Source organism: Amphiura filiformis, chromosome 15, assembly GCF_039555335.1.
Source record: "Amphiura filiformis chromosome 15, Afil_fr2py, whole genome shotgun sequence".
Lineage (NCBI taxonomy): Eukaryota > Metazoa > Echinodermata > Ophiuroidea > Amphilepidida > Amphiuridae > Amphiura > Amphiura filiformis.
The window spans coordinates 10,376,392-10,448,480 of NC_092642.1; the positions used below are offsets into that span (position 1 = coordinate 10,376,392).

A 72,089-nucleotide genomic window follows, 5' to 3' on the forward strand; every position below is an offset into this window, starting at 1 on the left:
GAGCTATCGTGTCAAATATAATACCCCAATCACGTTATTGGTGTGAAGCCCTCACCATAAACTTTTTTTTTCTCTTTTCCACTGAGCACACGCTTCAGTGCCAGTGCTTTTATTTTGTTTTTAAAAACAGAAGAACAATTAAGAAAAATCACAAAAATCATTAAAAATCACAAAGAATTACAAACGCAGCATTAATGACAAAGTATTACTACATTTTAAAAATAAACATAATACAAGAATATTACTCAAAGAATCATGTTATCTGAAAACCAGTCTTTAAAAATCAAATAAGATACAGTACATGTACATACGGTACCAAAAACTAATGTCACTATGGCCATTACGTAACTCGGAAGACCTGCCCAAGTTATAAAAGACATACCATTATATTTTTAGGTAAACATAAAATTGTAATCTGGCAAGTCAAGTGTTTGCTCCTAAATTACACACAAAAGACACCCTATATTTGGTAAGGCCCCTCAAGTTTCACTAAGGACACTAGTCAGTTTGTAAAACGGGCGTGTTGTTTCGTTTTTAATAGTGCAATCTCTTTGAATTCACGGAATAATATAATATAACCCTTCAAAATCTGATGGTCAATCCTTACACGCCTAGTTGGCCCCCGGGAGTTGGCCTCAACTTCAGACAGTTCGTGCATACTACAAACCGGCGAACCCTTGCAAAGACTGTTAGAAAGACTAACTATATATGTTTAATCTCTTTCTCAGTCATGAATTGCCATACAAAACAAATTCATAACAAATACAGAGAGTACATGCGCCTAACCTACAATTTTTAAGGTACTCGATCGTATTTAGATGTATTGTGATGGCGAATCAACAAAAGTTGAGGCATATGACCAAATCGTATGTAAGTCAATTCGGTGAAATTAAATAGGGAAGCATCGCCGGGGGGCTCTGCTTCAAAAAGGGCCGTTTTGATCGATTTTCATGAAAATCTGCTATTTGGCGGCCATTATGAATTTGAAACATGCATACAACCTAATTGTAAGCCAAATGTATTGTTTAGAGCTCCAAAAGCCATTTATCAATGATAATAAGTGTTTTACAAGTTGCTTTCAGCTGTTTTAATGAAAATATGCTATTTTGGTGGCCATTTTGAATGATCATACTTATATTCTCCCAACCCACGTTAAGATAAGGTCTCACCCCATTTTACCGATACGCCAGCTCCCAAACACCCACCACCTCAAAATTGCGGTGGAGCATACTCACCAAAATTTATGATGTACACCTCCCACCTAACACCCGGCACCCCCACCCACCCCCACGGTCTTATGTCTTTCTTTCGTCTTTCTTTTATGACATTGGCACAGTGGTACTGGGTCCATATGACTTTGGCTGTTGTGCAGACATAGTACAAAGTAGTTTACGTACATATGTACCGAAAATTGTTTTAACATCCTCTTGGAGAGCACAGAAGAGAATAAACAAAGCTAACCCTTGAAATGAGTTGAGCAGGCAAAAAATGAGTGAAAATGCGAACTTTGTATCTTCTACAGCAAGGAAACCAAACAACCATGTTAGGCTCATGAAGATAGACATAGCAAAAGCTTTCAGCAGAACTTTAAGCGGTATTGTATTTGTTGCTTCATTTCTTTTCTTCCAGAGACGATACATGACCTTGCTAAACAGAACTAAGTTGACTAGGAGAATAATACCGATAGGGAGCGCAACTCCGTAGTACAGTGGATGTCCCATGTCCACGAAACAACTGAAATATGACAAAAAAACATGTTAGTACAAAGTAGGTAGAGAAATGTTTTAACAATCTCGATTCCGGAATGAAATTCACCACACATGGTAATATTATATACAACTTCATATACAGCCTGTCTCAAAAAAAAATTGTGCAAGTGAAAAGCGCCCACTTTGGCGACTAGAAAATACCGTTGTGACATGATGCTTACATCAACGTCAAGGGCACAGTCTTAGCTCTCAAATACCGTTTGTTCTGTTCAATTTGCTCTTTTGATCTCGAGATATGTTTAGTTAAGAACGAAAGGGTAAAATCACAAGTGTGCCACTTTTACTATAGGGAATAGGGCTGTACATGTAAATCCAATGATAGCTTATGTTGATGCGTCTAATGCACTCCCCCCTTCGTGGCTCGTGCATTGGACGCATCAACACCAGTGCGCGTGCATTATTTTGTCTAATTTCATTAATTTGTCAAATTTCATGAACTTGTTATTAACCCATAAGTGTGTAATATTTGTTTGTCTTGTAACATGTCTTGAATGACAAAAAGAACATGGTGAAATCACTGACATTTAATTTTATTTTAATAAAATTAAATGTCAGTGATTTCACCATGTTAAAACATTTTATGTATTTAATTTTACAGCAGAATGTGAAATATTTATTTATCGTTTAATTTGTCGTAAGAGGAAAAAGAGAATCATTATACCTTTATCATGATAAAACATTAAAAACAATTTTGTATTGTTGTGTAATTGATGCATTCTTTTGATTTCTCTTGATAAACTTGATGCTACCCTTTCGTTGTTAAGTAAGCATATCTCGAGATTAAAACAAGCATATTGAACAGACTAAACGGCATTTGAGAGCTAAGCCTATGCCCTTGACGTCGATGTAAGCATTATGTCACAACGGTATTTTCTAATTGCCACAGAGGGCGCTTTTCACTTGCACAATTTTTTTTGAGACAGGCTGTACACATCAAATTATATAATACAAATAGGTCTCGTGATAACTTTTACATCTTGCTTTTATGGGGGGTTACTCATCGGTTCTGGATTTGCTATCAAACACTGAGGTCCCCGGTTTGAGCCCAGCCTCTCAGAAGCTGGTGCCTTTATGTGCAATTTGGCTTAAACTCAATTTCCGAAGTGTTTCTCCGGTAATCCGGTTTGCATCAGCAACCTGGCTTTCATCCTGAATATATGTGACGTGTCATGTCAAAAAGAGACACTTTTGGGCAGGATCGTAAATGGAGAAATAGCCACAAATCTACATGGGGTGATTTTGGCGATGTTATTAATGTTTAAAATATTGTCTGATGATAGTTTCAGACCGGAATATAACTGGCATTTTGTATTTTTTGAGACATAATGTCAAGGTAATTCCTACTCTCAACATTGTCAATAATATTTTCAAAGGCCGGTATCTCAATTTCCAATTTTATAATACCATAACTTACAAACTCAATATCTTCGCTTAGGAATGTCCGATTTCATTGGAGAAAACGGCGTTGTGGAGCAAAATATCTTTATATTTAAGATATTTGAAAACCTCAAAATTGATAACCTGTCCAAAAGTGTCTCTTTTTGACATGACACGTCACATATTATTACGCAATTATTATGAAAAATTGGGCTTTCACCCTGAATATATTATTTCGCAACTATGAAAAATAAAGGTATTGACAAAATACAGAAATGTTCGCACATTTACTTCAGCATCCCAACATGCACCTTGATAATTTCACCGTACTCTCTCCAACTTACATATTACATATAAGATAATATTTAAATAAACAAAATATAATACTTTGGCGACTATAACTCCAGTTTAATGGTATGCAATTAATTCGACTGGAATATAGTACTTTGTTTTATTCAAGTAAAAATAGTAAGTTAAGTTAAACTTCATCATGTTCATAGTGTGATATTTTAGAAGTACTTACTACTTGAGGTGCTCATAATGAGACATTCCTGCGACAAGTGATATTACAGTTACAAGCAATGGCAGACCTATTCAATAATAAGTAAAACAGAACTAATTAAACAATTTTTCAAATTTTGCTCGTCAAAATCATTGAATGATTTAAGTTATGCGGAAGTATCTAGCAGATTTGTGAATATAGTAATCATAATTATGGTATTAGTAAGGTTCCAAGTAGATTATCTTCCACTGATTCGCTGACATGCCGCAAAATAAGTCCATATGCCTTGAAATATAATGCTGTGTCGGACATAATCCTTAAAGGGCAGGTCTATAGTGAAAACAACATCATATCATTGGCAGGCTAATATTATGAGGACAATGAAAATGACTCCTTTTTTGAGAAAATAAGACGTTTAAAATTGATATTACGCAAAAACCAACTTAAGCGGTGAGTTCCTTCGAACGAGACAGATTTGGCCTAGAAAACCGGTGACGTCATGAAATGAGATGTGCCCGCTGTGAGAAAAGGGACTATAAACGCTCTCAATGGACAGAACGTATACTGTTGCTGTTCACAGAAAAAAATCCAAATTAAGTATTACAAATTTCATGGTTTTTAAACATATGGATAAAATCAGCCGCTTCTTTTTTATATATTAGACAATTGTGATATTACAATTCATATGTATATCAATATCATGAGAAATATTAGGCCTACAAAATAAATACGTAATTTGAGCTTAGAATTTTATCTGAGACTAGCATATAAACCGTGTTAGTCCACAAACTCATGTATGATTTCCCTGTATATTGCAATGCTCTAGTTTCAGTTGGATGAAATATTACAAAGCAAACGCATAGTAATAATTACTGTGTGGGCTTTGTTCCCGAAAGAGAACAATAGCGTGCGTATTGTTATGCAGCATTGTTATGGTAAGTGATAGTACAACTCATTGTTGCTAATGTCAAACTTGTCAAAGTGATTGTGCTTGTATGATGAGAGCACGATAAAGTGTCCGCTTCATTTACCTACGTCATCAGTCAAACGGGGGAGAACACGTACGCTTCAAACGGGGGAAGAACACGTACGAGGCTGAACTTTACCCACACAATTTCTCCTTTTTCAGGAGAAATACGCACAAAAAAATTGCAACAAGTGTCAACTTGTAATGTAAGAATTATTCTCTTCAAATAGAGATAAACTTGTTTTTGCTATAGACCTGACCTTTAAACACACCAAAATCCCTAGTCAGCAAAAACATCTGTATCCAGCGATATACTCTGGTATATCTGCCTATGCATGTAATGTTCCCATTTGTAAATTCATGTTTAATTGTGCTAGTGTGCGATGCGTAATTCTTCTTTCCCCATTATATTTGGCCTTATTTTGCGGCATGTCACCGAATTAGTGGAAGAAACTCTACTTGGAACCTTACTAATATAACTTTTCATGCCGACGTAGCCACCTCTACTTTCCATCATATGGTATTGTATATACATTTACGCTATAAAACGTCAGTATTTAAAGTGAGTATGTCACGTTACTGATAAACAAGCACTTGTAAGGAAAATTAGGTATATACAATTACCGAATAGAGTTGCACCCTATCCGGCAATCGCTCCAATATTTCATGCTGTGGATACTTTCGAATATGATTCTTTCTTCTGAACAGCCATTGAAAGCAATTTGTTGCCATTGAAATCAAGATATTGAGCAAAAGGTACATTTGATATTACAATTTAGTACCATTTGACAATGTGGCGCCAGGGTGTGACGCTTAGCTTTATATGTATAGATGAGTTGACCTCAATGTGTATCAACAAAGGCAAGGGACTGGTATATTGATATGCTTGAGTGAACCCCATGCAACCAATACACTGTTCAATTGCCTTATTGTGCTGTGGCGGGAGTTTTAAAAACACGAGCCCTGAAAAAAATATGATGCGCGCGCATAGTGCCAGGCAAAAAACAATGGAAATTGTGATGATGTGTGCGCATACTGCCAGGCATTGACGTCAGAAGTCAACTCATCTATATCTTGGGCTTTTCAAATATTAATAGATTACGTACCCCACGCCACAAAAGATGCCTTCAGTATAAAGTCAGCAGGATAGGGTTGTCTACTACAGTTGACCACGTTCAAGTACAAACTGAAGGCTTCCACGGCCATCCACATAAGAGACACCAGTATCAAGTATTGCAGTAAAGCTGCTACGATTATACACCCATGTCGATTGGATACGCGGTCAATACCAACGTAGAACACGAGGTAGAGAAGCAATAAAGCCACACACAGCTGAATCAAGATTTGTGGTGGGACTCGTCTTTTCCCTTTTGAATCAAATCGCAGTTGCCTGGTAATGACAACGATTGAAAGGAGTAAAACACTTTAAACCAGGCAATCTATTTTGTTTCTCTCAAGTTTATACTAATTGCAACATATGTTTTACTACGTATCATTTATATGTGGCCTCCAGACCATGCAACACTTAAACAATAGTGGTGTTTTCATATAAAAAACGTTTTAAAACGATTCCTGACCAAACATTTAATGGGATTACCAACAACAAAGCCGAAAATACAAGCCGCCGTTTAAAACGTTTTAAGGGGGTACTACACCCCTGCCCAATTTTTTGCCTATTTTTGCATTTTTCTCAAAAATTATACCGCATTGGGGACAAGTAAGATATGTATATTATAGGGGCAACTACAACTACTGCACTGGAAATTTTATTTCAGCACAGACAACAGTTGTGGAGTTACAGTCAAAAATGAGGGAAAACCAATATTTGATCAATAAATCAATAACTACTTGCTTTGAGTTGCTGAATTTTCAGTACAGTAGTTGCAGTCCTTGCCCCTATAATATGCATATCTTACTTGTCGCCAATGTGCTATAATTTTTGAGAAAAATGCAAAAATAGGCACAAAATTGGCCAGGGGTGTAGTACCCCTTAAAAACGTTTGATGTTTAGGCACCACATCAAATTTGGTCCTATCATGTCCTGTCAGGGTTAGGGTCTTAGGGTTAGGGTTAGGGGTTGGGGGAAGGGTTAGGGGTTAGGGTTAGGGTTAGGGTTAGGGTTAGGGTTAGGGTTAGGGTTTAGGGTTTAGGGTTAGGGTTACGGGTTAGGGTTAGGGTAAGGGTTAGGGTTAGGGATTAGGGTTAGGGTTAGGATTATATTCGTATTTATTATACTAGTAATAGTATATTGTGTGTATGCAGTTTATTCCGTAATCAATAAGTATCATAAACAAACACCTTTCTGGCACAACGAATCATAGCACAGTCGTGTAGGCATTAGACTATGGATACAAAGGTTGTGGGTTCGAACCCCAGGTAAACCGTTATAGAATTTTAATTCTATCGATTTCTTTTTATTTTATTAAGTAAGAGGAAATAATAATGGTAATAAACTCGTGTTATATCTAGCCTCATAGGCCTATTAATTACATGTATGTACTATGTGTTATCGCATTGCGGCCCATTATGGTTGCAGAAAGAAATAACGCACGCCGGCAACTAGACTACTATACAAAAAATAGTATCAAATCTTTCCTGCTCAATCAATATAATACTTGCAAATAGATCATAGTTTACTAATCTAATCCTGTAATATAGACCTGTTATATCACCTGTATTTGCATGTAGAGTCTATACATCAGTCCAAGAGAGTGCCAAATATGGATCAGGAGTATTACATAATAATACCCTGCTATGACAATAGCTGCACTAGGTTAATCGTATAATCTCCTTTATGTGGTTAGCATGGCTGGGCCAGGAAATCCACAAAGTCAGCCAATGTATGTACATGTATTCGGTACATGTGCCATATCTTTTACAATGGGTGATAAATTTTTGGTTTGTTTTATTTCAAAACGCAACAGTCGATATTCTAAAGCTTGGTCCAAATCCAAGAGAAGAACCAACTCTAGTAATTTATGTGGTTTCAAATTATATCGGCCGTTGCCTGTTTGATAGAAATGGTGTTTGTTGATGTGCACAGTTTCCCATTAGATCATAACATGCTGTTGTACATCCAAGGTCAAAGGTCTTTTAATCCATATTTGGCGTTCTTCTGGGACTGATACATGGTTTGTTATGGTAGGGATTCGTGTCCGATCTCTGTAATGTAATGTAAATGAAGCATATTGATATGCAGGAAGAATCGATCAGGGCGCTATCTATTAGGGAAAGATAAACACTATTCAAAATATCAATAGACAAGAAGAAAGGGATGTAGAGATTTGTAATTGAGTCCCCGGGATTGAGTCATGCATGATTTAATAGGAAGGTTCTTTCCAAAACCCAAACGTAATGATACCTGACGCCGCCGGCAGCCTATATTAATTTACTAATCAACATTTGCATAGGAACCGCATAGATTGGAGATTATAATGTGATGCGATCAAGCAAAATCAGTCGGAACTCGGCAATAATAAATTTTCAGTTTCCTATAGGATTGTAAAAAGTATTTATAAAGCGGGATTTTGCTGAAAATCCCATTGAAATTGAACAACCAGTTCCAAAGATATGAGCAATTAAAGAGTTTCCAAAACAATAGGAAACATAAGGAAACATTTCCTTTGTTTGGATATATCTCAAAATCAATATTTCCGAGTTCCGACTGATTTGGCTTGATCGCATCACATATACGTATTTATTAGTAATAGACAAGTAATATTTTTATATCGTGTGTTTGCGATTTATTCCGTAATCAATAAGTATGATGAACAAACGCATTTCTGGCAGAAGCACTCACAGCGTAGTGGTATTCGATCTCGACTGTTAATCAAAAGGTTGTGGGTTCGAACCCTGGTAGAATTTTAATTGGAATAAATTTGTTTTTCTTTTGTTAAGGGCTGGGGTATGAACGTTTGGACAGTATTTATTTTGGGACATTAGAGCACATCAGACATATCGAATTGCATTCTGAATACGAAGAATGTCATTCTGATATCAAATAATTTTGGTTTTTGAAATTCGCAACTTAATACACATTTTATGGCAAATCATTAAAAATTGATATTTTTGATATTTAACAGTACTCGAAGTAAACTTAACTTAACGTGTATGTAGGTGGGTTGAAATGCCGACGATCAATTGAAAATTTTGACCTTTCGTATTGAAGATATGGATTTTTTTTCCCAAAACACCAAAACAAATTAGGTCTTTTTGGGGAAAAAAATCTATATCTTCAATATGAAAGGTCTAAATTTTCAATTGACCGTCGGCTTTTCCTCCCTGCTACATACACTTTAAGAATATATCATTACATTTATATAATTTACTTCGAGGACAGTTATATATCAAAAATTTGAAAAATATCAAATTTTTATAATTTGTCATAAAATTTGTATTATATTGTGATTTTCAAAAATGAAAATTATTTGATATCAGAAAGACATGCTTCGTATTCAGAATGCAATTCGATAAGTCTGAGGTGCTCTCATATCCCACAAAAAATACTGTCGAAACGCAATAAACGCTCATTTTAGATCCCTTAAGTAAGAGGTAATAATTATGGCAATAAATCCGCCGTATAAAACTGAACACAGCTCAATCCAGCCTCATAGGCCTATATCATGTAAATGTATTATGTGATGCAAATGTTGACTAGGAAAAAAAATATCGCACGACGGCAACTGTACTATACAAAAAAATAGTATCACATCTTTCCTGCTCAATCAATATATTATAATACTTGCAAATAGATCATAGTTTACTAATCTAATCCTGTAATATAGACCTGTTATATCACCTTTACATGGTTTGTTATGGTAGGGATTAGTGTCCGATCTCTGTAATGTAATGTAAATGAAGCATATTGATATGCAGGAAGAATCGATCAGGGTGCTATCTATTAGGGAAAGATAAACACTATTCAAAATATCAATAGACAAGAAGAAAGGGTTGTAGAGATTTGTAATTGAGTCATGCATGATTTAACAGAAGGTTCTTTCCAAAACCCAAACGTAATGTTGTGCTTTACTGGGTGACAGCAACAGGTAGAAAATATTATACGCAGTCTTGTATTCTAAACGAGCAAGGTGAAATTACAAATGACAATACAGTCTAAACGCAGGACAACCGTTCTTTTGTTCTGCTTAGTCGCACTAAAAGTCGATCGATACATGTTAAAATCAGCACAATTCCGACATACACCTTTTTGCTATGAAATTTATTTTCTCGGTCAAATATAAAGCAAAATTTTTTTTTTCTTCAGTAATGTCAAATAAAAACATAGTGCTTGGATGAACATTTTTTTAAATCCTGGTGTTAAAATTAAGCATCAAATTGTGTCTTTTAGTGTGATATTTTTGATTTTTATAGGCCTTTAGTTCGCCCGTGAGCTTTTTGCAGAATTCATTTTTTAGCGTCTCAAACTAATATAGTTTGCTAAAGAAAGATATTTCCCACCTCTGTAAAGCACATCGTGTGGGTCTATTTATTATAGTTTTGTCAGAATTTCCGTTTTTATTTTACCCTTTTACCCTCCATGCTCCGAAAATGTCAAACTTAGTACTTTACCTGGAGCGTGTTTATAGTGAGCCAGATTATCCGGTATTTAGCGTATAAGTACATCTTATACGGTATTGGTCGCCACTATAAACAGACCAATAGCGCTATTTGCCGCACATATTATACGGAACTGATATCCTTCGATATCGATGGATATTGCAGTATATTCATTCCGTATACGGCCACTATAAACAGACAAGGATTAACGATACCGTTATTCAAGGAAGTGGAGCAGGGTCATATAACTCTCCGAGCTCAAATTTGTCAATGTAATAACACATCACCTACAAAATTGTACGGTACTGTTGCAATTATGTTAAAAAAATAGGCCGGTATCGTTTCCACTGCAAACTATTTGAAACTGGCACCATATTTGTGTCTCCCACATTGCATTGCGGTGACCTCGAGCACGCTGAGTTTAACCACCTCGGATTCAGAATAGCGCTATTGAGCTCTATTGATTGCCACTATAAACAGCCGAGATAACGGATAAGTCACATTCCATTCTAATCCCGTATGCGTATAAGAATACCGTATAAATACCGTACACCACTATAAACACGCTCCTCGAGAGCAACCAGCACAAATAATCGATATTTCAATTGTTGTCAACCCAGGTCCCTTTTCCATTGAAAACCAGGATTGCCTGACCAGCGATTTGGTAGCCCAAATCCCCAATTCTGGTAAATGAGGTGGATTTTGGAAATTTGCTCCCGTGATAGCCTGCAATTTCAATTTATAGGGGCTATGGATTCCATGATTATGAAAACCATTTTGTCTGTTTGTTTGTTTCTTTGTTTATTTATTTACCTAGGATGAGGTCCATGGGAAAATCCACTGTCCAAACCTAGAAAAATTCGCGTGTTATTAGAGGGGATTTTAATTTTCTGTCCCTCCTATCTCCAGGTGAATTTTGAATGACCCCCCCCATCGCGGGTTGGCATTTTCATTACACCCTTCAGACTTGCGTTCGGGTTTGTGTAGGCCTATTTGTCATAATTTAGCGCTATAGGACCTACTTTCTAAATGTATAGCTATTGCCGTGCTATATAAATATTATAAGGTACCAGTATGTAATATTATGTAGGCCTATGGGGGTGGGGTGGGTACTCAACACATTTGAACCATGACTTACAATGCAAGGCTCATTGTTACCATAAATGATTTTTCCTTTAGGTCATTATAATAGGTTGTTATAAACTTCCGTGTTTAACCTTGTATTGTTTTGGCTGCTTCATTATGACTTTCGGTGGGTTTAAGCAATTTCAAACAAACACAAACAAAAGGCACTATACCGAAACACTAGGTAATTTCTTTGCGATATTGAAGTTCTGGCAAAACTGTATCCAGGCCGGGCACCCAGAGATATCGATCCACAATGCTAGTATTTCACGCGTGCATTTGAAAATTTTTCAGCTGTTATTCAAAAATTATGGAATCAAAACGGAAATTCTGACAAAACTATAATATATAGACCCACACGATGTGCTTTACAGAGGTGGGAAATATCTTTCTTTAGCAAACTATATTAGTTTGAGACGCTAAAAATGAATTCTGCAAAAAGCTCACGGGCGAACTAAAGGCCTATAAAAATCAAAAATATCACACTAAAAGACACAATTTGATGCTTAATTTTAACACCAGGATTTAAAAAAAATGTTCATCCAAGCACTATGTTTTTATTTGACATTACTGAAGAAAAAAAAGTTTTGCTTTATATTTGACCGAGAAAATAAATTTCATAGCAAAAGGTGTATCTCGGAATTGTGCTGATTTTAACATGTATCGATCGACTTTTAGCGCGACTAAGCAGAACAAAAGAACGGTTGTCCTGCGTTTAGACTGAATAGCTTACCTGAAACCAATGAATATAAACAGCGTAATCAATAAAGCAACAATTGATACTAAACACCCAATCATGGTCACAGTGTCAAGAATTACATTGGATTCAGTTCCGGTATGCCTGTATGTTACGTCCTGTTGGATGAACATAATCAACACATTTAAGAGGGAGGTAGCATTCTTGAATTGCGTTCCAAAATTGCTTGCCTCCATACATCTAATGTTGGTAATCTTATACGCCTATTGCAAATCCTAAATTGTTTCAAAGAATGCTCCGGCAATCACAACATTATCAAGCACACATATATACACAAAAACGCTGACCGGGCAGCGTAAACATTATTGGCTCGCCGGTCTTGTCCTCCACACCCGACGGCTCCGTGGATCAAAACCGAACTGAAGAAAACAACTTTTCTTTTCGTGTTCTTTCTTCCTTCCTTCGTTCCTTACTTCTCCAAAAAGCAGAAAGGGCGGTAGGGTTAAACGACTAAAACACACACACGCGCGCCCTACTAACAAATTCATATTTACCACAAGAACTGCAAAGTTCGTCAAATGGTTGCAGTGGCATGTCACTCGGTTATTAATATAGCTTGTAGATTCACAACCACTAGTCGACCAATTTAGAATGTCAAAGTCCCAGAAAACGCACTGGACCTCACGGTCAGTTTCAGATACCTGTCAGGAGCAAAAGGAAATCGTCAGATTTTATCAGTTTACAGAGCAGTTGAATTTATGCCAATAGAGAGCTTGCGAAATGACGTTACGTTAACTTTAACTTTAACTTCTAGAGGATTATAGAGGATTATGTATTCAAACCCATCTTGGTTTTGAATACATAATCCTCTATAATCCTCTAGAAGTTAAAGTTAAAGTTAACGTAACGTCATTTCGCAAGCTCTCTAATGACAAGATTTAAACGTGTTGGGAATAAGCATTAAAGGTATATAGATTAAAAATTGTCCTAAAAGAATACCCTGTCAAGACTACCTCAAATCAACAGGCAATAGGCAAATTATCGGACAAAAACATTAAAGTCCTCTATAGAGACAATAAACTTTTGTCAGTGAGGGAAACATAAACCTTCAATTGGCACTTTCCTGCCGTTGATGGCGTGAACATCGATATCATGTGTGGACGTGGAGGTGATGCCTTTCAACAGTTTGAAAGAAAATTTCAAAAAATACTGGTAACTAAAGCACCAAATTGTCAATTCTAGATTGGGAAACGAGGTACAACTATCGGACAAAGCTTTCATTATATCGTGCATCAAATATACTTACCGTAAATTCAATAATAACCGGTTCTGATAGATTCTGAACATTACCAACACCGACAACAATGGCGGATATTACATCACTAATGACGGTTTGATTTGTAGAGTTGGTTGGAAACAAAAGGTCACTGTTATGAACCACAAAGCTCACTCCAATTGTGTCTAAAAAAGACGATTTGTATGTAAATATTTATTTATTTGCCTTCAATTTCTGTTGGAAGTTTTAAATTTTTGTTAGTTAAGATTTGTCCCGGAGATTTGTATTTTCGACAAACAATGTAAACATTTTAAAATACCGAATTTAATGTGACATTCTTAAGGGGGTACTACACCCCTGGCCAATTTTGTGCATATTTTTGCATCTTTCTCAAAAAATATAATGCATTGGTGAAAAGTAAGATATGTATATTATAGGGGCAAGGACTACAACTACTACACTGAAAATTCAGCAACTCAAGGCAAGTAGTTATTGATTTATTGATCAAATACGGGTTTTCCCTCATTTTTGACTGTAACTCCACAACTATTGTCTGTGCTGAAATAAAATTTCCAGTGCAGTAACTGTAGTCCTTGCCCCTATAATATACATATCTTACTTGTCATCAATGCGCTATAATTTTGAGAAAATGCAAAAATAGGCACAAAATTGGGCAGGGGTGTAGTACCCGTTAAGCGGAACAAAATATTATTTTGCTAATGATATGCACGGAAGGGTTTTTGGTCTTTTTTACGAACGGGAAGGTATTTTTACGAATAGAAGAGTTGTTACTGAATGATTTGTAATATCACCTTAGAATCCTCGTTATTTTGGTGGAGATTAAAGAGAATTATCTTGAGTCAATGTATTCATGTTTAAAATGAAAATAAGAACATTATATTATTATGCTATGCTAAAACATGTTTACCATGATATCCAGATGCATTAAATAGTGTGCTTGGCAGTGATATCGACGTCCTATCCTGCTCCTGTGGAATCTCTTCTCTGCTACGGTAAATTTTAATGTCTTCCTCACGAAACTCATTATCCTCGTCCTCATTGCTAAACACAACCAAACTAAGTCCAGTTGGTGTCTGTTGGCCAGGATTCACGGCGGTAGTTAATAAAGCAATATTTGGTGCGGTAGTGTTAAAGGTCTGACCATTAGCTGTACTTGTTTCAACTTGGTCGTCAATCGCTCTAAGGATGTCAATGAAATGGACATTCTCAGATTCGCTGCGCTCATCTTCTTCATCCCTTGCCTGAGTTAGCCTTACCAGATTGCTGATGACTTCAATCACTGACATTGTTACCTGAATTAAATGTCGTAGATAGAAAGTTTATCTTTATTTGTTTGACAATATGCAGTTACCACTTTGTTTACTAGTCCTGAATTCACGTTGCCAGTTACAAACAATTCCCCACATAATTTAATCACACATTTTGAAATGTAACCGCTCTTGCCTCCGATTGTAATCTAATTAAATTCCAATGAGTAATGCTAGTAAATAAATCTCAGAATCACAAAGATGACCGTGACTTGATTGGGTCATTTTGTATCTAATACACAAAAGTAAACTGCCGTGATTTAAAAAAAGTCTTGTATAAATGTTGTAGTATAATACCAGATTCAATATTCGATTATTATCATATTTACCTCAACTGAGCTTGCTTTAACATCCACTATGTTCTGCAAAATTTTAGCGATATTCTCCAGGTCATCAGGAGTCAAGGTATCCATTTCCTGGATCATTTCCATTAGAGCTTTAGTAACATTTTCAACATTACTTAAAGTTACCTCCATCTAAGAGAAGATGAATGATATGAGTGGTTAAAGAGCAACGGTTATTATATCCCTTTAAAATACACTCACTGTTATAATGTGTAAATTAAATGACTACCCTGAGGCATGATATTTGTCGTTCTGTAGCGCCCAGCAAGTATACCCTTCTCGGGGGGAGACCTTCTGCCTCTTCGATGCTTTCATGTTGTTACATTAAGGTTAGTTTCAAGACACTACTAATTCTAATTAAGTCAGCCGTTAGGGTTCTAGAGTTAGGATTCGAGTTAGGGTTATGGGGTTAGAGATATAATTAGGGTTAGCGTTAGGATTGGGGTTAAGGTTTGAGGGGTAGTAGAAGCCAATGACTTGCAGTGTAACAGCATGAAAGGTGAACGTAACTTTAATAGGCTATTTACCCCTTAAATTTCCGTCATTAACCTTAATATTTACCCCTTAATTTCCATCATTCTTAAGGTCGTGCCCTCTATCATCGGCTTATTTATAGTTTAAGCTTGATGGATATTCAAAACCACAACCATCCTAAGATTGGTGATGTTGAGAAAAAATTGAGTCTTTTGGCTGATGACACAACTTGTTTTTTGCATGGGGATTTTGAGTCATTTAGAAATTTGTTTGATTCTCTTAGGACTTTTGCTGGGTTATCTGGATGCAAGATAAATATGTCTAAATCTGAGGCTATTCATATTGGTAGGTTGAAGGGTAGTGAATTTAAGCCCCTCAGCAATGAGGGTCTTGTATGGAAAGAGAATACCTTTAAAACACTTGGCGTTAATTTTTCATTACATGTGAATGCTTTGTATGAGTTAAATTTTATTCCTAAATTGACTCAAATTCAGCAAATTTTGAATTGTTGGCGTTCAAGAAGTTTGTCTTTAATTGGTAAAATTACTGTGATAAAGAGCATTTTGCTGCCACAGCTTTTATACTTATTTTCGGTTCTGTGTATTACAATTCCTAAGACATTTTTTAAGAGATTGAACACTTTGTTTTTTAAATTTATTTGGAATGGTGGGAATGACAGGGTTAAAAGAAATTATTTATTCAATGACTACAGTGATGGAGGGTTGCGTATGATTGACGTTGAGGCTTTTTCACAAGCTCAGAAATTAGTCTGGTCAAAACACTTATTAGACCCCAATTATGATAGCTTTTGGAAACTTTTAGAGACACAGGTTCTTAAGGTATTTCATAATGATACTACAGTTTTATGGAAAGCTGATGCGCCAAACTGTGTTCTTGCTTTGCTAAAAAATTCACAGTTAGCTAAATCCCTCAGGGTTTGGTATTTGTTCAGAGATAAGGTGAAAGAGAACCTAGGGTACTGTGACTATCATCTTCAGAATTCCATTTGGTGGAACCGAAAGGTGCGTCTTAAAACTAAGAAGTTCTTTTTTTATCAGGATTGGTTTGAACATGGTATTTGCACTCTGAATGACCTTAAGGTTAAACAAAGTGTTGAAGGGCTTTACCTCCAGAAAAAATATATTATTACCTTATACGTAAGAAAATATGTCTACTTATCATGTGAAATAAAAAAATCCGGAAAAAATGTGTGAAAATGTGTTTTTAGCCTATTTTTTTAGCTCTTGTCAAGCACTATTATTCGATTTGTTTACAAGCGCCAAGCAACTGTCGTCTAGGAGAGTGATTGACATATTTATTATTAGAGAAGAATGGAATCTGTATAGTTCATGAATATTCATGTAGTATTTATACAACCTGTATCCCAGCCATTTTGCTTAGCTATCATAATCGTTCATATGATCCATGGTGTTAAACTGATATTCAGCAACTTTATATCTCTCGATCTTTGCGATCCGAAATATTGAATTTCAACTTTAGGCACATCTCTACCAAGATAATTAAATACCTGTCACAAATAGAGGTCTTGAAATGTTACTTGCAACGTTAAAAATGTGAATAGAGAACAAATCGGGTTCAAACATGCTTCAAAAATATGGTAATCGCGTAAGGTAATTGTCAACGCCTACTACCAGAATAGCCGGAAGAGGGCAGACTTCATAAGGGAGTGTTCATAATATATTTTAGTGGGGGACAAAGAATTTGGAACTTATTTCGGGAAATTTCCTGGGTTTTTGGTTTTGTTTTTTTATTTTATCTTCCTGTTCGGGTGTTTCGGTTGGCACATTTTCGGGTCATTTTCATGCACTTCACAGGAGTTTTTTCGTGGCTTCTCTGTAGCTGTCGTGTGTCTTTTTCCCCACGTACAGGGTATAAATAATAAATGAATAATAATATATGAAAAAAGAATCTGGAACTTCAACGTCAAAAAACAAAACAAAAACAAGACAAACTGTACCCTGCTAAAAATATCAACCCCTATCCTCTCTGAGAATAAAAATAATAAGACTCCAACCTCACCTGCAAAAAATATTTTTTCGGGGATAATTTGGGATAAGTTCGGGCCTATTTTATTGCGACAATTTTCAAAATCTATAAGGTGAAATACGGTGTCGTGATGTGCGGCAGATTTGGGGTGCATTTTCAGCCATTTAGTTTAGACTCTGTTGTATTTTTAGCCATGATTTTATTGACCCTCGGTGTCTTGAAAATTAGGTTTAAGAAGGGTATTTTTCAATGATTTTCTCGAAAAGTACAAATTTGCGAAAACTTTCAGTCCAAAAGTTGATACAATTTTGGGTCTGTTTTATTCAAATTTGGTTTAAAATCGTACCGTAGTTTTTCGGAGTCACAGCCTCACATCCTTACCCAAACCAACTTGAGAAGGTTCCCCAGGGGTGTGTGCAAATTTGCAATTTATAGGCCTACACTCATCATTTAAGCCTAAAATCAAAGTGTTAATACCATTAACACTACCATGGCCCGTTTTGTCGTGATGACTGGCTTCCAAAATGTAGGCCTATTTTAAATTATAAATCTGGTCCCGCTAGAGGTGTGTTTTTACCCGCGGAGGTCTCTCCCTCGGGTTCGTGGATGTGCCACAGTTTCAGGGTAGGCCTACCTTTTCAACGACTATGATGGGTGGGTTTACAGCGAAGACCAACTTTTGGGCGCATTTTGGCAAAAGTGCCCAATAAAAAAGCGTCAAATTAGGCCAAATGTGGGTGACTTTGATCCCCGAGGTACAAATGTGTTGAAGAGACCCGCCCGAGGTGTTTTTATAAAAAAAATGGTCGGGCCTGCTAAAAAACCTCCCGGAATCAAGCATGGGTAGGCATACCAAAATGCCTTGAGACCCCCCCCCCCCAACCCCGCGCCGGGACCTCCATGACATGATATTCTCCGCGAGTCCACCAGAAAATATAAAAATATAACATTGTGATAGGCCTACTAGACCTATATTTGTCTGTAAACCTTTCTTGTAGTTGTAGGCTACCGCGTATGTCTACCGTGATGACAGTAGCGTAGCTGCCGGGGGGGGCAATTGCAAAATTGCCTATTTGGGCCCCCGCCCCTAGTGCAAGGAAAAAAAGAGGGAAAGAGGGGGGGAAGAGGAAAAAAAGAGAGGGTGAGAGGAGGGGCAGAGAGATGGGGAATCCAAACGATATGCAATACAGCTCAATAGGCCTACCATATACGATTATTATCAATAAGCCTGGCAAAATTGTCTATTTGGGCCCCCCCTTGCCCCAGTGGGAAATTTGGTGGATTTGGGCCCCGCCCCATAGGGCCTACAGTCTTGCCCCTCCTGGAAAAAATCCCAGCTACGCCGCTGCGTGATGATGTTGCAAAGTTGCGGAAGTTCATTCATAAATTTTCCATTTCCACTCGACAACAACCCGGGACAACAACAGGCCAGCACGCAGCGCGCAGTAGCTGAATCCCCGAGCTAATCAGAGACATGTGCGTTTCTCTTTCAACAGAAAATATGTGACCATGTGACTGACACGATGTAGGCCTACGCTTCAAATAATTATGCTCTCGGCGTCGAAAGTATGATAATGGCAAATATTTATAATGAACACTCCCTTATTTAGCCACACCTCAGTTCCTTTCTCGGGTTGCCTGGTATATCAGCAAAATCCTACACCTATCGCCTTCCCTTGGTAAAATCCTGATAAAAACTCGTGATATTGAAATTGAATTTCAGCGCCAGAACTTCCGTCATTCTAGCATCATGGATGGATATGCAGTGGCGCCGCTAGGGGGGGCAGTATTTCCCCAATATTTTTTCTTTCCCACCCAGTTTTTAGGCAAAATCCCCACAATTATGTAATTTTCCACTTTTTGCGGCAATTTAGTGCAATGATTTCCAAGTGCCCCCGTCTCAAATTCACTTCCCCCATGCCCCGCGAAAAAATTCTGGTTCCGCCACTACGGGTATGGCCATAGCTAGGGGCTTTCCACCCACCCCAGTTGCCCTTGGTTATGCTGGACGTATGAGAAATTTAGAGCTTGTTCAATTCCACCAATTTTAGAAATTTTAAAGGTATATACAGTGTATATAGCCTATTAAAACGGATCACAGTCAAATAAAATATCGTAGGCCTAATAATTTTACCAATGGCATTTATTGAGCTGCTCCTATGGTTTAATATTGATATTATATAATTGAGCTCCTTGTCAAGCTCCTGAGTACAGGGACTAACTGAGCTCCCGCTATTTTCAGAAATGAATAATTAAGATTGAGGCAGCCTTTTGTTTCATTTTACAGAACTTTTTTTAATCCCCCAAAATTAGTGTGTTTTTTAATGGGGAGTAGGCCTAGGCTTTTAAAACGAAATTCAAATTTGGCAATATTTTCCATTGCTTAACGAATTGATCTGCGTGAAAATTCCTAAACATGTGGCCAGAGCAGGATGAGTGGTATAAAAATCTTAACTTGTGAGAAAGGACGTATAGGCCTCTGGGGTTGTATGAGGTTGTGGATCACGAAATGCCCCTTTAATGTGTGCTAGGTAGGCCTAAAGTCATTCTTCCTCCCTTTCGACATGCCAAAATTTATTCCCTCCCCCGGCCCCGGCTTGCCAAAAAATTGCGTTCTCGAAATCAAAAGGCTGTGCAATCAGTACCGGTATTAGCCAACTAATTATAAGCCAAAATTTCCAAGAGACTCGATAAAAATCGCTTGCCTCCCGTCTCGGCCAGCCAAAATCACTTGTCCGCCCCCCCCTGGACTGCCAAATTTTTGTGGCCCCTCCCCCTTGGCCTGCCGAAAATGCCCCACCCCCTTTGCATAGGCCTAGGCCTATATGCCAATTTTTTGGGATCCCCAATTTTCATACCCATACCTTAAATGGATTTCTAAATATCTACCTGTTGCAAGCGCAGCAAGCATGAAAATGTGCACATTTTTTTTCGCGCCCTAACTACCCCCCCCCCCCAACATTTTCCCCTCCCATGCACCAGGTTCATTGGCGCTAGATTTTAAGCTAGAAAATACCTAAATATTTTAAAATCCAAACTCGGCAACACCACTTTATCGGGCAAATAGAGCCCGTCGTATACGTAAACAGCGTGTTTAAAAAAATGAGAGTGTCACTTTTGTCCAAAAATTTCGAATTTTGGCCTTGAGCAGCGACAATCAGAGGTAAGAAAAACACAGTATGACGCAGCTTGAAATATAGAATCACTATATCAATTTTGAAGTTTGTACTTCAAAGCACAAGCCGAAACGAGGTGAAATGGTTCTAAAAAAATTGATTTCGCTGTATCTTTTTATCGCGAAACTAGACAATTTGACAGCAGCGAGTCGGAAAAATAGCAAATATCTCAATTTTCTGCTATCGAAATAAAAATTTAAATAGCACCTGCATATAGAAGAGGGTTTATAGAAATAATGTAGGTCAGAATTTTGTCTATGAAATCGTGCACGGAATTGTTATTACTGGTTACAAAACGACATACAAGTGGAGGCCATTTTACTTCAAATTCGGCAAACATGTAAGCTTACTAAAACAAATCGAGACAAGCAATATCAAGAATGAATATGCACATTCTTTTATTGACTTGTTTGTAATGTGCGTCGTAGTTCCCAACAAAATCGCCACTTCCACTGAGAAATTATGGCCGTGTTCCCAAAAATCTTGATGCTCCGGATATTGAAAAAAAAAATTGAAATGTTTGAAAAGTACATTTCTTTTTTGAGCCAAGTGGAAAATTCAAGCATAATAATAACCCTTACACTTTCAGCTTTTAGACGTAGTTTGCGTTTTCTCTCTACGATATTTATTTCCAGAAATAGATAATTTTAAAGGGGGCTACATGCAGTCTCATTCTGGATCGATCATTGCAAAGTTTAGTATAACCTTAATAGAGGTCATAACTTAGTGAAAACATTTGAAGATCTTGTTATGGAATTTGATATCTCTATTAAGGACAGAAGAAAATACAACTCTATGAATGGTATTTTAATTGATTGGTTCTACAGTCCCAAAACGGTTCAGGTGAATATTTTTGATAACATAGTTGCTACTTTGTTTGAAAATAGCAAAATTACCAAGTATTCTTACAATATTTTGAAAGCAAAGTACAGTCCTGTAAACACCGAACTATTTTGGATTGATGCCTTGAATCTTGAAGACGATATTGAATGGAATAAAATTCATGATAACAACTTTACTTGCAGTACTGAAACTCAGATGAGAGCATTTTACTTTAAAGTTTTTCATAGAGCTGTTTGTACCAATAAATTTCTTCATAAGATTGGTAGAACTGATTCTCCATTTTGTTGTTTTTGTAAAAAATTGATGAGACCCTGGTAGATTTGTTTTGTGAATGTGAAAACATTACTTGTTTGTGGGATAGCTTGAGTGCCTTGATTGAAAGTAAAACCGGTGAGTGTTTTGGATTCTCAAATTTTCAGAAAATGTTTGGTTTGGATGTTGAAGAATCTGAGCACAAAAATGCCATCAACTTTCTTGTTTTATGTTTGAAATATTATATTCATAGATGCAAATTTCAAGATGTCAACCCTAGTTTTCAAGCTTACAAGAACATGGTGAAAGTTAAATTTGGCACAGAATATAAAATTGTGGAAAGCAAGGGAAAACTGGGTAACCATTTTAAGAAATTTTCCTTTGATCTTGGTTTTTAATGGGATGCAATTTTCATTTATCATGGTGTGTTTTATATATTTTTACCCCTTTTTTCAATTTTCTTTTTCTTTTTTCTTGCCATGGTGGACCATGTTATTTGCACTGTGATATGGGAAAGTTTTCAGTGTTTTGTTTTGTCACTTGTCCTGCATGTTTGTGTGTGGGGTGTCTGGGGGGGTGGGATTTGTGTTTTGTGTAGAAATTCCCTGGTCTAATTTTTTGATGCACTCGTAACCAACATGAGTTGCTTGATCTTATTATGCATGTTGTATGGTGCTGATTCTGCCCACCCATGGCAGGGGGACCCAACAGTTGCCTTTGTGTTTTCATGCTTTTGCTGGGCTACCACTTCTTTTTCTGCTTGCCTTTTTCATCACTCTTGGTAGCGTAGCATTTGCTCCTTTTTTTTTAAATAATTTTTTAACAGAGGTATTGGTTGGGCCCTGTTGTCGTGGTGGGGCAGTATTATTTAAATCTCATTGTCATAATCTGATTGTATCTTTGCATCTATCTTGGTTACCGTAATTAAGATGGGGTCTTGTGGACCATGTCTGTATGTTCTTTTTTCCCTTCCACCAGGCCCAAGTACAGGTGAATAAAAAAATAAAAAAACCACAACCATCACCAATATTGTTTGTGAGCACTATTGTTTTTGAACAACCTTCAACCTCCAATGACTTGCAGTGTAACAGCATGAAAGGTGAACGTAACCTTAATAGGCTATTTACCCCTTAAATTTCCGTCATTAACCTTAATATTTAACCCTTAATTTCCATCATTCTTAAGGTCGTGCCCTCTATCATCGGCTTATTCATAGTTTAAGCTTGATGGATATTCAAAACCACAACCATCACCAATATTGCTTGTGAGCACTATTGTTTTATTGAATTTGAGAACCATGTACCTACTTTGGCTAGATCAGTAAGATCAATGTCATCCTGGTCTCCACATCCTATGTAGTTGGGTTCTAACCAAACAGCTCCACGCACCTCATCACGCATGCACACGCGGTCCGCTAAACCATCTCCTCCTGAACCAAGAAATATGGGGAATAATTTGGTTGATGAAATTAAATTGGTTGATTAGATTCAAGGAAAAAAACATGATAACCATAATCATCGTCATCAGTGCGTGGCGTACGTACGACCAGGGGACAGGTTGCTCCTGTCTGTTTTAGATCAAAATTAACCCTATTTTGATCCATTTTAGCATTAATGTTCTCGCTGTTAAAGACCCATTCAGTGATCCCAGCACAAGTGTAAAAAAATCAAAATTGTTTATAAATTGCTTAAAAGTGAAGGATAACATCCACATTGTCATTTGGTATTTTTAAAATGACAAAACTGGCAAAAAACAAAGAAAACAGCTGTATTGACAAAGTTGAAGCCCCATTCAAATACATGTAGCTAATTTATATACTGTCAGTATAGACATTACAGATTCATGTAAAATGGCTTATTTTGCCTTAAGGTGATACTACACCCCTGTCCAATGTTGTGCCTATTTTTGCATTTTTCTCAAAAATTATATAGCACATTGGTGACAAGTATGATATGTATATTAAAGGGGCAAGGACTACAACTACTGTACTGAATATTCAGCAACTCAAAGCAAGTAGTTATTGATATATTGATCAAATATTGGTTTTCCCTCATTTTTGACTGTAACTCCACAACTGCTGTCTGTGCTGAAATAAAATTTCCAGTGCAGTAGGCCTAGTCCTTGCCCCTATAATATACATATCTTACTTGTCCCCAATGCGCTATAATTTTTGAGAAAAATGTAAAAATGGGCACAAAATTTGGCAGGGGTGTAGTACCCCCTTAAATACACCGCTTTCGGCTGAACCACTAGCAGGCTATGTTAGCACATCTATGACAATGACAAAGGTACCAAAATCTGCATTTTGATGTTTTTTACGATCGTCCGGATGAGAAAATCACTGAATGGGCCTTGTTGAAGTCATTCTGTTAACTGGTTATCGGGACATTGGATTACATAAACTATCGGTACTCCACTAATTGTCATCTTCTTCATTCTCCTTTTCTTGAGTTAATGAATTGATCTTTAGCTTACGATTTTGAGTTCCCATGCCACATATTTCGTTAGAATATACAGGTTGGTCAGATGCGTGTGTTGGAAGCCACGTCAGCAAGGATGAGTTTACCAGTTGCCTATCTTCCGGACAGATCGCTGGTTTCAACAGTACATCTCCACATCCTATATAGTTTGGTTCTAACCAAACAGCTCCACGCACCTCATCACGCATGCACACGCGGTCCGCTAAACCATCTCCTCCTGAACCAAGAAATGGGGGAAATAATTTGGTTGATGAAATTAAATAGATTGAAGGAAAAAGACATGACAAGCATAATCATCGTCATCAGTGCATGGCGTACGTACCACCGGGGGACAGGGGGAAGTTGTCCATGTCTCGAAATATCGAGGCCAAATTGACCAACAACTGCGATTGGGATCTTCCTTTTGGTCTGTTTTTTTAACATTAACATTCTCATGGTTAATTCTTTCTGTTAGCTGGTCATTGGGACATTAAATTACATTAACTACCGGTAGGCATACGCCACTGGTCGTCATCTTCTTTCTCCTTTTCTTAAGTTAATGAATTGGGTGATCTTCAGCTTACGATTTTGAGTTCCCATGCCACATCTTTCGTTAGAATATACAGGTTGGTCAGATGCGTGTGTTGGAGGCCACGTCAGCAAGGATGAGTTTACCAGTTGGCTATCTTCCGGACAAATCGCTGGGTACAAAAATGAGAGACACCTGACTTTACAGCCATATGTAAGATTTTTTAAGATGAGGGCCAAAATTTGTAACAAAATTCTTGTATTCGCCTGATTGTAATATAACGAGATCCCGGGTAAAATGTTAAAATATGTAAAATGTCCTGCTCGCTATTCTTCGCTCGTATTTTCAATGGGAGCGCATCGTTGTATTGCACACAAGCACCACGGGCCAATCAATAAAGCACACAATGTAACAGGCACAATTGAATCGTTAAAATTGCAACTTTTGATTTTGGGGTTTGAGGGTTTAGAGGCGCGTATCTTGGTCAATTCTTGCTCGATTTTCATGAACAGGGTGTCATATGAGAAAACAAAGTCCAATTAACAAAATGTATATTTCAGAATAATATAAAATTATCAGGTTGTTGAACAGCAAGGATGACTATAACTGATGAGTTTCTTTTTGTACCTGGTGTTAAACTTTATTCGTCTCTCTCAGTCTACTCTGAAGTACAAAGTACCGACGCGCACGCTCACACTGTGCCGACTTTGAAGGCATGAATACCTGCAGCAGAGACGCAGCACTAGGTACTGTTTACGCGCTGTATACGCGCGAGTTGTTACTTTGTACTTCAGAGTGGACAAATTGTGGTTGTTCGGCTATTAACACGGCATAAATCATAACATGATAAAATTACCTTGATTGCTTAGATGTATATATAACCCCGTTGGGGTTCCAATGTATGGTCCGATTGGAACTGCACTTGCGGAACCATTTTTGTCTATGCGAACAATCTTTGCTAAAAATTGCTCAGTATAATAAAGAAAGTCCGCATACACGAATATATCAAATGGGCTAAATGAATCATCATATGCGACGATGCTACGCCTGTCATTCCCATCAAAATTAACAGTGTCTATCCTGTGGAGACCAGCATCACACCAATAAATCCTTCCATCTGAAAATAATGAATTATGGATTAAAAGTTCTATTCAGTATTAGGGGGTACAGTCTAGTCTGCACATAAACCATAGTTATTAAAATGATTTAATTGTGCTTAAAGAGAGCGTTTGTCATATACTCGGGCAGTATTTTAATTACACCACACTACGCCATACATAAATTCGCCCCATTTCCCTAAAATGAAATTTTCTAAAAGGGAACTACTTTGGCAGAGGATGGATTCGAACCCACTTTCATCGCAATACACTAATTACAGTATAGTGTCAGATCCTTTAACCACTCGGCTACCCGCTTCAGGAGTCGCCATCTTGAAATTTGAAGCTATACGCACAACTCCAACATATCGGGAATTAAATTAACAATATTATGACAAGCAACGACAGGAAACGTACCATTGGAAACGTAATTTATTTTATTTTATTCTAAAAGCACTCTTTAAAACCTTTCATTATGGCGAATACTGCTGCGTAATTTTAATAGCGGTATAGCAATGCCAATATCAACACACAAACGGTAACACTCATCCACCTGCTTCACTGACCTGTAAAATCAATAGCTATGCCATTTGGATATTTGACGTTAGTGTCCACGAGGGTAACTCGTTTGGTCCCATCAACTTGGGATCTTTCTATCTTAGGAATAGCTCCCGAATCTGTCCAGTACATTAGCCTGAGGAAAGAATATCACAAAGACGTGTAATTATTCAAAGTACTATATAGTATGAGAATATTAGAATAAACTAAAGGATCATTAATAAAACTATTGAGGGTATGTTTGCGTGTTTATGCCCGGATAGAGTGGCGCGCATCAAACAACGGTCATGATTCAACCTATTTTTTCCTTCCTGCAGTGCTCAGCGAAGACCGGAGGTGCCCTACTTATATGAACTCTTTGGTTTTGGCACAGATTGCAACACTAGGGCCTATCTTCAATGATTTGATCAATTTCCATGCATCATTTATAGTTTATATAGCTTTGGGCCAGTGATGAAATATTTGGTCTCATTCCCCCCTCATTGCATCCAAGAAAGTTGTTTAAATAAGTCTTCGATACCAAATATTTACCGTTCAGAAGGATCAACAACAATGGCTCTTGGTTTGTCTAATCTGTCTTGTATAATGACTTCCCTTCCTATCCCATCCATAGTCGTTCTTTCAATAGATCGAGTTCCTTCATCTGTCCAGTATATACGTCTGTTTACAATGTCTAAAGCCAGGCCATTAGCGTCTACAATGGTGAATAAAACATACAAACATACACACATGCAACATTTTTCTGTTTATAGTAAGATTTCATGTCATGTAGTGTTCATTGTCCATTTGAAGGAGGTTTGGGTTTAAAAACAGTTTTGAGTGAGAAAGGGTAGATATTTAGTATAAAATGTTTTCATGGTGTTTCGATTTTAATCACAATTTCTTAAATTGGAGCGTAGGGCAAGAGGCTCGTATGTATAGAAGTTCAGGGATCAAGTCATCAATATCAAGTCCGTCTTCTTGAAGATGTTAAACTCATATTTTAGTGATGTTTCACGAGTACACTAGTGTTTCATCAGACTGGCAACCCATCACATCTGACTGTTTCCTTTTATAGGCGACAGGAACCACTACAGGGGGCATAATGAGTTGGTCAAAAATATTATTGAGTGAATATAAACCCCTGGTCCTGGCTTAGCATGCTTAGAGTGTCGTTTCCTTTTCGGCGTATTCAGATGCATGGCTTTTCGGCGTATTCAGCATGGGTTGCCAGCCTGATTAAACCATAAGCGTAGTGGTGAAACGTCATTAAAAATGTACAAAGTGAACAAAATGAACTGTACAAAGAGAACTATGTTAACAGTTGAATCTTATTTCTGTTCAAAATATGTCCAATAACTATTTCATTACATAAACATGCATATTTCCATGGAGGTTTTGTGTGCTTTTTTTGTTTCTAATAATGTACTTTTCCTTACTCGAATCCTTTGGCAGTGATACAACAACCTCATGTGCTGTTCCATTGAGAAACGCTCTGCTGATAGCCGGGCTAATTTCCTCCATTGGTCTCCCAATATCAGTCCAGTACATTTTCTGATCAAGTGGATCATAGTCAACTGCAACAGGCCTTCCGATATCTTGTAATGGGATAGTTGTTAACGCCTTTACCGTGTCTAGTGTGTCAATTAGATTCGTTTGGATAATTCCTGCGTTTAAATCGGCGACGATCAGGAAATCAGCTGTAAAAGACGAACAATATTTTGCGTCAAACATTTGTGGAAGAAGGGCCCAACGCCATCAAAACTTTTTTGAGATATTAACAAAAAACTTAAAAGTTTTAGAGATAGACTGTTTTTATCTTCAGCGGTTCTTTAGTACCGGTACATGAACATACATTATAACATACATGTGAAATGATTATGTTTCAATGGCAACGGTACAGGTTTTAACACGATAAAACTCATTTAATGGTGGAGCTGGGCTCCTCTTCCAATTAGGTGTTCATTTGATTGGATATACTTATTGTCATTGTTGATGTTGTTTTGATGCGGTACTTGTTGTTATCATTTGATTGTTGTTGTTGTTTTGCCAGGGGCAAAGGGGTACAAGGTGACTTTCAGGGGGCACAATTACCAAAAGAATAATGATTATTATTGTCTAACTTGTTCAAAAAGGCGTACAATCTGATAAAAAAAGGCTGTTGATGCTGTTGTTGGTGCTATTATTGCCTTTGTTGGTTATATATTATTTTGGTTGGTGATGTTGTTGCTGCTGTTGTCGTTGCATGGTATTGGTGGATATAGTGTGATGGTGTTGTTGATGTATTGTTGTTATTGTTGATGATTGTGGTACTGCTGGTGGAGGTGGTTTCCTGTGTTTTGGTGGCTAGTGGTACTGGTGGTGGTACTGGTGCTGGCGGTGGTGTAACGTGATGTAGATGACAGTAGTAACCACTCAGAACGCTTGTCACTCACTGGTTATTGTTATACAAGGCCCACTCAGCCATTAAATTAGGCACTGGAATGATCGAATTCGGTGTTGAAATTGGCAAAATTTTGAGTTACACCTTTTCCCTATTAATAAAATTAATTTTCTTGGCCAAATGAAAAGCAATAATGTTCATTTATAAGTAGGTGTCCGACAAACAATCCATAAAGCTTGATACTGTATATATTGTTCAAATCCTGGTGTTAAACTTAGGCGTACGATGTGCCAGCAAACACAAAAATGTTCTTAAAACGTTTATTCAAAACGTTTTAGTAACATTTAAATGTCGGCTTTTATAAAGATCATGAATATATTTTTAAAACGTTATTGTGAATTACAGTAAGCCAAAGAATTAAGGTATCAGTTGTGCTCACCCCTGTATATCCTAAATAAAGACGAATATGTCAAAATTAAAACAAGCAGCCGATGCCTGTACTCTTTAGCTCTGATTTAAGACCGAAATTGGTTGAGAATTAAAGAAACGGTGATCTAAAACCTAATGAAGAAACGAATTCAAAAGTTGCACTTTTGTGTTCTAATCAAGGAAGCACGACGCTAGTTTTAACGTGCTAATCAATGGAAGCACGGCGCTAGTTCTCTTGTTCGCGAACGCTTTGTGTACAAATCAATAAGGCATGCAATGGAGCAAACTGCAACTTTTAAATTGGCATCTTCCTTGGGTTTTTGGATCGTTGTGTCTTTATTTCTTAAACAATATCAACAAATGAGGTCTTAAATTAAAATGCTGGTTCCAATTATTTATATCTGTCTTTATGTAGGATATACAGGGAGTGAATATAACTGGTACCTTAATTTTTTGGCTTACTGTATTTGGGTCATACATTTTTTTTTTTTAAAATTTTGTCAACAGTTAAATTGCATCACCTTTTCAAAAAATGTTTTATGAATGCTATTAAAACAGTGTTATACCATTTATATACCCCGACATTTAAACCTTTTCCGTAAAACCTTTTCTGTAAGAACCAATTTCATTCATAATTCTTAACACCAGTATTTCTTTTTAAAAAGGTATATCAAAGCACTAAGGTTTTCCTGACATTTCTGAGAAAATACAATTATTGTTTTTTATTTGACCAAAAAAATAATTTCAAAGAAAACGGAATCTCAGAATTGCGTTCAATGTATCGATCGACTTCCAACACGTTCAATTTAATTATCAATAACTTACCTGAGGGGGTAGCAGCATATCTTCTTAACACTAGGTACAATAATATGACATGGATTAGGTACCTGAACTTCATATTGTACTGAAAGAGAGTTATCACAAGTGCTCCGGATTTTTCAAACAAGATGTATCATCTATGCGTTAAGCCCGGGGGGGTCACTCCCATTGTGGCCTGTACACCATCCGCGATAATCAACTTTTGAAAAGCACCCTAAACAAGGATTTAACCCTTGGCTAAAACGACACCCTAAACAGGGATTTCATTCCTAACATCAAATTTCATACCCTAAATTTCATTTCCGCGTATTTAGAAATTGCAATTTCGCTACCCTTTTTTCCAATTTTTCGTGTTTTGACACCCTAAACGCGATACGCGTGTATCGTGCCTACCCACGAAAAACGACCCTTTTTACGCGTTTTCATTATCGCGGATGGTGTACAGGCCACAATGGGAGTGACACCCCTGGGGCGTTAAGTCGCCAATTGAATCTATTTAGATAGAACTATGTTGGCGCGAAAGTTCATGGAAACAGAACCACACAGGTTATGACATCTCTTATGACAGCCACACTTGAGGAAATAGCGCTTCCACACCAATATGCCGTCAGGTAAAGTTAAGGCCATCCGGTATGTATCAAATCAATAGTATAATGTCACCCCAAAATTATAAAAAAAAATATATAGATCGTCATACTTACATGTCAAGCAGTGGCGTATATTTCTGTTTGACATGGCGGGATGGGGTTGGAAAAAATTTCTTAAAATATAGTGAATCTGGCACCTTTTGGCGACAGAATAAGTTTATTGTACAAATGCGCGCGAAACGCGTGAAAAATTGTACCATTTTGAAGCTAAACTCATGAAATATTGTGCAAAAGTGGAATAAATTCGCGCGTAGCGTGAAAACATTTGGGATTTGGGGGCTAAATTTAAAAGGGCCAAATATGAGGTTAATTTGGTCAGAAACCCACATACAGGCGTCAACATTGGGGGATGATTGTATGGACCATCCCTCCTGGCAAAATATTCAGGAATTCCCCCGTGATCTACGTCTATGATGTCAAGGTAAACTAATCATGTCTCACTGATGTATGACTCTCTGTATACGGCTTAACGCCCCTTCCAAATACGTAGCACTCTCGTGGTTAAAACTCATCTAATTCTAATTGCACATTGGGGATGATATGGACCATCCCCTGGCAAAATATTCTGAATCCCCCACGTGATCTACGTCTATGATGTCAAGGTAAACTAACCATGTCTCACTGATGTATGACTCTCTGTATACGGCTTAACGCCCCTTCCAAATACGTAGCACTCTCGTGGTTAAAACTCATCTAATTCTAATTTGCAACATAGGGACAGCGGAAATCAGAATTAAAAACCGATTTAGCGGTTTGCTCCAAATTTTAAAAATAAAATAAAACAAACGAAATGAAGACGACGAAGGCGTGAAAATTAAGCTACACAACAATTTTTATTAGCACGTAATCATAAAACACTTCAAACCATTTTATTCTATTCGCAAAACGTACTCCCAGGTTTGCGTAAAGTAGGTAAAACACATTCATTTTCTCTACTGCCTTTTCTTCGCAAGTTATTAAAAATACTCAAATACTCTAAAGTCTTATACGTAATTTGTATATAATTCTTCAAAATCGCTGCATGAAAAATATTAATAATATGTAATATAGTAATATATGAACACCATTAAAAATATATACCTCAAGAGTCCGGCTCAAGAGGGGGAAGGAGAGGGAGAGAGAGAGAGAGATATGGATAGAGAGAGATGGATAGAGGGAGAGAATATCATGTATGAAATCAACACCAATCTAGTCAATAACGTGCTTAAAATGATACTGAGATCGGGTGAAAATCAAGAGATGAAAGGTAAAATAAGAGTATTTCTCAAGCTTTTTATTATTAATTTAATTTACAATATCATGTTCTTAAAAGACATCGTATTAAAATGACGATTACATCCTTATAGGTAGTACCCATACTGTTAATCAACATATAACGATATAACAATCAACAATAAGTGTTAACTCCAATTCATCTGGGTAAATACTTAAAGAGATTAGTAAATGAATAAAGTCCATCCGAGTTCAAAATTGGTGTTTGTTTGATATTTTTATATCCTTCCGTTGCCGAGATATTCAAATTATTTCCAGAAATGTCGAAATTAAGATTTTATTTACATCTCATTAGGCGGAGGCGTTGTATTTAGCTTTAGCTTTGGATATTTAATTATTTTCTTTATTTTCCAGTTTCCACCCGGCTTAACCGGGTGAAAAATCAATAAAATATTATCAAATGTCCAAATCTAATGTTAAATACGGCGCCTCCACCTAATTGCGCTATTGTGACTGTAACCTTTAAATCATGGGGGCATTGTGACTGTAAGCTACTGTATATCGCCCAAAATGTGGAAACGTCTCAGCGGTTTATTTGCACAAATTGGTGAACCCCAGCAAACACAAAAATATTGTATTGTATTGTATTGTATTGTATTGTATTGTATTGTATTGTATTGTATTGTATTGTATTGTATAATCTTAAAACGTTTGAATAACATTGAAATGTCAGGTTATTTCAAGGTCGTAGAAATGTTTTTATAACGTTATTGTAAAATATTTTGGGCAAATATTTTTAGAAATCTTTTATTAACACTTTTAAGTGTTGACAAAATTAAAATGTTCAAAATGTCTGGTTATACAAAGGGTATAAAACGTGAAAACTTAATGCAAACTTCCTAAGCATTAAGGACATATAGAACTTTTTCTTTACTATTCTATCCCTTGCACCTTTGAACAGGACTTTTTTACCGGTAACTATTAAAATAGTTACCGGTACTCAATGTCATTTTGCATCACAACCCAGCTGAAGATTGAAGCAAGGATAAATGAAATCTGAATATGAAGAAGTTAGCGTATTGTTATTAAAACGAGGACGTGTCCTCAGCAGAGGGCGCTAATGATATTTGCAGACAGAGTTAGTCAGTTTGGCTTTCCTTCTGTGACCCCACCCTCAGTTGGGGTCGTGACCCCATCCTCACTTGGGGTCGTGACACCGTCCTCAGTTGAGGTTGTGACCCCATCCTCAGTTGGGATCGTGACCCCACCCTCAGTTGGGGTCGTAACCCCATCCTCAGATGGGGTCGTGACCCCATCCTCAGTCTGGGTCGTGACCTCATCCTCAGTTGGGTTCGTAAGCCCATCCTCAGTTGGGGTGGTAGTTTCAACGGTAGTTAAAGCTCCAGCATCGTCTTTCTCTGTCGTCGTTGGCGACATCGAAAAAGTAACACTGAAGTCCGTGTTACTGTACGCTGACTTCTGCGGTGATGTGCTTGACAGGACTCCTGTACTGGCTGTCTGTGATCCCGGTGTGGGTTTGGCAGACATGCAGCATGCCTTTCGTACATAAGGACCGAGCTGTCGCCTGACGTCATCTTGACGAGCACAGAAAAGAAGAAATAAAGCTAGCCCTTGCAACGAGTTGCACAAGCAAAATATGAGAGAAAATGCAAACTTTGCGTCTTCTATGGCAAAGAAACCGAACACCCAGGTCAGCCCCATTAAGATGGACATGGCGAAAGCATTCTGCAACCTATTCAGAGCTTTTTCTGAATACGTCTTTTGCGTCACATTGCCTCCTAGATTTGTTTTACAAAGACGATGCATGACCAGGCTAAATATAACAAGATTGTGTATGAGTATGATCGCGATGGGCAGAACCATTCCAAGGTAAAGAGCAAGGCCTGTGTCGACGAAACAGCTGCAATATAAATGAAAAAATAAATGAGCAGTTGTCGAGTATGGATTTGAAAATATAGTCATTCCGACTACAAGCTACTCTTTGCTCTCCAAAACATACATACCCCATAACGCCACCCACACCACCACACCCACCCCGTATCCGCCGTGGCACGGCATACAATTATACAAAATTAAATATCAACATTGGTATTCATTTACGGAATGTTATCTTTATCAAATTATTGTATTTATTTTATTTTTTATAAATTCATTCATCAAATGATTAATTCACCAAATCTTCTGGGTTTGTTTCGCAAAAAGTGAAAAAATACAATTGTGCAAATATGATGCTTTGTGTTATTTTAACATAGAGTTTACATTTTGCACTGTTAACCTATTAACTTACTATTTCAAATGGTCGTAGTAAGAAAATCCTGCACCAAATGATACAATGGTCACAAGCAACGGCAAGCCTACCAAAACAGGACAAAAAATAAAGATAAAATGCGAAGTAATCGTCAATATTGAACAATTATTATAAAGAATCCTAATTTTAAAAGCAGTTAAAATGGTTTAAAATGGTCTAAGCACACAATAGCTCATACGTCTTATCTTACTACTTTTTAAGCTTCCACGATAAGGGCTATGTTAAGGTCGCTTCAATTTTCATTTTCTTTTTTAATTTGAGCAACACCAACAACATTAATGTTTCACAAGCACAGGTGCTTACATTTAGCTTTGCTAATGCTTAAAAGGCACTTTTATGATCACCTTTCCTTTTTCAGAATCTACGATCCACATCCAATTTTTTATCAAATTTTTATTTAGTTGATACTCACCCCACGCTCCACAAGATGCCTTTATCATGAAGTTAGACGGTTCTGCATCAAATACCCTCACCACTTTCAGGTACAAATTGAATGATTCTACTGCCATCCAAGCAAGAGAGGCAAGCGTCAAATATTGCAGGACAAATGCTACAAAGATGCATCCATTACGATTAGATGTTTGGTCAATGCCGACCAGAAATACAAAGTAGAGTAGGAACAAAGCCGTACAAAGATGTATTAGAATTTGTCTTGGTACTCTATTGGCCCCCAATCGCAATCGCCTGAAACGATACAATAATAATGATGAATTCGAAAGTTTTGTAGCGGGCTGACGTTATTAATATTGTAGTATAATTATTATATTTAGAGAATGAAGTATTGGTTTGAGAGCCAGCTGTGTATCTATATAAAACACAGTAGATACTATTATTTTAAGTCGAATAACGAAAGGGAAAATATCGCGCCAACGCGCGTGATCACTACTGTACGACGCGTACATACTTGCAAGCAGTCATCGTACTTGCATCACGGATATGATATGCGAGTATTACTTATGACGACTGCGCCCAAGTATACACGTGTCGCGCAGCAGTGATCACGAACGCCGGCGCGGTATCTTCCGCCTCGTTATTACACTTAAGAATATGAAATGGTTAGCTTTGTTCTTCTGTCTGACGTCCTATAAATTGGGCAGAAAGCAAATCTATTTCGACGGTAGCGAAGAACGTTTCTGGAAAACCGCACACAAAACGTGGTAATATAAATTGTCCCATAATTTAATTTAAAGAAGCCGATCCTTCTTTCAAAACTACGCCATTATAATTTTCGTAAAACCTGATAATGCAGTTTCATTTAAACTACTGTGGTAAAATTTAACATGAAAGCGCTAAATTGTCAGTACTTACCTGAAACCTACGAATATGACGAGTGTGATAATGAGAGCAACCATTGACACTGCACAGCCAATCCTACTTGCAAGTTCAAGAATTATATGGGTACCTGTGTAAGATATGTCCTGTTGGGTGAGAATTAAGAAAATATTTGAAATTAACCACATCCATTCATATATAGAATTAATGTCATGTCTCAGAGTCACATTTTAGATATTGTTATTGCCGGGACATCATTTTAAAGTAATTTCGTATTGTAAGCCATAAGGCGTATTAAAGAGTTTTGGCATATCGCAATCCTGAATTCCAGAGAACATTTTATCGTCATGAATCGAACAGGTGATTCAAATGGCATATCATACTAAAAGCATAAGCCTATTCCTCCAAGATGACTGACAATTTAATTGATAGCAGTTGGGTTGGTCTATAGTATCTGTATGGTCTTTTATAAACTACATTAATGCAAAACTTAACAAGCTCACACATATGAACATTATGGTCAACTTTTAGCAGCGGCTTCATGCAGAAGTCCCAATATGCTGTTAAATAAAAGCGTCACATACTTCATAGCAGTATTAATATTAATAATGTCATTGGTAGATTTTGAAATTGTGTATGAAATACCTATACTATTTAAGCAAACACGCATACTTTTTAAGCACATACCACTAGAACGGCAAAGTTCGTTAAATGGTTGCAGTGGCATATCACTCGATTGTTGGAATATCCTGCAAATTCACAGCCTTCAAGTGACCAATCTAGAGTATCAAAATCCCAGAAAACACACTGCTTGCTCACGGTGTCAGTTTCAGATACCTTTCAGGACACAGAAGAACATTGTTAGTTTGAGATCCAAATGTCAGGCTATTTTCGTTTTACAAGGAGTTCACATTTACTTTGTCTTTTCTTTTGTGAAGGCCCAAAAGTGCCAAGACATTTTTAAATCAGTTCATCTGGGAGTGCAGTGCTGGTATTTACGAATCTACATAACGTTCATGTAAACTGCACACATCTTCTTTTAAAACTGAAACAGAAGGATGTTCCGTGTTACTAACATTGTATTAGCATACTTCTTTATAGCATTACCATAAGTTGCAAATATGTGGTACTTACTGTAAATTCAATAATCACCGGCGTTGGTAGATTCTTTACCATATTTACGTTAGTAACAATGGCAGATATGACATCACTAACGACGATTTGATCGGTAGAGTTGGTTGGAAACAAAAGGTCGCTGTTATGAACTACAAAACTCACTCCAATTGTGCCTAAAAAGAAGATATTGCTAAATGTTCTAAGCATAAAATCGTAATTTCTGATTCAAACGTAAACATTTGGATTGTTTTGTGAAGATTGTGTTATTGGACTGAAATTATAGGGCCGATTCAGAAACTTGAAAGGTAATATGACATAAACCAAACTCATTGTAACTTTAAAGCTCTACGTGTAGTTAATGTAGAATAGAGTTTCAAACATAAATACCATTTCCTGATGCATTAAAAAGTGCGCTTGGTAATGATATCGATGTCCTAGCTGCTTCCTGTGGAATACCATCTCTGCTGCCGTACGTTTGAATGTCTTCCTCACGAAACTCACTATCGCTTTCCTCATTGTTCAACACCACAAAAGTAATAGGGTTGTTTTGGGTCGGATCCACTGTGGTAGTTACAATAGCAATGTTCGGTGCGGTGGTATTGAATGATTGCCCATTTGCTGTACTTCTTTCGACTTGGTCTTCAATTGCTCTAAGGATCTCGATTAATTGCCCCGTGTCTGTATCATCACCTGTTTCTTCGTCTTCCTCTTCATTTCCAGTAATAAGAGTCACAATATTGTTGACAACTTCCACCACTGCAATCGTAACCTGATGTAAGAGTGATTATATTTACAATAACCTGATAACAACTGGCGTTTGTTTTTAAGTTTGCCCATAAAATAAACCGGTTTTTAAAAATAATAGTTGCCAGACCGTTAGTTGGAAATAAGGCAAAAGTCTTGTTGACGAACATGTATGCAAATCTCAAAACTTAATATAATAATTTTTTAATGATTGAATCTTTCGATAAATCTTGGCAATCTTTACAAATGTAAAATCTCAAATAAAGCAATTATAAAACTAAAAAGGTCTTCAGGCCCTTCAGAAATATATTTTTGTGTCAACTTGCTGTCTTAGATGTTTTGTATGTATATTATCTTTCTGTATGAGAAGTCGTGAGTGTAATTTCCTTGTGGATCTAATAAAGTTTTTGACTTGACTTGACTTGACTTGACTTGACTTGACTTGACTTGACTTGACTTGACTTGACTTGACTTGGTAGATGAATTCCACTACGATAGCTACTATTCAGATCATGTCACCCAATATTTTTACATAATAAGGTGTAGCAACCTGCAGGTTTTTGCTATTCATTGCGTTGAACATATTAATTAATCACAAAAACTACCCCACCATCTCGATCAAATCACTTTTATTTACCTCAGGAGAGTTTGATTCAACATCCACGATATTTTGGAAAACCTCTGCGATATTTTTAATGTCGTCCGATGTCGGATTTACTAATCGCTGGGTCTCTTCCTGGAGCGCTTCGGCAACATTTTCAACATTGCTTAGAATCACTTCAGTCTAGAAACAAAACAAGAAGATGGCGAATACCGTAAAACCTCATCTACAAGCATATACAGCGCTTTTGATGAAAGCTTAATTAATCCAGGCGCCATCCATTGACAAAATTTTGATATTATGGAATTTGAGCACATACATTACCGATACAAGCATATACAAGTAAGACCAATCTATTGTATTGGCATATTTACGGCTGTGACGTATTAATTTAGCTTTCATCAAAAACACTTTATATGCTTGTAGACGAGGTTTTACGGTATATAAAGAATAAGTTGAACAGATTTGCTTTTAAATAATAATGTAAAAACCACAATATGAATAGTTAATCAGGTGACACACCTTTAATATTGACGCATTCAAATAACGTAACACAAACAATGCAGCAGGAAAATGCGTCTAAATCGCTCACATAGTCCACCGAAAATTTACATGGGAATGTCAATATAGTTGTATAATTATGATACTTACTTCGGCTAGATCAGTAAGATCAAAATCATCCTGGTCTCCACATCCTATATAGTTTGGTTCCAACCATACAGCTCCACGTGCCTCATCACGCATGCACACGCGGTCCGCTAAACCATGTCCTCCTATTACATATTAGTAAAATATTTATAGGAAGTCTTAAATAATATTTTTCTAGATAGTGGAAAGGTTACACGGAGCACGTCTAATACATTTCATATGTTTCAAAGACAATAGATGTAAATTGCTATGTAGACAAAAGGAGTTGATATTGATATTGTTCACATTGTTTATTGATTACATTTATTTAGATAAATGTATATATCAGCTTAAGTCTCACCATCTATTATCTCGTCTGGACTCACACTGAAATGATATGACTGAATGACATTTTATAACTTAATAACTCTGTTCTTTATATATAATCATTGATGCATGTACATATTTTCCTGGTTGGTATTGTAATATTAATTTGAACCTCATTCTGCACAACGTTTCTGAGGAGTGAGGGCTACGGCCCTTACGAAACAGTTCTGTAAAACAAATGTAGCAGGGTCATCAAAGTTTTATCATGTAAATGTATATATCTTTCATTATTTGATAGACTTTACATAGAAAACCCTTAAAGATGCTATAATACAATCAAAAACTGCAGAAACAGTCAAAACAGCACCCAGAACTATACTTCCTGTTACATCTTGTGATATCCATGGATGATCGGAGTGCACCTCTTGATGGTATGGGCATGGAAAACTCCGAAAGGTAGATTGAGCCAAGTTCATGGGAACTTGAAAATGTACAAAAGTGTTTTGAAAAATATCCACTGATGTTTTGCTTACTATTTTCATATTCCACATCACATCTTTCGTCAGAATAAACGGTTTGATCGGAGGCGGGTGTTTGAAACCACGTCAATTCAGTTGAGTTTACAGTTGCTCTACTTTCTGGACAGGCTGCTGATTAAATGAAATAATTTCCATGAAAGCAAAAGAAAATGAAACCTAGAGCTTAAAAATCCATAAAGTTAGACATTCCCAAAGAGCTCAAAGAGTCAAGATTTAGTTTTACGTTTTTGCTTAACTGCGTGAAGGAAAAGATACAACGCCCCTACTCTTATGAGCTTATAAATCGCAACGGAGAACAGAAAAAGCACGCAAAGAGTGGCATCTGGATATAATTGTAATTATACAACCAGTGTTTCAAGGTTGCAACATCGGTTCCGAAACATTTCGAAATGACATAATAGTTAGATTTGCCATACTAAAATGTGCACAGATCTTCGGTCCATTTCTGTACTACAGGAATTGAAAAGCTTTGATGCCTTTGACATATTTTACACTTACACAAGTTACAATAGTATAAATCACTACCTCCAGTCAGCGGCACTAACTTTGAAGTTCAGCATGTGCTACGTTGGCTTAGTGTTACTTGGTGCGTGCACATAGTTTTACGCGCGCGATCAAATTGGCACATATATATACGCACGCACCGAGTAACACTAGAAGCTCACGCTGAACTTTAAAGTTAGTGCAGCTGACTGGAGGCAGTGATATAAACTATAGTAACTTGTGTAAGTGTAAAACACTTAGCATTAAGTAACGCTCGCTATGCCGAACTTCAAAGCTAGTGCTACTGACTGGAGGTAGATAAATAGACCATAGTATGTGATTACCGCATTGTGACGAATCCAGTTTACTATAAATCATCCATTGGCGTTATAATAACTACAGAGGGCGACATTATCGACTTTCTAATGGTGCGAAGCCATTTGTTCTATTGTCGCTGCCCGCGCTCGGCGAATCGCTTTAAGGCACGACACGTGTTATACGGTTTATAGTAATCTTCTATTCGTCAGTATAGGCTGAAATGCCATTATGTAATAAATAGATCATAATACTACCTGTCACTATAATAATAATCGCACATGAAGCAGTATTGCCATACGGATCTGAGGCGTTGTAAATCACACGATGTACACCAATACCAAATACAGATGGCGATGTATGAGTTGAATCCAAGTCAACTGATCCAGAGTTGTCTTGATACGTTGGTTCTGGCCAGGCAACGGAAACATTCAACTCATCGGTAACAGCAAATTGCTCTGATACTCTTGGACACAGTAGCGTTGGTGGCTCGTTGTCTTTGGAAACAGTTTCAAATCAAAATCGAGTTATACTCCAATTTTGTTAAACATATTAAAAACAGAAACAGACGGCAAGGTCTTAAGTTTAAATATTTTGTATGCTTTCTATAAAGGCTTGCATATCCATGCGATGTGAAAATAATTCATATCGAGTGTAATTTTATACAAACGAAACGGGAAAACCTCGAACCGTTCAAGTACGTTATCTGTCATACATTCTTTGAAAGTCAAAGGCACCCAATGCCAATGTATAGACCAGGGTAGACTGGAACCTTTTGTATCCAAGACGTGGAAATATACACTGGTATTATTCACAGAATTGTTGTTGTTGGTGGTGGTGGTGTTGGTGTTGTTGTTGCTGTTGTTGTTTGTTTGTTTGTTACGTTTTTTGTGTTTTATTTTTAGTTTGTTGTTGTTGTTTTGTTTTGTTTTTTGTGTACGTGGGCCCAGTATTAAATCGCTTGCTTTGACGCAAAGAACTGGCGTATTTACACAAGATCAAGGTGGTGCATGTGTCACTGTCTCGAGAACGCCAAATGAGCTACAGGATAAAGTAAGTGAAATTATTTGCATCACTGGTATTAAATATACCTAATAATGGCCAGCCTGTAACGAAACACTAACCATCTCTAGATCTATTATGTAACTAACATATAACATGTGTTTTGTTACCTTTGTATGTCGTTTTCAATGGTGGCGTTGTTTTTCTTGATGCAGTGATGATTCCGTCATATAGAGTGGTTGTGGTTTGTGTAGACGATGAATCTGATGCGAAAAAAACCCCAAAAATATTTTATTTTTCATGGCAGCTACGACAGAGTATAATATGAAGACCGAAGGGTGCTTTAATGAAGCTAGTACACTCAAATTTCAAGGTAAGATTTTAATCCTACGAAGGGGGCTGTACCAACCCGCCCCCTCCCATCCATCATAAACAAACGAGAGTATTTACGCCTTATCGACGTAAGCTAATCGCAGATCCATCCTTTGCGCTCGTTTTAGTGATAAATGTTTTACCAATGTCACCTTACCCGGGGTAGGACTGGCCATCAAAAATTACCATGGGGTGAGGCCCATCATTGGTTTCTACAGTAAAATCCACGATCTTCATCTCGCTCTTGTAATTAATTATATCGATATTATGTATTAATATACCTGTTTATGGTATACCTGTCACGAAACCCCGGGAACACTACACTACCAATCCATCTCTAGATCTAACATAATCATGTGTGTTTTGTTACCTTTGTATGTCGTTTTCAACGGTGGCGTTGTTTCTCTTGATGTAGTGGTGATTCCGTCATATAGAGTGGTTGTGGTTTTTGTAGACGATGAAACTGATGCGAAAAAACAAAACATTTTATAGTAACGAAACACTAACAATCTCTAGATCTATTATGTAACTAACATATAACATGTGTTTTGTTACCTTTGTATGTCGTCTTCAATGGTGGCGTTGTTTTTCTTGATGCAGTGATGATTCCGTCATATAGAGTGGTTGTGGTTTGTGTAGACGATGAAACTGATGCGAAAAAAAAACCCAAAATATTTTATTTTTCATGGCAGCTACGACAGAGTATAATATGAAGACCGAAGGGTGCTTTAATGAAGCTAGTACACTCAAATTTCAAGGTAAGGTTTTAATCCTACGAAGGGGGCTGTACCAACCCGCCCCCTCCCATCCATCACAAACAAACGAGAGTATTTACGCCTTATCGACGTAAGCTAATCGCAGATCCATCCTTTGCGCTCGTTTTAGTGATAAATGTTTTACCAATTTCACCTTACCCGGGGTAGGACTCAGTGGCCATCAAAAATTACCATGGGGTGAGGCCCATCATTGGTTTCTACAGTAAAATCCACGATCTTCATCTCGCTTTTGTAATTAATTATATCGATATTATGTGTTAATATACCTGTTTATGGTAAACCTGTCACGAAACCCCGGGAACACTACACTACCAATCCATCTCTAGATCTAACATAATCATGTGTGTTTTGTTACCTTTGTATGTCGTTTTCAACGGTGGCGTTGTTTCTCTTGATGTAGTGGTGATTCCGTCATATAGAGTGGTTGTGGTTTTTGTAGACGATGAAACTGATGCGAAAAAACAAAACATTTTATAGGAATCATAGGTTTTCATGGCAGTTACATCAGGTTAGACTATGAAGCCCGAAGGCTGATTCTATGAAGCTAGTATATAATAATAATAGCCGGGTATATAATAGCCTAGCGTAACTTGACTCAAATCAAATTTCAAGGTGAGGTTTTAACCCCAGGGGGGCACTCCCATTGTGGCCTGTACACCATCCGCGATAATGAAAAAAGGGGTAGCAAAATTGCAATTGCTAAATACGGTGAAATGAAATTTAGGGTATGAAATTTGGTGTTAAAATCCCTGTTTAGGGTATCGTTTTAGCCAAGGGCTAAATCCTTGTTTAGGGTGCTTTTCAAAAGTTGATTACCGCGGATGGTGTACAAGCCACAGTAGCAGTGACCCCCCCCCCCCCCGGGGTTTTAACGCAACGGATTTATTTACAGCAGGTTATGTGATTACCCCAACCATAATGGGTCTTTGGACAAGTTACAGCAATCGTAGGTTTTCATGGCAAGTGCGACGTTAGACCGGTGTGTGATTCTGTGAAGCTAGTATAATAGCAAACTAAACTCGTGTTTTTATAGAAAATCTGGTCCGCTAGAGATGATTTTATACAAATCTGATCCCGTTAAGGGTATGTTTTTACTTAAAGCTAGTCCTAACCGGGATCTAGTATGGATTCCCAGCAAATTCTTGAGAGCCCAATCCCAGGTTAATGTAAAGTTTTAGCGTAACAGATCAACTTTGATATTTACAGCAGGTTATAGCTTCTACCTAACCCTAATCCTAATCTACAATGTCCTAAACCCTAACTGTAACCACTGATGGCATGTACCATATTTTATGTCTAATGTTATTGTTGTGCAGTGTGTAATTACCTGCTGATGTTAACGGTGATATGGTGGTGATTTCATCATACGAATTAGTACTGTTTTCTTCAGTCACAAAAAAATACAGAAAAGAACAAAAGAATATATTCCATTAATCGTTAATTATAGGAACACAAAACTAAAACATCATATAGCACCGAAACTGGGCAAAGCAGAAAATATATCAGCTATACAGGGTGTCCCAAAATGATTTATACCGAGAAAGAATGAATTTTGTAGGTATGATCGGCATTTTTATTGGTCATATTGTTTTGCATTTTAAGTTTTACATATATTTAGCTTTCTCAGATTTTTTAGATTTTCAAAATTGGGCGTTTCTAGTAGAAGTTAGAGAGGATTGCGTAAAAATAGTGAATTTTTGTCAACCATTGTATGGAATAAAGGATTTGCTACGCTTGAGTGACCTTAAACTATTCTCTTTTTGGCGGCAAAGAATGTAGGATTTCTTCAATATATTGCACAGTGCGGCTGGACGATGGTGATAAAGGATCCATGTGTTATGATGCATTTGCATTGTAAATTACACACTTGCAGTTTTCGTCCATTTTCAGCAATGTCACGCCAAAACGAATCATGCTATTTCCATGAAAGTCACAGAATAAGTAGGAGACATGTGTGGTATTGTATTGCATTTATTAAAATTAGATACACTGTTGGCTATATATTTTTGATATTTTGTTCAAACACGGTATAAATCATTCTGGGACACCCTGTAGGTCAAGACAATCATTTGTCCGTTTCATGCTTACAGCGGTATTAGCAAAATTGCGCTAATTTGCTTAAGGCCCAGTCCCACACATTTCTCCAAAATCTCAGAGAAAGGTCCACGCAATTCCATGGAATCCCAAAAAAGAGTTATGCATGTAACAGGGTCTAGCTTTTAACCAGAAACAGAAATAAACCCGTTACCTTGGTGTATATGTAAGCCTGCCGGGCGTCCAAATTGTATTTCGATAGGAATTACATTTGCACCATCACTCTTGTCTATTCGAATAATTTGCATTAAGATCCAGTCAGTCCAATAAAGATAGTTTTCATAGACGTAAATATCAAATGGATGGATATCAGGATAAGAATTGACGAGTCTGCTGCCTCCATCGAAATCGACACTCTCTATCGTATCGAGGCCAGAATCACACCAATAGATTCTTCTCTCTGAAAATATTAAAGTAAATGGTAAAACGATTGAAAGCTATATTTCTACTTCTGTAATTAATAACAAATCTTCTGTAGAATTCGATTCTTGTCCGATGTCAGACTAGACTGGCATAGGCCGAATGCTATAAGCATTGATATAAATTTTGGTAGTGGTTCGAATACTCTTCAGCCCTGAAGTGAAAAAATATCGTCATAAACATATTAAACCAGGAAAATGGGTGGTTTTGACGTTGTTGTTTTTTTGCCAAATTTCTGACTCCGAGTGGGCACCCCCAGAATGGGTCATCAATAAATTAATGTTCCTTTTGTCAGCCCCCATATTGCTCCCCTTCCGATTAAAATACATTCAATGTTCATAGGCTATAGCCAGTCACAATTATACTAAATCTAGGTCTAACCTGCATAATCAATAGCTATACCATTTGGAAATTGGATACGATTGTCCACGAGGGTAACTCGCTCGGTTCCATCTACAAGGGATCTTTCTATCTTAGGAGCATCTCCCCAATCTGTCCAGTACATGAGCCTGAGGGAAGAACAAAACATGATATTATTTTAAAACATGTTGTGAAATTTTTTTTTTAAAGAATACGGTGACATAAAAATGCAAAATACGGGATGTATCAAAATGGTTGTTACCCGTCTGTTTTAGGGGTATTTAAAAATCCTACCTCTTCTAAGCGCATCATTGAATCCACCTGAAAGTACCAGATTGTTAAATATTTAGTATAAAGTATACATTTTGATTACTCTTAAGTGGATCTCACGAGCGTCCTGTGTACTTTTACCTATCTACAACATCTATGACCCCTGGTGAAAAAAATGTTCCCGAATCAATCTCACTTGATGGGATATTGAATGGGTAAAACAAAACCTCACCGTCCAGGAGAATATACAACAATGCCCCTTGGTTTATCTAAATTGTCCTGCACAATGACTTCTCGTCCTGTCCCATCCATGTTTATTTTTTCAATAGTTGCGTTTCCATTATCTGTCCAGTATATCTGTCTGTTGTTAACGTCTAGCGCAATGCCATCTGCGTCTGTGGTGAAAGAATGAATGTGTTAACATTAATAATGTTCACTACATGTATTTAATAATGTTGAAGCTATCGTAGAATATTATGTTTAATTTTTTGGCAACATTTAGTAGAGTAAGAAGAGCATTTTGAAGGGTTTCACAAAATGACCCCCAAATAACCCATCAGCTTCAAATGAATCGCCTATGCTACACAGGGTCGACACCCTATATTATAAATATAAACTTAATACTCCGTTGGTGAGCGACGGGCGAGTGGTATTTCACCGAATGAAAGAAAAGGAGTTCTATCTGATTGGCTAGCAATCGATCGCTGGATCGCTCAGTGGTGAACTACAAACTCAAAATGGAGCGATATGTATTCAATTTGATTGAAATCGATATTCTATTATTGACGCAGATAAAGAAAGTGGCACAGTGTGTATTGTATGACTTGTGATTTAATTTTCTAATACATGTGTTCTTTATAAAAATGGAATTCTCAAATAGTTGAATATATCACAATTTTTATTTTGAAGATCAAAATCGTTACTTATAAAATGCAGTAAAATATATCCCCAGCAAAATACCGGTCCCCGCTAATTAGTGTATTTAATTCCCAGTTAGTGTATTAAAGATAAAACCTGGGATTTACCTGACAACAAATCAAATTTTCTTGTAATAGAAATATCATATGGGATACCGATACTGATCATGCGCAAATCGTAAAACATAGAATAGAAACTGTGTGGCAGGCTCTGTGGAATCTCATATCGTGTGTAAAATGGTATGCTTAGCCTGAGTCGCTCGGACCATCTCGAACAAAATCGCCATGCGTAGCTGTTGAAAAACGAGAGGATTCATCGTACTATCACGGCAATTTTTGACACGAAGATATAGGGATGATGACGCTGTGTGCTAGAGTCTTTTGTCACCAATTACCCTCTAGACTAGTGTCACTAATTACCCTCTTGACCAAGCAAAAAGGAGAAAGTTTAATGCAGTCCGGACGCAGTCGTTTACGCATGCCTTTCTTTTGATCGCCCATTGATTAAAAACAAAAACAAAGCGCAGTGATTTATAGTGCGCTACGCACAGGCACAACGCCTAGACGTTGATCCACAAGCCTCAGCACACTTTACAGGCTGTCGTTGACCACTATGGCTGACGACAATTGAATACAAATAACCATTACGTCATTGTACTTGGGCAATTTCGGCGCGGGAAATTTGAATATCGCGTGTTGAGAGCCGACTGATTTTATGGTCACTATGAGGTGGTTTTAAACAAAACCATGTGATTCGTGCTTGATAATAATTTTTATAGCACATAAGGCATAATGTTATGATTGCCGAAGACTCACTTTAATGAGAATCGACTAGTCCGTACACAAATATATAACACAGTGGAATACTATGATAGCATTTAATTATCTGGGATGATTTTGACACCACTTGGTGTGTAAATACTTTTGGTGATTAGTGAATACTTGAGTATACCCTACTTGAATTCGTTGACAGCGATACGACATCTTCCTGTGCTGTTCCATCCAGAGACGCTTTGCTGATAGTTTTCCGCCCAACATCAGTCCAATACATTTTCTGATCAATTGGATCATAGTTAACTGCAACAGGGTTTTCGACATCTTGCAATGGGATGGTTGTTAACGTGTCTACCGTACCTACTGTGTTGATCGGATTGGTTTGTATTTGTTTTGCAAATAAATCTGCGACGATGAGGAAATCAGCTGCAAGTAAAAAAGGAACAATTTTTAATGTCGTGGTGGTTTTGGTATCGGTGACCGGTTTTGCTGTTAGTAGTGATGGGACTTGCGGTTGTTTTACCGTAAGTAAAAAGGACAATTATGCAAGTTGTCAAAGTAAAACTGTTTAGTGGTGGCCAGTGTCGTAGCCAGCTGGTGGAGAAGGCGAGTCAGGGAGCAGAGTGCCCTCCCTGACCAAAAAAATTAAAGAGAAAAATACCCCCTGACAAAAATATGAAAGAGAAAAGGCAAAGGAGACAAATTCGAAAAGAAAAGAAGATAAACGAACAAAGAGAAGGGAAAGGAAAAAGGGAAGAAGCTCGCCCAAATTGGCCGTGCAACTTCTCTGCTGCCCATTTCCCACACAAATTCACCCCAATCATGGGCCAAAGTAAGGTAAAATTCCAAATTTATGGCTGAAGAAGAAGTGGCGGCAAAAGGAATTATTTTAAAAAAGAGGGCGTAAAAACTGGTACTATACATAAAAGTTTTGCTTTTAGATCTCTGACGCCTAAAATCCTTTTGAGGCTCGTCACTTTTTTATAGCATCGGGAAAAAATGGGTCAGCCTTTTTGGGCTGTTGATGAAGGGAGCGGCAAATTTTACCCTTTCTGCAGCCCCCGGGTAGGAGCGGTCACATTACGCCAACGCCAGTGGTGGTGGTGGTGGTGGTGGTGGTCAATTTGTTCATTACCATTTGAATATATATGATACTTGTGATATAATAATTTTTTACCTGCCGAGGTGACAGCAATTCTTCCAAACACCATTAGGCACACAATACGAATAAGACACGGAGATATCATAGTTTACCTGAAGAAAATTGATGACGATATTTGTCAATAGCAATATGAACCGTAATGTTATAAAAGAATTATTATGTTTATGTACTTTGGATTTTTAGACAGAATTTCGGAATGGATTTTTATGAAAATGTGCCTGAATGTTTTGGCATTATGCGCAACCAATTAAAGCAATAGAACTACAATGAAATAGGCCTATAATAATAATGATGATAATAATAATAATAATAATAATAATAATAATAATAATAATAATAATAATAATAATAATAATAATAATAATAATAATAATAGTAATAATAATACTATGCCTATAGTTACACACAATAATTATATGTATATAGTCCGTTCTGTCACGAACATGTTTTTAAAACGTTATAAACGGTGTTTTAAACGCGTTTTGGTTTTGGTCAAAACGTTTTATGAAAACATTTTTCAAAACGCTTAAATATGAAAAATCTCTTTAACAACATTAATTTTGTTGGTAAATATTTTTTAAATCTCATTAACAACATTGATTTTGTTGGTAAATATTTTGTCAACTCTTAATAACATTATGTTAGAATGTTTTGAATTAATGTTTTCAATGTTATTAAATTGTTTTACACCCTATAAAATTGAGGAGTTTAGGACTTCTCCATATCTTACAGTTAATTAAACCATTGCCGTGACGTCACTCTATTCAATTTACTGTTGATTATTATCTACGAATCAACACTTTTCTGAACGAATCAACGGTTAAGTGTGGATTCGTAAGTACGAATCCATCGAGGATTGAACCCGGGTCGCACGCGTGAGAGGTGTCAATGCTGACCACTACACTATTGCTACCTTGTCGATGATTCACGTAACAATGCTTAGTTAAGTCTGCCATTGACGTATCGTAGTAAAATCATGGAATATTTTGTTTTTTTTTTTTTTTCATGAAAGGTTTGTCTTTACCATGTTTTTATTACACTGAATTTGGCAGTGAATGCTTTATTGAATTCACCAATTAATTTAATTTACCCAAAAAAAACCAAAAAAAACCACGGAATCGAACCCCGCAACATGATAAAAGAATACATTTACATAGGTCTAACACAGAAAATCTAAACATCCAGCGCCTTAGCCCGTTAGACCACGGAGGAATTCGATGAATCAACAAGTGGTTTTAAAGGTGTTAAAATAACAAGTGAGGTAATATAAATCGATTCAATGCCGCATTAGTGCATGTTCTTAATAATATACAAATATAATGCTGGAAGTGAATGAAATATTTTAAATGAAGACTAAATATTATTAGAAGTGCTTTTAAAAAGTAAATTACAAACATATACAATGAATACAATAAATATATATATATACACAATGAATATGCTTAAATTTAAAAAATGCATAAAAGAAATAATAATAATTTTCAATAGATAAATAATAGATCAATAAATAAATATATGAATAAAAGCTTATTATGAAAAGATGAATAAATAAATAGTTAAATAAATATATAGATAAATGAATAAAAAGAATGAAAGAAAGAAAGAAAGAAAGAAAGAGAGAAGGAAAGAAAGAAAGAAAGAAAGAAAGAAAGAAAGAAAGAAAGAAGGAAAGAAAGAAAAAGAAAGAAAGAAAAAAAAAAGAAAGAAAGAAAAAATAAGTAATAAAAAATGTATCCACTCTCTGTGCGTAGTCATGCAATAAATATTCATGCACTAAATGAAATAATAATAATAATTTCAAATAAATAAAAAATAGATCAATATTAAAAAAATATATGAAAAGATGAATAAATAAATAATTAAATTAATGAGAAAAATGAATATATAAAGAAAGAAAGAGAGAATAAATTTTAAAAAAGAAAGAAAGAAAGAAAGAAACAAAGAAACAAAGAAAGAAAGAAAGAAAGAAAGAAAGAAAGAAAGAAAGAAAGAAAGAAAGAAAGAAAGAAAGAAAGAAGTAATAAAAAATGTATCCACTCTCTGGGCCTAGTCATGCAATAAATATTCATGCAATAAATGAAATAATAATAATAATTTCAAATAAATAAATAATAGATCAATAAATAAATAAATGAATAAAAAAATATATGAAAAGATGAATAAATAAATATTAAATAAATGAGAAAAATGAATATATAAAGAAAGAAAGAAAGAAAGAAAGAAAGAAAGAGAGAATAAATAAATTTAAAAATAAATAAATAAATAAATAAATAAATAAATAAATAAATAAATAAATAAATAAATAAATAAATAAATAAATAAATAAATAAATAAATAAATAAAAAATAAATAAATAAAAAATAAATAATAAATAATAAATAATGTATCCACTCTCTGGACCTAGTCATGCAATAAATATTCATGCAATAAATGAAATAATAATAATAATTTCAAATAAATAAAATAATAATAGATCAATAAAAAAATAAGTGAATAAAAAATAATGAAAAGATGAATAAATAAATACTTAAATAAATGAATAAAGAGAGAGAGAAAGAAAGAAAGAAAGAAAGAAAGAAAGAAAGAAAGAAAGAAAGAAAGAAAGAAAGAAAGAAAGAAAGAAAGAAAGAAAGAAAGAAAGAAAGAAAGAAAGAAAGAAAGAAAGAAAGAAAGAAAGAAAGAAAGAAAGAAAGAAAGAAAGAAAGAAAGAAAGAAAGAAAGAAAGAAAGAAAGAAAGAAAGAAAGAAAGAAATTGAAATAAATAAATAAATAAATAATTTAAAAAATGTATCCACTCTCTGGGCCTATTTATATTTGGGGCAATGGTTTAAGTCAGAGAATACACTCGAAAGTATTGATTCGTAGATCCCAATCCACTCGCTATCGCTCGTGGATTCGGATCTACGAATCAATACTTTCTCGTGTATTCTCCTTAACTGAAATACATGTAGTGAAAAATAATATCTTAAACATTTTGTGTAAAAAAAAATTGTTAGGAATCTTATATTGCTCAGGTCTGGTGATTCTATTGAAACTATAACATACCCCGGAAAGTATTAACTCTGTAAATTTGGCAACATTATTGTACTCTTAATTGGATAAGAGAAACACAGAAAGTGTGCATTCATGTGAGCATGAAATCATTACACTGGATGATAATATCCGTGACATCTCTGTCGTCTCTCGCTCAATTTTCCCAATGAAGTGTCAACTTTACATACATGTACCACATTTTCCGTAACAAAATGTTTATTTTGGATTTTGGATTTATTGAACGACTTGCTAATGGGCTATTCCATTTAAAATCCACACTACCCCTGTGGAAGATTTAGCTAAAGTCTTCCACAGAGGGAGTATGAGTTTCAAATAGAATAGACAGTTCGGTAACTTCCATTTGCAATTGTCACTCCAGTTGTGAAAGATATAGGTAAACCCATTATATAAGGGGAGTATGGGTTTTGAAATGGTTAACTCTGACCAATTACATTTGAAAAACATACTCCCCCTGTGGAAGATATTTCCAAAATCTTCCACAGGGGTAGTGTGGATTTTAAATGGAATAGCCCAATGCTAATATTGATATTACAGCCATTTCCATGTAAGAGGAAGTGCGTGACTTTTGTTTACCACATAACATAAACACAGAGCGTAAAACTATGTTTAAAGGCCCATTCAGTGATTTGCTCATTCAGAAAATCATCAAACTTATCAAAATTCCGTGTTTTGCACCTTAGTATAGATGTACTAATATAGCCTGCAACTTGCAAGTGGTTAAAGCGGAAGACAAAATAGGACATTTTGCATGAAAATGTCATTTCTCTGCACAAGTATATTGTAAATTAGCTACATGTATTTCAATGGAGCTTCCAACTTTATCAATACTGCTGTTTTCCTCGTTTTTTGCCAAATTTGCATTTCAAAAATACCCACTGACAATTTTAATGCCTTATCCTCCACTTTTAAGTAATTTATACACAATTTTATTTGTTACACCTTCGCTGGGACCACTGAATGGGCCTTTACATGAATGGGATATACACATCACACACAAAATGCTCACTTGCCTAACCCGTCATATTCCCTGTTCATGTTATGCGGATCACTTGATTGACTCAACTTATACGAAAATAATAGGTCGTACACGCACAAACATTACATTTCTGGGATCCGTGGGGCCAAACGCATAATTAGACATGTTTGAAAGTGTTATTGGAATAAAATAAATTGTTACCCCCTATGCGATCCTATGGGGGTCATTTGGGGGTCTTTTGAGGGTCACGGTCTCAAAATATTGCTTGGCAGACAACAAATTCGAGTTCAGCATACCCAAATTAACAAACATAAGCTGGTTGCCAACTTTTACGCAAACTTGCCGCTAGGAATGCGATTTTTTCCATTAACCATAACACTTAACCCTGCTATTTGATATCGGAAGTTAAAGAAGATACGAAAAAGGAGAGAAGATGAACAAAAAAGTCACTTGGACCCCCGGGATTCGAACCTTTGACACCAATAATATCATTTTCACATCATCAAATTAACTTTGATATATAGCAAATGCAGCAATTCTCAAAAGTTTTTCGTCAGGGCCAGCCGTGTACCGCCGGCTTCAGATCTACCGACGGCAATGATGAGCTGGGTTATTGCATGAAACATTTTAACTTCAGAAGCAAATTAATATTAAGAGTCCCTTACCTTTTTCTACAGACCATATTTCCAACTGTTTGCGTCAAATGCGTTGGCACAATGCACCACATTACACATTACTTCCTCGATGGTTGATGTCTGGTTTGGGCATTAATAATGCAGCTATTCCAGTTAACATTCATACACCCCCTGTGGACATGACCTTATAATCGTCCACATAGGGAGTGTGAATTTGAAATGGAGTTACCTGAATGAGTGACTCCATTTGAAATCTACACCCCCTGTGTGGGAGATTAAGATCGTTTCATGATTCCTAGATAAAAACCAATCAGAGCAAACGTTAGTAAAATCGCCAAAATCCATGGGTATCTCAGTACGCGTGCATTAGTTTGCATTAATTTCACTACGGGCCCAGGGGTAAAATGAACGTCATAGCCCCTTTTTAAATGGGCCCTCTGAGGTCTCGTTTCTTAGCTTTTATGGGCCCATAAGTTATATTTTCTTTATTTTTACGGGCCCCCTAGGATCCCGGGCCCGGGTGTAACGCACCCCCTTAATCCCCCTTGTTGGCGGCACTGTTCACTCCCCGGGTTCACTCCCAATAAGTGATACGTATTATTAACCTAAAAATCTTTAATAGAGGGTGTATGGATTTCAACTGGAATAGTCCAATATACATTCACCACCAAAAGTGAAATACTACCTTTGAACTTTCATTGTGAACCTACATATAGCGTGTTTTAACCATTGTTATTATTGACAGGTTTGTAGTATAGTAGTTATTGTTCCTTTTTAATTTCATTGTGTATGAAACCATTACTGAATCACGAGCCACACGTGAGTTCTAGTATGATTTTGTTTTGTTTTTAAACTTCCTTATCTACGTGAGTTCTGTTTCCTTTTTCATATGAAGAGTTTGTTTTCAAAATGGTTTATATTGCACTGCTCTGATTATGTTTTTTTCTGCCCTGCGAAAGATACTGTATGTTGAAGCTTTAAAAATAGATTTGGTTTCATTCTTTTATTTTCAGTTTATTTCCTATGTTTTCCCTATTTTACCAGAAAATCCTTATTTTAAAATTAGATGCACTTGAAAGACACTATCAAATTACACTGAAAACAAACAAAAAACCGCATTTAAATACCTCATAAACTTTTTTAATTATAACTTTTTTCTTATTTCTCTTATGTCTACTACTGATATGCTTTTGATTTTGACTATCAAATAGAGCTATGACATGCTGCTTAAAATTAATTGTATATCAATGCATGCAGAATTTTATGGTTGCCAAAAATACAAATATTTCAGTAGATTAAGGACCACTTCATGATTTTATTTTCAAAATGATGCTTTTTCGTGGGGAAAATTTATCCCTTTCAACTGTATTAGTTGTGAATCCCATAAGTCATGATCGTACGCCCGTCTGACTATTTGAAAACACTCTTCTGTGACGGAATGAAGTCGATTATTTAGCCAGTATTAAATATTTTACACGTACTAAATAAATGCACAGACGACGCAGAGGATGCGCAAAATTTATTCGTTTACAATAAATTATATATTAAGCGTAGATTCTCTATTGTTGATCGAAGCAGCCAAAAAATCGCTTTTCATTATCTAAATTGATGTGTGATGCTGTGAACTACCAAACAGAGAGCAAAATAGAGCGGATGCTGCCCTCTCATGGTGGAGTTTTCTTTTATTATACATTGTACATGTATATACTTCTCTGTTTTGCCCCTGTTCTCAAAAACAGCATCAAAGTTTCTTTACTTTGTTTTGCTTTGTTTTACCCATCTGTTTGAAAAACAAATAGCCACAGAATTTCATCTTCTTTTGTTCCATATTATTCAAATCTGTTTTTTCTGTGAATTTGTAATGTCTATTTTATAATAGGTACATATGAAAAGGTTTGACTACAAAAACGATTCTCTTATAAATGCATCTACGCACAGTTTCCACCTCGAGCACACAGATATTTCTAAAGCACAGCGAGTCTAGCCTCTACGCAGTCTGATTTATACTACACGGTTGAGTGCATAGCATCATAAGAGCTGTGTGAGATCTAGTGGAAAATATGCATCAGTAATTAGTTTTTGTCAAAACCTCAAGTGTTCCCTTCATTCAATGAGAATTTATTTATATCGAACGAAAGCTAACACTTTCCCCTAAAAACACTTTTTTCATTAAGTCAACAGATAACACAATTCAATGTTTATAGCAAGGCAAATGTGGTAAATCTGTTGACAAACGACATATCCAAGCACAATTTTTGACCAAAATGTAAGTGTAAGTGTTCCTTACAATATTTTTCAAATTTTATGTCATTAAATGAAAGAGCACATTTATACTGCCCATTCACTTGAAATTGCCAATCTTGTGCAAAAAGTTACTATTTTCGCCTGTTTTGTCGAGTCATACGGCTGTAATTTACTATGACTTTGCTAAAGAGCACTTACAAATTGATATGTCATTTCAAGCAGATCGATTATTACATAAATTACGTTAAAATACAGAAAAAATTTTTTTTTTAAAGAGTCCAAAAATGCTGGCCCGAAACTCTGTTCTTTTGTCTTATTATTATTATTATATTATTCTCATCTGATTTGCTCCCATTTGTGAGCTTGTATTTTATAATACATAGCATTTTAATCAGATTGACAATTACATAAATTACGTTAAAACAATATTTAAAAAAAATTCGGGTCCGAAACATTTTTTCGAAAAAAAAGTTTTCTAAATCATTTGTTTTATATTATTATACTCCTTGAAACAAATCGCAAAAGATTTTTATATTCTTTTGTTATATAATAATCTCATTTGTATTGCTCGTATTGGTGAACTTGTACAATCGATTTTATAACAGATAACATTTAATGCAGATTGACTTATACATAAATTAAACTCAGAAAAAGTAGAAAACAAAAGAGTCCTCTATTTGTCCCTCTGTTTCGAAACAATAGCACCATATTTTATCAAATCTTTTGGGTTATATTTTTCTCGTCTGTTTTACTCCTCTGTTTAAAAAAATAGCCACAGATTTTCATACTCCTTTGTTTTATATTAATGTCCTGTTTTGTCCCTCTGACTAAAAAAACTACCACCAACATATCCGACTCGACTCTTTTATATCATTTGTTTTATATTGATTTCCTGTGTTTGATTCCTGTGTTTGGAAAAAAGCAAAAGGTTTTCCAAATCTTTTGTTATATATTATTCTCCTATGTCTTATATTATTTTTATTATATTGCTTTCCTCTGTTTGAGTCCTATGTTTGGAAAAAAAATATGTTTTCCAAATCTTTTTTATATATTATTCTCCTATGTCTTATATTATTTTTTTATATTGCTTTCCTGTGTTTGATTCCTGTGTTTGGAAAAAAAAGCAAAAGGTTTTCCAAATCTTTTGTTATATATTATTCTCCTATGTCTTATATTATTTTTTTATATTGCTTTCCTCTGTTTGATTCCTGTGTTTGGAAAAAAAAAAAAAAAGGTTTTCCAAATCTTTTGTTATATATTATTCTCCTATGTCTTATATTATTTTTTTATATTGCTTTCCTCTGTTTGATTCCTGTGTTTGGTAAAAAACAAAAGGTTTTCCAACTCTTTTGTTATATATTATTCTCCTATGTCTTATATTATTTTTATTATATTGCTTTCCTCTGTTTGATTTCTCTGTTTGGAAAAAAGGAACAAGTTGTTCCAAATCTTTTGTTATATATTATTCTTCTATGTCTTATATTATTTAACTATATTGCTTTCCTCTGTTTGATTCCTCTGTTTGGAAAAAGCAATAAGTTTTTCCAAATCTTTTGTTATATATTATTCTCTTATGTTTTAATCCTCTGTTTAAAAACAAATAGCCACAGTTTCATATTCTTTTGTTCTTTATTATTCTACTTTGTTTTGCTCCTATTTGGAAACCTATTGTTTTGCTCCTCTGTTTTTACCAAAATTTCATAATCTTTTGTTTACAATGCTGACAATAGATACAGCCAGTCGTATTTGCATATTAATACCGAGGAAAGTGTGTTCGATGAGAGAAGATGAGAATCTATTCTAATCTTCTCTGGTTTAGGGGATTAATTCGTATCGTAAATATGATCTAAAACCCCCATTAAAAATTTGAATCTAGTAAAAAGAATGTCTAAATGAACTCCCAGACATCTAAACCAAGTAAATAAATACAGAAGGTCATTTAAAAGACCAATACTTGCTCAGAATGATTGTAAATGTGAAAAAAGGAGGAGGGGTTAAATCCCACATACTTTTTGATTGTTTTTGCCCGCACTCTCTCTTTTTTTAACCGATTTCCATTTTTTAAAAAAGAGGTGTCAAAATGCTCAGGAGGTTGAAACATTTCATTTTTTTACTATGTAACACAAAGGTACCCCAGGTTGTGACACAGGACCAGATACACCTTTTTGCTATAAAATTAATGTTCTAGGTCAAATATAAAGCAATATGTATTTTTTTAATATAAAGCAATATTTTTTTCCTTCAGTAATGTCAGTTAAAAACAGAGTGCTTGGATATACCCTTTAAATTAGACATGAAATTGTGTCTTATAGTTTAAATACCACTAATTATGTATTACACGGGTTTCAATGGGAAAATGGCTAATTTCGGGTGGAATTTTCTCATATTCAGAACTCTCACAGTTAAATGCCACTAATATCAGGTGAAACTATATGATTTAGATGCCAAATGATCCAAAACTCAACATAGGTTGACCTGAAGGTATCTTACCAAGTCAATGGAAACAAGGTATCGTTGTGCCTATACCAAAACAACGACCCCCTACTCTTGACAAGTTACGGCCAATTTCTTTGACCTCAATCTTCGCCAAAGTAGCTGAGGGTTTTGTATCAAGATGGGTAATTGACGATATCAGTCACAAGTTAGACATTAGGCAATTTGGAAATGTAGCAGGTGTGTCAACTAATCACTATCTAGTCAATATGATGCATTACCTTCATACTGGTGCTGAAGTGGGTCACAATACCGGAACGATTGTCCTGACTGATTTTTCTAAAGCCTTTGATTTGGTCAACCACACCATTCTCATCACCAAAATAATTCAAATGGGTGTGCGTAGGAACATAGTACCTTGGCTTTGTGACTTTCTTCAGCAACGACAGCAATGTGTACGATACAACAACATGCTTTCAGACTTTGTGCAACTCACAGCTGGTGTACCGCAGGGCACCAAGCTTGGCCCAATTGGTTTTCAAATCCTCATCAATGATGCCGCCGATGATGCACATGCAGAAGTCTGGAAGTATGTTGATGAGCTCACATTTGCTGAAAACTCTACTAGTGATAGCAATAGTCATATCCAGGAAGATTTGAATAAGTTCTCAGACTGGGCAGCTACTAATGGTCTAAATCTTAATGCCAAGAAATGCCAGGCACTTGAGGTTAATTTCAGTAAAACCAAACCACATCATGCTGACTTGAGCATTGGTTCTGACAAGCTTGAATATGTTGACAAAGCCAAAATCCTGGGTATCTGTATTCAAAGTGACCTGAAATGGCAATCTCAGGTTGATATTATGATCAAGAAAGCTAACACTCGTCTGAAAAGATTTGGCTTTGACCAGGATGAACTTACGGTTGTTTACAAAAGCTATGTCAGACCTGTTCTCGAGTATGCTGATGTGGTTTGGCATTCGGGGCTCACATGTAAACAAGCTAGTGATCTTGAGCGCATACAAAGAAGAGCAATTATAACCATACTTGGCTATAAATACATCTCATATTCAAAGTCAATACAACAGTGCAATATTAAAAAGCTAGCAGACAGAAGGGTTGAGCATTGCCGAACTTTTGCCAATGGACTGAGTGACAGTGTAAGAACTTGTCATTTATTACCCCCCACCAGAATCGCGGTCCATGGCAGAAGTTTGCGCAATGCTCAAGATCATACACAACTCAGGGCCAACACGAAACATTTCAAACAGAGCCCGATCCTCTTTTATGTCACACTTTTAAACATGAATTAATTGCCCCCATGCACTTGCTTTTATCTAAAATTCAATTTGTGTACATCCATGTCAGAGGGGTGCGCCTGTCGGCTGCTACATGTGTCTCATTTCGCATGGTAGCTGGGAGTAGAGGCTGGACTTGTCTTGAGTGGGGGTCGCTTTGGGTCATCCCTAGGTCACATGGTTTGGGAGTGCAAAGAACATTCCTTTGCCATGTCGCTTGCGGATGATTTGAAGTGGCCTCCGCTTGGGATGGGTCTGGTGTTTGTTCCTGGCTGTTGTGTGGGGTGATGTGTGTGTGGCGGCTGACGGGTGCATCATTCTGATATGGATGTACACATTTTTACAATAATGGTTTTTCCCTGCTGGCAGGTTTAAATTTTGATTTTTAGTGCTTTTTAACCAAATCTTGATTTTTACATTGTAATTGGCCTATTTTATTTGTGCAAATTTCATATATTTATGTCCTTGTAATAATATATTTTCCATGTCATGTTTATTTATACTATAATGTGCAATACCGTACTTGTGTAATTATAAATGTTCTACATTTTGTGTGTTATTCTAAGTATCTTTAATTATAATTATTTGTAATATTTCTCTGTAATTTGGCCCATGGCCACGAATGTGAAATAAAATATATATGAAATGAGACTTTTCTTGTTTTAACGCACTGAACCGTAAACACCTTAAAATTGTAGTGCGCCCTCGAAGCTGAAAGTTACAATATGGTAGGGCGAATATTTACTAAAAACCGAAGCCGTGCGTATGAATTTTGGTACTATTGCAACAAAAATGTCATTATAATGAGAGAAAATATACCATTTTGAAGCATCAAACCCTAAAAAGTACTTTTTTGGCTATATAACTTGATCAATTTCAGCGATTTTAAGGGGGTACTACACCCCTCGATAAATTTGTGTCTATTTTTGCATTTTTCTCAAAAACTAATAACACAGTGGTAGCAAAAGTTATGTATATTATAGGGGCAAGAATCCAATTACTACACTGGAATTTCAGTGACCCAAGACAAGCGGTTTGTTATTTATGATCAGACATAAGGTACCACTACGATGTACCTCGTTTCCTATCATATATACTGAACCGCTTGTCTTGAGTCACTGAAATTTCAGTGTAGTAATTGGATATCTTGCCCCAATAATATACATAACTTTTGTTCCCAGTGTATAATTATTTTTTGAGAAAAATGCAAAAATAGTCACAAATTTACCATATGGGTGTAGTACCCCCTTAATGCAAACAAATAGTTACTCGTCGTATTCCTATGTATCGCCCAGGCCTATTAGTGGTATGTAACCTTTAGTGTAAGATTTTTGATTTTTATAGGCCATAACTTCGCCCGTGAGCTTTTTTCGGATTTTTTTGTGTTTCAAACTAATATATTAAAGAAAGATATTTCCCACCTCTGTAAGACACATTATGTGGGTCTATATATTATAGTTTTATCAGAACTTCCGTTTTAATTTCACCATTTTCAGACTGCAGAAATATCCAACTCAGTACTAAATATTTAATACCAAATAATCGATATTTCTATTGTGGCTTGCAGAATCATTCATCCATGGGTATATTTTGAGAAAAAAATCAATCGGAATTGGAGAATGGTGAAATCAAAACGTAAATCTGACAAAACTGTGATATATAGCCCACAATGATGTGTGTTGGGGGGAAAAGCTCACGGGCCAAGTTGAAGCCTGTTAAAATCGAAAATCTTACACTAGAAGACTAATTCTTAAACACTTGAGAACGTTCCTGCAATCTTATTGGTTCTTACCCGTGTGATATGACACGATATCACCGTCAGCGCGTGTGCGTCGACGCGAGACGCGTACTCGCTATTGGAACCAATCGGAGGCGCACTGCAACAACGGGACTGATCGATTTTTAGGTAATTCCTTGTAAAATGTAGAATTTAATTGATTAAAATTTGTAGCCTAATACTTATGATATTTTAATTCGAATTGAAGTGTTTAAGAATGAGAATAAAGGTATTGTTTATAGCCGCTGTCGTGCATCTATCGTCTCATATAACACGGGCGACATCATTATTTTAAGTAAAACAACGAGGCGGATATTATTCTCTAAGTATCACGCATAAGTTTAACATCAGGATTTGAAAAAATATACAGTATCAACCATTATGGTTTTGTTCTGACATTTACTGAAATTATGAACATTATTACCTTTAACGTGAAAAGGTGTAACTCTAAATTTTGCTCATTTCAACGCCGAATTCGATGGCTTCAATAGCCTAATAAAATGACTACCCAGCAAACACAAAAACGTTTTAAAAACGTTTTAAATAAGTTATATTTTGGCTTTTGGTTTATGTAAAAACGTTTTAATAACATTAAAATGTCGGGTTATTTAAAGGTCATGATAACGTTTTAAAACGTTTTGTATGAAAACACACTACAACAATATTTTGAAATGTTTTCAAAAAATGTTATTGTAAACTATTTTTGCAAAAATTTTTGCCAAATATTGTGTCAATACTTAAATAACATTATGTTGAAATATTTGAACCCAGCAAACACAGAAATATTCTTAAAATGGTCTTTTCAAAACCTCTTAATAACATTTAAATGTCGGGTTATATAAAGGTCATGGAAACGCTTTTAAAACGTTATTGAAAATATTTTGGGCAAACATTTTTCGCAAAATATTTTTTCAACCCCAAAATAACATTCTGTTTAGAATATTTTGTATCAAGTTTTCAAGAATGTTTTTGGAATATTATTAAAACGTTTTTATACCATTTATATAACCCGACATTTAAACGTTTTCTGTAAAACATTTTTGTTTGCTGAGCAGTAGATTATCAACAAATGTTTTTTAAGGTTATGAAAACGTTATATACCATTAATGTACCCTTTATATAACCCGACATTTAAACGTTTTCTGACAACCTTTCATAACCTTTTGCGAATGATGTCGAAAACGTTTTGTGTTTGCTGGGTAAGTGGGCCTTGTATAACAATAGCCAGCAGGAGACTATCGTTCTAAGTGCATTATTTAGTTTTAAGTGTCACAACAACAGTCACACTCCGAACTCCGTGTAACTTCACATTTGGTGCAATGACATTCACAACACGAGTCTTTTTCCTGTACACGCTTCTCGTAGCTTTCTTGTAGACGTATCTGATTTAAGTTGGTATTTTCAGCATCTATTTGGTGATGTGAGTTGATTCCTGGTGGAGGCTGGTTGTCTATTGGTTCTGTGCTGATATCACCCATGTTCAAACTTGGTAACCTTCAAAACAAAAACAAAAAAGATGATAAGTTTTTAAGTGCCAAACGTGTTTTTCGCGATAAATACACAATTTCTCGTCAAATGGCCGGAAGAGCATCATCAATGAGTATCTGACGTTGAGACCATACAGTCTTTATCTTATGATACAAACTGACTACAATGACTAATGATAATGTATCCGATAAACCGATATATCACTATCAGTCACCAAAGTTTAAATACCCAGGGGTCACTCCCATTGTGGCCTGTACACCATCCGCGATAATGAAAACGCGTAAAAAGGGTAGTTTTTCGTGGGTAAGCACGATACGCGCGTAACGCGTTTAGGGTGTCAAAAACATGACATATTGGAAAAAAAGGGTAGCAAAATTGCAATTGCTAATACGCGGAAATGAAATTTAGGGTATGAGATTTGATGCAAGGAATAAAATCTCTGTTTAGGGTGTGAAAACACCTGTTTAGGGGATTCTTTTAGCCAAGGGTTAAATCCTTGTTTAGGGTGCTTTTCAAAAGTTGATTATCGCGGATGGTGTACAGGCCACAATGGGAGTGACCACCCCCCCGGGGGTTAAATACCACTAATTTGAGGATCTCTTTTGGGAACACTGTGACCTATAATGGTTAGGACGTTTGACACCTGAACACAAGCTTGTTGATTTTAACCCGTCAGGGACATAGTGTTGCGTCATTGGGCAAGACACTTTGTAATGATTTTACTCCGATAATACTAAGGAAAATGAGATATTTCCTGCATGTGCACTAACATCCTCGGGCAGATAGTAAGAACAACTGGAGAATGCAAATTTAATTTTGTCCGAGCAATGTGAAAAAAAGCATTTCACGAGGTCAAGTCAATACTGTGAGGTCATCAGTGCTAATTTTCAGAAACAGTTCAATAGGTTGTGGAGGTGTTCTGATGCAAGAGAGTGAAGACCTTATATGTTACTAAATTCAAGAAAGTCTGAAACAGAGACATTACTCCATAATTTAAAAAGGAGTGTCTGGCATTGCTGTTTAGCATTGCTATATTTTGAAGTGTATTTAGGTAAGTACAGTGCTTGTCTTCATAGATCACAATCTCCCCACATTCATCCTCAGGATGAAAGCTAAAAACCAAAGACTGTTGAGGTGGAGTTGACCTTGCAAGAATACAATCTGGACATAAGACACATTATGGGAAAAAGGTATGCCATGGCTGATGCCTCGTCCAGATTTTAAATAAAAAACTGACAAAAAAACATTCGTGTTTGACAAGTAATCACTGTGTACATTACAAAGAGTTAAGTTGATACAAAAATTTTCTGAAATAGAGGAGTCGTATAGGCATACATGTTAAAACATGTATGCCCAGTATAAGAGGCACTATTCTTCAAAATGGCCGCCAAATTCGCAATAAATATTAATATTATTAGTTCTATTGCGTAAAATAGTTAAATAATGTCAATTGCACCACTGAAATACATTGGAGTGGTAAGAACTAATAAACCAATGACCTATAGATCAATTGATGGGCGCCTTTTCTTTAAAATGGCGCCCTTTTTATAAAACAATTGGATATTTAAGGCATCAATTTTTTTTAAATATTGAACATGCTACGCTATTGAGTACCAAATGAGCAGTTGTGGTTAGAACAACATGTTCACAGTCGATTTACAATTAACAATTCATCTGACGTCGTCTGACGACCCTTGGTACTGTTCATCTTGTGCGCTCCTACAGTTCAGCGATTCCTTTTTCAACTCATCCTTTTCTTCCGACGGTGATCTGGACTCCAGTGAGTTCTCCAACGATGATGTGAATGCGTCTTCAGGTCCAAGTCATCCCAATAAAACTTCAAACAATCCCTCATTTCAAATATATAGTTTTGGTTTCTCTTTTGTTCAGAAACCAAAAATCAAGGGATTAAAAAGTAGAGCTGATCTGGTCTGTAATCATAACACTATTATGCTGGGAGGACACAGTATAGGGTATATAACCAGAAGTATACAATAGCCTATTGTGCTAACATAATTATTATCATGATTGATATCGGAAATCTATCCCGCGGACGACAGTTGATGCTCTCTGTCGACGGTAGGTGGCATATTACACTCACGAGTTCATGTAGGCCTAGAAATCATATACATGCGCGTATATTGAAGGATGGGGTGGGGTGGGGATTTGTTTGTTTGTATGAAACATAAACGATGCATGGAGATGATTTGATTATGAATTAGTTTATTATCCCCAGGAAGCACAACCCATACCTCTTTAAGAGGGGCTCCCTCCCTATATAACCACATCTTCCCTAAATTACCCCTTTCCCCTCCTCCTCCCCTACATTCGATATCTTCATCTCGAGCTCTCCTCCCCTTCTCTTTCACTTCCAATGCTCTCTCTCATATGTTTCTCTCTCTCCCGGCCCATATCCCCCTTGCCCTCCAACCCCCCCCCCCAACACACACACACACACATCACACATCTCTTCTCCCCTCTATCTTCTACTTTTTGCAGTAAAATTGCTTCAGTAAAAGTCATTAGGTTATTAGGTTATTAGAGGTCATATAATGGCCTTCCATCGATTCTGGTACATGGGATTAAGGACATGAATCGATTTTGTTTATAGCACCTATACAATTACAATAGTTGCCCTTTTGTAATGTCGAATGCAAATATTTCGATGGTCTATATATTTTCACAGTGAAATCAGCTTAGGCTGATTTCGTAGTCTCTTGTCAATGCTTTCAAACTAAATCAATGCTTTCAAATGTAGACTGCTTTGTTCGACTTCTCTGCTCGTGAATATTGCACTGCGAAATTTAACATTTCTTTTGTATACTTAGATCAGGTAACTCGAAAATCCTGTAATTTTATTTGTCACACCACTTATAAGAAACTGAAACCAAAACCGAAACTACCTGCCACAAATGTTTAGTTTTAAACAAAAGGTAGAAACAATGAGTTCGATATCTTGTGATTCAAGTGGTTAGGCAGGACAATAGGAAACCACGTGACCAAAACCAAAACCAAAACTAAAACTATATATTTGAAATGAGGCAATGTCAATTCCAATAAACTCAACTTTCTGTATATTATTTAAAAGCACGGAGTACGAAAACTATTAAAATGAAAGGGAACATTAACAAACTTAGAGATTTTCAATCCATCATATCTACAAATAAATTTGACTGTGTGTCTGTCTCTGAAACATGGCTCAATGAAACAGTTGATGATATTCCCTTGTAATGGTTATGATATTTATCGCAAGGATAGAGATGATCTCGAGAAAGAACGTGACGGGGGTCTCCTCTTTACAGTTAAAAGCTCTATCTTCTCACTACGTCGTTCAATGGTAATTGAAATAAGACCGAATAAAAGTGACAAAATGGCTCTTGTGTTATGCTACAGAGCACCTGATGGCAACGTAGAATCATTTGTAAATAATTTTGACTCTACAATTGGAAAACTCCACAAAGACTTTAACCAGATTCATGTCATTGGTGATTTTTTAATAATTTTGGAAGATTAAAATCTTCCTGATGTCTTGACAGTACTATATATGTGACCGTACAGCACGAATGAGCCGTAAATGTCTTCAATTGTATTCCGAGTTACAGTGTAAAATGGGCATGAAGGTCATATTCATAGGTATTTCAATTTGGGGCTACGTGTATCTCATTAAATGAGGTACACGTAGCACCAAATTGAGGTACCAATGAATACGACCTTCATGCCCATTTTACACTGTAACTCGGAATACAATTGAGGACATTTACGGCTCATTCGTGCTGTACGGTCACATATCACAATGTTACAGATTCTGAACGAGCTTTTGTGATTATGTGGATTCTTTTTTTCTGAAGCAAATGAATGATATCCCATCTCATTTTCACAACTGTCCCTGACAGGCTCAATGGAAGATTCTTAACAGATCACAAGCTGCTTCAATTTACAGTGAGCACAAGGTTTGAGCGTCTCAAACAAAGACCTCGATATGTTATCAATTTATTTTAAACCAGCTAATTTTAATGACATATGTTGCGAGCTGCAAAACACTGATTTTAGTGAAGTATATTGTGCAATAGATGTTAACTCATCATGGAATTTATTCTATGAAATATTCACCAAGGTCAAAGACTATTCGGCCCCAGCGTGATTGACGCAGAAGTTAGGCATCTCCAAAACAAAAAGGAAGCTGCGTGGAGGCGTGCTAAAAAATCAAATCTCTCTAGCCACTGGGCCAATTTTTGGAAGTTACGTAATCGTTTGAAAAAAATTTCTCTCTGTCAAGTTTAAACATTGATAGTGTTGGTGAAAGTGTTGTTGACAACACAAAGAGATTCTGGTCATTTTTAGATCAAAACAAAATCCAAGACTCTTCCAAAAGTTATTAACTGGGATAACATCACAGCTACAACAGCTAGAGAAAACGCTTTTCTTTTTAACAACTATTTTTATTATGTTTTTACTCAACCAACATCCAACACTCAGTTGCCAAAAATACATGGTTTTCAACATCCCTAACTGGGTAATATTCAACTAAACGAATGTGATGTCCACAAGATCTTGTGCAATTTGAATGTTTCCAAAGCTATTGGCCCTGATGGGATATCTCCCAGGGTCTTGAAAGAATGCGCTCATGAAATTGTTTTTCCTTTGTGTCACATTTTTAACTTATCTTTGAGTTCTGGTATTATGCCTGAGGCCTGGTTAAATCCAATGTTGTTCCTGTTTTTAAAAATATCCGACAGGCAACGTGTCAAAAATTACAGACCTGTTTCATTATTGTGTATATGTGGAAAAGTGATGGAGAGATTGATTTTTGATCAAGTGTTTCCCGCAATTAAAGACAATTATATCATCTGCAACACGGTTTTATCAAGGGTCGCTCCATTGTGACACAGCTTTCATTGTTTTTCATTAAGTCAGTACTACTCTGGACAATGCTGGGCAAGTTGACATGATTTATCTGGACTTCTCAAAAGCTTTTGACAGTGTTTGTCATAAAGCTTCATAACTTATTGCTTAACAAATTACAATCTTTTGGTTTTCATTCTGACCTCCTCAATAATGGTTTCGCGCTTATTTAACATGGCGGAAGCAGATGGTTGTTATTGATGGGGTTAATTCCGACTGGCTTCCTGTTGTTTTAGGGGTGCCCCAAGGTTCAATATTGGGGCCTATGCTTTTTCTTTTATACATTAACGACATGCCCAGTGTTGCCCAGAATTCTTTTTTGTTTGTAGATGACTCTAAATGTTATAAAAACATCTCTGATGTCCTAGTTGTCAATCACCAGACGTAGGAATGCAATTCATCATGATTATAAAATGAATGGTGCCGTTCTAGACCGTGTTAGTTCCATCAAAGATCTTGGTCTTGATATTTCTTCAACTTTCACTTGGGATGATCACATTAACAGGGTTGTTAAAAAGTGTAACAAAAAACTTGGTATGATTAAACGCATCATTGGCTTCAATGCCTCTCATAATGTATCCAGGACTATATAATCGGCCTTGGTTCGTAGTGATTTGGAATAGTGCAGCCCCTTCTGGAGTGGTTCCTCAAAGCTCAACATCCATAAAGTTGAGGGGGTCCAGAGAAGGGCAACTAAATTCATTTGAGATTATCCCGAGGCTGATTACAAAGAAAGGTTAACAGAACTATATAACTCTTCTTCCATTAAGTTTTAGAAGAGATGTCGATCTCAATATATTTTTCAAGTGCAATCTGGGATTATATGACATTAATCTAGATGATTATGTAGTTTTAATGGTATTAACAAAGACCGAACCACCACCAGATTTTCCTCTGATCCTTTGTTGCTGGTAAATCAGCTTTCTAAAACTGAGTGCCACAAGATGGACATTTTTCAGCGTATGGAGCCCATTTAGAACCAGCTCCCTAGTACTATTAGATCCACAAATTCTGTTGCTTCATTTAAGCATCAAGTTTTGTAGTTTTACCAGTCCAAATTTGCTCGCACCTTTGATGCAACTTGTGTTTGCACTTTGCACAAACATAACTTAACCAGCATTTTCCTCCTCTAATTTATTTTTCCCTTCCCTTCTTTTTTGGATTTGGTGGGGCGGTCTTAGAGGTGCATAGCACCTCTTCGCTCCAGCTATTCACTGGACTTTAAAAAAAAAAATTGTTCCTTTTATGATATTGTGTAATTTTTGATGTAACTTATGTGCAATATTATATTTTTGTAATTCTGTGCCAGTGATAAAGCGTAATAAATAATAAATAAATAAATAAATAAATAAATAAATAAATAAATAAATAAATAAATAAATAAATAAATAAATAAATAAATAAATAAATAAATAAATAATAAATAAATAAATAAATAAATAAATAAATAAATAAATAAATAAATAAATAAATAAATAAATAAATAAATAAATAAATAATTAGATAAATATTTTTATGGGTCTGGTTTGGACGAATGAGTTGTTGCAGCCGAAATCATTGAGGTGGGATTCGTAGAGCAAGTTTTGAGGGGGAAGCATACAAGTGAGCTTTACGTAAGTCATAAACTTGTTTATTAATGTTTGGTGCGGCTAGTTATTGCATGAAGACTACGCGTCACTCAAAGCTTACAACATTTAAAGGAAGTCTCCGGCAATCACAACATCATATGCCTTATATGTAAGAAAAATAATTATCAAGCACGAATCACATGGTTTTATTTAGAACAAACTCATAGTGACCATAAAAACGAATAAAAACATCCGTCTCTCAACACGCGATATTCAAAATTCCCGGGCCGAGATTGTCGAGTGCAATGACGTCCCAGTAACACAATGAAGGCTGGCGACAATTGAGCACAAATAACCATTACGTCGTTGCACTTTTTATTGCCAATTTGGCGTCCTCTTGTACTGGGCACACATGTAAATAAACTAAAGCGACTCTTCCATTTCAACACTCGTATTAGAAACTCTTATAATTGTGCAATATTGTGCTTTTGTACCAAATGTACCTTTTTTGGGGGGGGGGTATTTTGGTGTTTACCCAAGTACTCAATGTAATGCAGGCAGGGAAAACACATATCTAAGGCAATGCCGATGAAAGCTTCTAATTAAGTCGACAATAGGTAAATAAAATGATTTATTTCTCATAAACTTCCAAAAAGCTGTAAGAAAACAACATGATTTTTGGTTCAATTTACCTTCTATATTACTAGTTTACGTTCTAGGTTGTTATTTAATGCACATTTGGCAGCTATTTTGAATAATAGCGCCCTCATGCTTGGTCACACGTGTGAATAAAATAGGCTAAACAACTTATCCATTTCAACTCTAGTGCTAATTGCTTCTATAAGGGCATAATATTTTGCTTAAATAAGTCAAGGATGAGATCGTTTTGAATACCCTCTATCGGACTGCAGCTCTATAATGTGTTTCAGTTCATTTTTGAGTAGCTATGGGAAAACCCATTGTGCTCCACATTGTTCACTCGTTATGGCTGATCGATTTGAATTGTTTGGAATTCCCCCTGCACATAGAAAAAATGAGTTTTGGTAATATGTATTTACCTAGCTGGGGGTTACATCCTCCACGCTATGTCTTGTTTTGCTATCCGATTCTTTTTCTTTATATCAGGTGGAATGAAATTGAGGTATTGCGCATCAAAATTAATGTTAATGTTATAATCATTATTTAATGTAGGGCACGGTGACTCAGTGGTTACGGCCTTGGACTCATAATCTGAGAGCTTGCTTGACGTGCGTGGGTTTGAGTCTCCGTCCCGCCACCGTGTTGCGCCCTTGGGCAAGGCGCTTTGTCTCGCTTGCCTCACCCCACCCAGGTGCAATGGGAAGCTGTTAGGGATAGTCACAGTCGTTGTACTGATGAACCCTGCGCCATTTGTAGGCAGCAAACGTGGTTCCGACATATTCTAATAACGGCGGAATAAATGTAAAGCACTTTGAGGCTGTTTACGGCATAAAGCGCTATATAAATATCTACATTTATTTATTTGTATTTATTTTAAACCTTAAAATTTTATGTTTTTTAGTATACGCAAATACTCTAAAATCGGAGTTTCTGCGGCGGTCGCAAAACCTCCGATATTGGAGGATTTGCACATCAAAACTTATAATAATTATTTAAACTCCGAAATTGTATTCTTTTTAGTATACGCAAATACATTGGCCTAGGCCTTTCAATTGTCGTGACCGTTCCCTGAAACCCAAGTTAGTGCAAATTAGCCAAAAATACATAATATTGAGATATCTTACCTTGATAAGCAGGAGGAGATGATGTAACTGTATATTTGAAGATTATGTATAGACTATTAGCTCTGTAGACTATTAACTGTAGATTTGAAGAATTATCAGCTGATTATTTAGACTCTGTAGACTATTGTAGGTGGTTGATTATAATTATGTTGAATTCGAAATGATGGCACAGTTTAAATAATCAGAGAGACAAGCGACATGCACTGCACATGGGCCAATGGAAGGCAAGTTTCTGAAATGTCACGGCGCATCAGCAATCAACATGATCAATCAGCATTTTAGAATTCTATTATGTTTCCAGTGCATGCGCACTGTGGTGTCGTGCCGCCTCAAACGATCCCAATCTGTATTGCATTGTATTATTATCGCATTATGAAGTACCGGTATGTCAATAAGATATATTAACGGGCAGGTCTATTGCAAAAACAAGTTTATCTCTATTCGAAGAGAATAATTATTATATTACAAGTTGACACTCGTTGCAATTTTTAATGCGTATTTCTCCTGAAAAAAGAGAAATTGTGTGGGTAAAGTTCAGGCTCGTACGTGTTCTTCCCCCGTTTGAGTTGTACTATTATTTACCATAACAATGCTGCATAACAATATGCAGACTAATGTTCTCATTTGGGGAACAAAGTGTCACACAGTATTGTTACTAATCGTTTGCTTTGTAATATTTCATACAACTGAAACTATAATAACTATAGCATTGCAATATCACACAGGGAAATCAGATACGTGAGTTTGTGGACTTACCACGGTATATATGCTAGTCTCAGATTGATCACGCTGACATTCTAAGCTCAAATTATTTTTTTATTTTTTAGCCCAAATATTTCTCATGATATTGATATACATATGAATTGTAATATCACAATTTACTAATATATAAAAAAAAAAAAAGCGGCTGATTTTATACATATGTTTAAAAACCATTAAATTTGTAATACTTAATTCAGATTTTTTTTCTGTGAACAACAACAGTATACGTTCTGTGCATTGAGAATGTTTATAGTCCCTTCTCGCACAGCAGGCACAGTCATTTCATGACGTCAAATTTTTTCTAGGTCAAATCTGTCTCGTTCGAAGGAACTCATCGCTTAAGTTGGTTTTTGCGGAATATCAATTTTAAACGTCTTATTTTCTCAAAAAGAGAGTCATTTTCACTGTCCTCATAATATTAGCTTGCCAATGATAATTATGATGTTGTCCGCGCAATATATGACCTTTAATAGGACGTTGCATGCCAATGAAAATTAAAATTCCTTTAAAAAAGGAATGGGGCGCCCAATGTGAGCTTGGACGTGAAATGGTGAATTCCATGGCATGGTGTTTAGATTTGATATTATAATGATCTACTCAGGGAAGAGTAGAAGATGATCAAATGCAAATGTGTTTGATTGGGGAAGGTGTATCACAGGACCGTTTTGGATGAAATAAATTGAATTGGAATGAAGCTGTCGTGTCAATTTGCGATTATGTGGGGTGGGGAGTTCTGTTTTTTGGGCATATTGTAGTGATGATATTGCTTCTACTTGCTAATACACTGAAAATCTAATAAAGATGAAGGATAAAAAACAATTATAGAACATTCATTCTTCATAAAAGTAGCTATGGGTATACAATGTTTACAAGATAAGAACGTT

General features: G+C 36.2%; 1 protein-coding gene and 1 long non-coding RNA gene across 2 annotated transcripts; both read right to left on the bottom strand.

Moving 5' to 3' along the window:
- Positions 1-1,314: 1,314 nt before the first annotated feature.
- LOC140170705 (uncharacterized) lies at positions 1,315-53,089 on the bottom strand. Its single transcript, XM_072193943.1, has 37 exons — positions 53,001-53,089; positions 48,321-48,397; positions 47,327-47,569; positions 45,685-45,847; positions 45,204-45,331; positions 44,557-44,802; positions 43,636-43,692; positions 42,664-42,756; positions 42,088-42,180; positions 41,903-41,995; positions 41,331-41,423; positions 40,416-40,655; positions 39,355-39,471; positions 38,519-38,640; positions 37,904-38,050; positions 36,910-37,291; positions 36,541-36,695; positions 36,094-36,243; positions 35,443-35,552; positions 34,547-34,818; positions 34,114-34,180; positions 32,954-33,726; positions 27,755-28,015; positions 26,868-27,030; positions 26,345-26,472; positions 25,538-25,798; positions 24,737-24,853; positions 24,169-24,390; positions 23,001-23,122; positions 14,927-15,073; positions 14,198-14,582; positions 13,300-13,454; positions 12,548-12,694; positions 12,030-12,151; positions 5,722-6,005; positions 3,670-3,736; positions 1,315-1,734 (listed from the first exon to the last, which is right to left on the bottom strand). The coding sequence occupies exons 2-37, from the start codon at positions 48,388-48,390 to the stop codon at positions 1,320-1,322; spliced, it is 6,810 nt and encodes a 2,269-aa protein (XP_072050044.1). The 5' UTR covers positions 48,391-48,397; positions 53,001-53,089; the 3' UTR covers positions 1,315-1,319.
- An 8,999-nt stretch (positions 53,090-62,088) lies between these two features.
- Positions 62,089-70,675, bottom strand: LOC140172120 (uncharacterized). Its single transcript, XR_011861670.1, has 2 exons — positions 70,444-70,675; positions 62,089-62,216 (listed from the first exon to the last, which is right to left on the bottom strand). It is a non-coding gene; the product is annotated as an uncharacterized lncRNA (long non-coding RNA).
- Positions 70,676-72,089: the final 1,414 nt, after the last annotated feature.

What these genes read in the sequence shown, in the direction of transcription:
- LOC140170705 (XM_072193943.1), bottom strand. Translation starts at nt 48,390, where the DNA reads ATGATATCTCCGTGTCTTATTCGTATTGTGTGCCTAATGGTGTTTGGA. An exon ending in ATTGAAAACGACATACAAAG is followed by an intron (nt 40,656 to 41,330) that starts GTAACAAAACAC and finishes CTGTTTCCAAAG; the next exon opens with ACAACGAGCCACCAACGCTA. An exon ending in CGGTGATTATTGAATTTACA is followed by an intron (nt 36,244 to 36,540) that starts GTAAGTACCACA and finishes GTGTCCTGAAAG; the next exon opens with GTATCTGAAACTGACACCGT.